Source organism: Quercus lobata, chromosome 5, assembly GCF_001633185.2.
Source record: "Quercus lobata isolate SW786 chromosome 5, ValleyOak3.0 Primary Assembly, whole genome shotgun sequence".
NCBI classification, from domain to species: Eukaryota; Viridiplantae; Streptophyta; class Magnoliopsida; order Fagales; family Fagaceae; genus Quercus; species Quercus lobata.
The window spans coordinates 50813511-50885599 of NC_044908.1; the positions used below are offsets into that span (position 1 = coordinate 50813511).

General features: G+C 36.8%; 1 protein-coding gene and 1 pseudogene across 4 annotated transcripts; both read left to right on the forward strand.

Moving 5' to 3' along the window:
- The first annotated feature begins 2324 nt into the window (after nucleotides 1-2324).
- Nucleotides 2325-17540, forward strand: LOC115990047 (probable LRR receptor-like serine/threonine-protein kinase RFK1). Of its 4 annotated transcripts, XM_031113908.1 has the most exons (26): nucleotides 2326-2497; nucleotides 2598-2688; nucleotides 3646-3817; nucleotides 4108-4179; nucleotides 4322-4390; nucleotides 4470-4541; nucleotides 4855-4926; nucleotides 5037-5108; nucleotides 5248-5319; nucleotides 5423-5494; nucleotides 5601-5672; nucleotides 5776-5847; nucleotides 6969-7037; nucleotides 7329-7394; nucleotides 11090-11152; nucleotides 11245-11292; nucleotides 11461-11510; nucleotides 13160-13402; nucleotides 13481-13548; nucleotides 13624-13822; nucleotides 14544-14690; nucleotides 15572-15690; nucleotides 15761-15971; nucleotides 16276-16513; nucleotides 16641-16791; nucleotides 16923-17540. In XM_031113908.1, the coding sequence occupies exons 1-26, from the start codon at nucleotides 2414-2416 to the stop codon at nucleotides 17307-17309; spliced, it is 3051 nt and encodes a 1016-aa protein (XP_030969768.1). In that variant the 5' UTR covers nucleotides 2326-2413; the 3' UTR covers nucleotides 17310-17540. The 4 variants fall into 4 exon arrangements, with proteins under 4 accessions (XP_030969766.1, XP_030969767.1, XP_030969768.1 ...); XM_031113906.1 differs by having other exon boundaries at nucleotides 2325-2497; nucleotides 13160-13548; XM_031113907.1 differs by having other exon boundaries at nucleotides 2325-2497; nucleotides 11464-11510; nucleotides 13160-13548.
- A 10664-nt stretch (nucleotides 17541-28204) lies between these two features.
- LOC115990641 lies at nucleotides 28205-53539 on the forward strand (annotated as a pseudogene).
- The last annotated feature ends 18550 nt before the right edge of the window (nucleotides 53540-72089 follow it).

Genomic DNA, 72089 nt, shown 5'->3' on the forward strand with positions numbered 1-72089 from the left:
CACAAAATGTGCATTTGGGAAACGCACACTACAGGTTCGTTTGGATTAAACTTATTGTTACTGAAACTGAAAACTGAAAATACTGTAGCAAAATAATTTTTAAATATATGAATAGTGTTGTGGGACCTGTGAATAGTATATAAACAGTGCATGAACAATATTTTTTATCCTATGTACAATAAAATCATGTGATTTTACTATTTATACGTAGAAAAAATAAAAACTAAAAACACAAAACGCGGACGCTACTTTCAGCTAAAACCAAACGTGTACTTCATAAATGTGGAAACATTTTTACACGGCCTATCTACCAATATGGAAACATGTACATGCGTCGGTAGACTTTTTTGCAAAATATATCCAAACCCAAAGAAAAAATAAATAAAAAAAGAAAAGAAAAATGGGGAAGTAGTGAGTTTACATACAACGTGGCACTGATGGCGGCGGTTAATGTACGGTACCTTACAATAAAAAGATTAATATTCTTTTATAAAAAAAAAAGATTAATATTTAATAATGCCCTCCCTGACCTCTCAATCATTTTTTTTCCAGTTTTGGAACAATAGCATAAGCTTACGGAAGATATTAATCCAAATAAAATTAAGTTAAATAATGTAAGGTTTTTATTTTGTATTTAATTTTTTTTAAAAAAATGATAGGATTGTGATATTAGGTTTGTGACAAATTAAATATTTTATTAGTATTCTTTTATTAAAAAAACGCTTTATTAGTATTCCATGATGAAAACTAACAGATTAAGAAAGTGGTGTGCACATGATTTAATGCAATATGATAATGTATTGTATTGTAGCATAACTTTAATAATTTGAGAGATGCTATGTCTATAATATTTTTACAATAAATTACAGGTGGTTAGTTGTTATTGGTTCAAATTTGAAACTAATACTAAAATTACTTTTTTGACCTAACAATAACAACCAGTAACAATCTGCAACTTAGAATTTGTTGTAAAAATGTTATAGACATATCATTTCTCTAATAATTTTAAAGAGTTTTTCTATGGATATAACAAAATTATCAATATTTACAAAGTGAAGTGTCAAATTACCATTGGTCAAAATAATAATAAAATTATATTGATTGGGACTCATTACAACTCAAAACAAAAGTATCATAAGAATATTGTAAGATTTTTTTTTTCCTTAGAATTTCTCAAATTTTTTTTTTTTTTTTTTAAGAACTAGAATTTCTCAATTTTGAAATGTTATTATTACTATGAGCCAATTACATGATTTGCTCGGCTTAAATGAAAAATGCTTACAGCAGTTTAGAACTTTCAGCATAAACCTATAGTCCAAGAGATTTTATTTTTATTTTTTTTATACTCTCTCTATAGTCCTAGAATTAACCGTTCAAATAAAAAGTCCATTGATTAAATTGAAACCCACATAAAAATCTCAAAATTGTTATATTTTTTTTTTAAGAATCCATCTCAAAATTGTTATATTGTTGCTAACAATGGTGTTAAAAATGAATTTATCAATTGAGCCAATTGGAACCTATCATAATATTTTATCTTCTAATTTTGGATGATGGTATATAATACTAATATTTTAGCCAAATATTTCTAAATCATTAAATTTGATGATTTATTATTATTATTTATTTTGTTTGTTTAAAATAAAAAATGAAAAAAACTTGTTACTTGCACTTCAATGTGCCCTACAACAAATGAAAATATGAGTTGAAAACACAAAATCGTGTCTTCAATGCACGCTTTCAATTGTTTGCAGACGTATGTGTGTGGACAAACAGGTATGTACAACATACATTGCCCGGACAAAAATATCAAATCAGGATTTATGGATTTAAATGAAGTGGGATGTGACATTTTTCGGAGAAGGAAATACTGCCTTTATGTAGGGCCTCGACCCCCAATTAGAATTCACCGCTACATGTTGGCGTTGTTTATGGACTTTGCAACTCAACTCGATTTGGGTTTACCGATTGCCACTGTGTGCTTCAACTCTTAGAAAGAGCCAGCGAGCAATTGACGTTGAACACTTGCACATGCATATATGTTTGGCGGAGAGTGAAGTGAAGTAACTCATACAGCAATGAAAAGCGTGTCAAACACTTGTCTTTATTAATGTTTTTCTTAATGAATTATGCTTTAGCTCTTTCTCTCTTGGTTTTGTGGTTTTGTTTTAAAGCTAAATTGAATCAAAGTAAAGCTAAATCAGACATACCCAAAAGCCAAAATGAAGAGAATAAAATACTCACACTATTCACAACTCGCCAGGCTGTGAAAATATTACAAAATTTATTGTCTAATGGGTGAGACAGGATTTATATGATAATTTTAATCCCACTTGGACATGAAAACAAAAAACTGAACGGTGAAAAGGGCACAATATTTTGACAATTTGTTGCAGTCACACACGCAAATTTAATGCAATACGATAATGTATTGTATAATTTTGTTTTTGTATGCTCAGAGCTTTGGACTGTCTCAAGCTTTTACAAAACCAAAAAAGTCAGTGTGTACAAGCAAATCACTTTTCAAAGCATACTTTTAAGTTGTACTAGTACCCTTCAGGAGCCAATAGTTTTGACTGTTTCCGACCATCATGCAGGGAAGAAACTTCTTCTTTGTCTTCATGATTATGGCGTTTAGTTGCTTCTGGTTGAAGAGATCCGCAGAGGCACAGGTGCCCCAACAAGAAGGTACCAGCTAACTCTTCCATTCTTTATATCTCTTGTTTTTTGGTGGGGTCTATAATACTTCCATTCTAACTGTTGAGGAAAATGAAAATTTTGAATCTTTGGAAGTTGGTCCAACTGGGTGTCACCATAACTGGTTGGACTAGTTGGGTTGAGCTTGTCATTTTCGTTTGAAGAAACCGAAATAATCTTCTTGGTGATCAAAAGGATAAATAGGTGTTTTTGCATTGAGATATATATGACTATAGAGTAATTCACTAGCGTTGATTTTCTGGTTGTCTGTGTTTAGAGTGTCTAAGTTCTATTCTCTGTGGTTTTGTCACGTCCTTATTGGTCTGAAAATCACATAATTATAAAAAATTGATTTTTCCCCCTTATGGAGTAATCTACTTTGAAAACCCAATTGTAGTGGTTTTTATAAGTCATATTGAGTTATTACTTTTCATATTTTCCTCCACAATGTTCTGTATGGAAGAAGTGATTTGGAGAATTGTAGGAATTAATTCATGAAATTTGGTTGATAAAAGTCTAAATTTGTTATCATTTGGGAGTTCTAATTAATCTCCATCCTCTAGTTTCTATTTGATTATGAGCTGATGTTTCCCTTCAAGCCTTCAAGGAAAAAGAAAAAGAGAAAGTTATAAACAAAATGGGAAATTAAACTTAAGTGTAGAATGGTAGAAATGTCCTTGATGTTCCTCTTATTTCTCTTCAAGTCTTGGGTATTTATAACCACTGGACAAGGTTAAGCTAACTGTGTTTCCAATCTAAAATTAGGCAGCAAAAATTGTATTACTCAAGTGAGAAGATAAATATCTTCCTTGGTGCTTTTTAATGTAAATTTTAAAGTTCATGTAGCCAAAATAGGGAATTAATTTGAATTGCCATTGTTTTACATTAGTGCAGTTGTACAACACTGATTTGACATGTTATGTTTATTCGATTGTGGATGTTGTTTAGTTGATGCACTCAAAGAAATAACTAGTACGATGGGTGTGAAGGATTGGAGGTTTGATGCTAATTCTTGCCAAATTATTGGGGTAACACCAGAGCCACCTGAGAATGCTGAGAGCAGCATCAACTGTGATTGTCACTTCGAGAACAACAACACTGTCTGTAATGTCGTAAAGATGTATAGTTCCCTCATATTATTACTAATTACTTATACTGCAATTCTTCTATCTTATGCATCATTCTATGTCTCCACACAATGGATACAAGTCTAAAAGTTACTCATCTATATATTGTTATTGTAAATAATATGAAAGTGAAAAAATTTGTTGTGGACCATACCTTGTAAATTTAGTCCAGTAAACATTATTTTTAAAAGCAATCTGTTTAAATCTCTTAGCATGTTATCATTGATTTACTTTTCATGATAATAGTTGCCAAGACTCAATATTTTATTTCTCATGTGTATAGAGTGCTAAAGGGTTATAGTCTTCCTGGCATGCTTCCACCTCAACTTGTCAAACTTCCTCAGCTCCGAGAAATGTAAGTTCGTTTTGAAATGCTTCAATTACATGTTTGATGGTAATATTTTGCAGCACCAATTTCTAGCACAATTCACAAGGTTTGAATAAAGACATTTTTTTCCAGTGCTTTTCAATTTACACCAATCTTCCTCTAATTGTAGTGATTTTGCGTACAACTATCTCAACGGAACAATACCACTGGAATGGGCTTCAACACAATTAACTTTTATGTGAGCTTTTGTAAAGTTATATTGATAAAATTTATATCTATTTGCTTTTATCTTAAATTAACCAGCAAGTGATGTGCAGCTCTGTTCTTGTGAATCGCTTATCAGGGGAAATTCCAAAGGAGTTGGGAAATATTACTACTCTCACATACCTGTACGTTTTGAACTTTGGTTTAATTCAATCATGTATATCTTGGACAATGGACATTTATGGTGATTGAAGTCTTTATGAATGGGTTACAGTTGTGAAATGAAGTAGAAAGGCTTTGGTTTTCTTGTTAAATGTATTGTCATGACCTCAAAACCTATGGAACTTTTCATCCTTTATCTGTTACCTAATAGTTTTGATATCCCTGCACTCCATAGTGACCTCTTGGAGGGTTTAATCATGTTTTTTTTTCATTAAGCTTTCTTAGTAATCTCAATATTTCGTTTTTTAATTTTGGTTTTTCCCCCTTTTGAAACAGGTGCCTTGAAGCAAACCAATTCTCTGGCATTGTTCCTCCTGAGCTTGGGGATTTGACCAACTTGCAGACTTTGTGAGACGCCTCATTTCTTCATTTTGGTGTTCTATAATTCTTAAATTTTCTCTTCACTTTTAACACTTTTCTGAAGGGTTTCGTTCATTGCTTCAATATTGTAATTGCAGGATGCTTTCCTCCAATAATTTGACAGGGAACTTGCCGATGGCCTTTGCTGGGCTGAGAAACCTAACAGATTTGTGAGAGTTTATTATATCCACCTCTTTTTATATATTTGCCTCTCTTTAAACCATAAATATCCACCTCTATTTATATTTGCCTTTAAAGCATAAATATCAACTTGTGCCTGATCAAAAATCATTTTATTGCTCAATACAGTAGGATAAATGATAACAAATTCAGAGGAATTATACCTGATTTCATACAGAATTGGAAACAACTGACAAGATTGTGAGATCTTTGTTCTTTTGAAAATATCTCAAGTTCTTTGAGTTTTAATGGTAGATAAGTCTAAATTTAGCGTATATTCTCATTCAAATTTAAATTCTTGAAGAGAAATGCACGCAAGTGGACTCGAGGGACCTATTCCACCGAATATATCTCTTCTGAATAATTTACTTCAGTTGTGAGTAAAAAGCCTTCTCATATCCATCTAGGAACTTGATATGATGTGAGTTTGTTTTTGTATAGTAATCAATGGTTTTGGCTTATGGTTTGCATCCTTTATACAGGAGGATTAGTGATATAGATGGGCCAAATCAGGACTTTCCTATGTTGAGAAACATGGCGGGCATAGTAAGATTGTATGTTTGGAACTTACGTTGTCAAATGATATAAATGTTTGACTTGATGATGGTCAATTTGATATAATTCGTCAATTTGATATAATTCAATTATGTATTTTAGGGTTTTGAGAAATTGTAAGATTTCTGGGGAGATCCCTGCATACATCTGGACAATGAAACAACTGGAGATGTTGTAAGTAAAGCATCTCAAGTATTAGAGCATGGTGTTTCCTTAGTTAGCAATGTTTGAGTTATCGTTATTATAAGTATATATTCCTTGATTTGGATGGTGTTCGAAGATACAAAGTAAACATGCTTTTGTTTCAGTGAACAAGAAAAATGGAGGCAATTTAAATGAATGGAAAAACATAACTTTTCTTTCACCTATAAGGTGAATTACTGTTAAGTATTTATTTCACTTATACAATGTAGACATTTAATCAATGTTTTGCATTTAATTGATGAATAAAGCTTGGGCAGATATCATTGTAGATATCCAATATTGGGATTTCAGAATTCTGAATGTTTATAAGCATTTATAGATTCTAATGGTTGTCATTGTAGATATGCAAACGTTAATTGACACTTCAAGCTTTCAATTGGCACTTAGAAAAAAACATAGTAAAAGATTATACAACAAAGAAAAGTGACATGTGAACATTACAAAATGGTGTAAAAAACCTCAAATGAAAAGAAAGATTGTAAAGATTTTGAATAATAAGGTAGAAATAAGTTCTAACTCTAATGTTAAGAATGATAAGAAACAATCAGGCCTTCCAAACTATGAATATCGCATACTCCTTAAGAAGCCATATCACAGAAACTGTAGATATTATTGGGAACATCATTTTATATGTAGGCAACTCATACACATACTTATCATAATTACCTAACACATGGACGTAAACTTATGTACACACCTGTTGATATTTGATATACATAAAATTGATCAACCAATTTAATCTAGAAACATCAGAAACCTATAGGATATAAAAAAGTTATGACAAATTGATGAATTACTCATTTCTTTCCCTTTTAATTTAAATATATTCTCAAATTTCTTGCTGCTATCATTTTCAGTTGTTTTCTTATTACTATTGTCTAGTTTTCTTCTATTTTCAGGATGGCAATAGATTAATAGATGCATAACATATTGATAGAAGCAATGCTTGCTTTCAAGAGAATGATGCCTATTGCCTTGTTAATTAATGTAACCTTTTTTAATTACAAAAATGTACTACATTTTAACATACCCGGTTGGTAAATTTCCCAAGGATTGATAATGATTATTCTGTCACTTTGTGATTATGATAGGGATGTCAGTTTTAACAAACTGGTTGGGGAACTTCCACCTAGTATAAAGTTAGAGCGCCTGAGATTCCTGTAAGTATATTGAAATATGGGCGTATTTGCTTACATATTAAAACTAGTAAGCATTTCATTTTCAAAGTCTGGAGGCCTCAGATTTACATAGCCACAAAAGTGAAAACAAATGCTTACACAGATGCATGCACGTGGTTCACAATTCTTATGATTAAACTTGCTTTCTGGTACAGAACCATTTCTTAGTATGCTAGCAAATGTAGGCTTAGATTTTCTGATTGGATTTGTTCACTTGCTTTCGCATTCTAGTATTGGTATATCATACTAAACTTCTGATGTTGTTTTTGTTAGCTTTTTAACTGGCAACTTGCTAAGTGGAAATGTGGGAGACTCGGTCTTGAAGGAAGGAAGTAATATGTATGTTTCCTATCTAGGATGCTTTTAATTTAGTTTCATCTTTTTGATATATTTGCTTTCTACCTTTCATTTGGTGTGATCCCCTTGTAATGTAATTTTTTTTTCTCCTTGTTAAATATTAACAATGAAATACAGGTAGTTAATAATTTGAGGCCAATGCACTAACCATTCTAGGGATGGAGTTTGTAAATCCCCTAATTTTTGATATTCATTTGAAATATTCTATGTAGACCTTGTGTGTTCTAAATGCTCTGATACCGCTTAAAAAAATCTGTTTTAGACCCCAAACACTTAAGCAGCAGCTTGATTGAATAATTTATGATCTATTTCAATGGATAATACAAACAAGTATTTCAACCATTGTTATAGATACCAAATCAAAAGCAATGAAGATATAAAGCAGTAAAAGGAACACAGATTTTGTAAAGAAGTGGAAATTCAATGAAGAACCTCATCAAAGGAAAAACCACTGTAGGGGTCCAATCCCATAGAAACTCACTATAAGAAATAGTAACAACTGTTTACTTACAAAACCTTTGCACTACTAGATTCTCTATTGTAACCTTGGGATGAAATCCCCTCCCATTGAATCTTCCATTTCCCTCCAATTTTCATTTAGATGTAAGACACAACATTTAAAATTCAAATAAATGCCATGTGTCTCACATCCGACTAAAAGTGGGAGGGAATTGGAGGGTTCAATGGGAGGGGTTCCTTTCCCAAGCTAAGTTACAAATACCTATCTCGCCTTCCCACTGCAATGCCCCCAAAACCTTTAGATTCCTGTAAAAGACATTTGCTCTCAGCATGGTATAATATTGATATGGTAGCCTCTCTCCACTCAATTTGTACAACAGGGGTTGGTTTTATATAGGGAATCATTAGGTTAAGTCATGTGGCCTTCACAGTCAGTGTACAGTTTGAGTCAATTTTTCTTGAGTGAGTGTCAAGTGAAATCTCTTGGAAAGCATATTTGTGTCAACTTCAAAAGGCCATATTTTACTCATTTCAAATCCAAATTAGGTCAAATTTTTGAAGCTTCGGGCGTCTACTTTCCAATGAAACAAGTTTCACTATGAAATTCATCATGATACAAGTTATATAGGCAAAAGAGCATCAACTCATCGTCTTTGAGGAGATCAAAGCTTTATCTTCTCTTAGCAGCTTCTAATCCAGACTCAACCCTAGCACAATCTTATTGATACAGTGAAATTTGATATGTTTTGGCACTAGAATTTGGCAACACTCAACAATCTAAAACCTAACAGCATTTGTTTTACGTTATTAAGCTCATAATGTTCTATCTTCTCTTTGTTCTATCATGAGACATTAGGAGTTTTAATAAAATGATGTTCCTTTTACAAAAAATCTCAGTTGCAATAAGATTTCCAAATATTCTTTTAGAGTTAATATTAATAATTAAATCATGTTGACTTGAGAATCGCTACATGCACTAGGCTACTTTTCACATCTTAGTCTCAAGGCAAGACACACAAATTTAATATTAAAGCAGTTCAGTAGGGCCTTAATTGTCCATCCTGCCTTAAGACAGGACTGTTACAACTTCATAGTCAACAGTTATGGGGCTTTTCAGCATGTACTCAGAACTTAGCTTTCAGGAAAATTTAGGAAAATCTCACTTCCAATTTCTTATACGATGTCAAATTATATAAGGAGACACAAAGAACAAATTATATAAGGACTTCAGAAACGAGTAATTCAGCTTCACCATACTCATTCAGAAACGGTATCAGATATTCTTTTTGATTGGTGGAATTGATTGGGGAAATACTCATCAAGTATTTGGAATTTAGTTCCGTTGTGCTTAATGTGGTGTATATGGAAGGAGCGTAATTGGCGGACATTTGAGGATATAGAAAGATTGGGTGACTAGCTGCTTGCTTTTTTTAGTGGGTCTTTGTTTGACTGGTCTTCAGCTTGGGGACCACATCTTGTGATTCCCTACCCTTGTTCATTAGTTCTCTTTCTGTTTGTAATTTATTTCTTTTTCTTGAATTTTTTTGGACTGCTTTGTGCTCTTTGCATAAGGTAGCTTATTATATATACATCTTTCTCACTTATCAAAAAAAAAAAAAAAAAACTCATTCTTGAGCCTCAAAACACTGGTCATTCTGTTCTCTCCAAAGACACCGCATTAGGCATAATGGAACAGCTTGCCAACTCCCCCCTTATTCCTCCGACAAACCTCCTGCCCCTTCCAACATGCCAGCATATCTTGAACTAAATTCGGCATCACCCAATAGACTCCAAATATACAGAAAATCATACACCACAATTCCTTAGCCATTTCACAATGTAAAAATAAGTGATTAGCATTCTCCCCATACTTCTTGCACATGAAGCGCCACTCCATTATAACAATACCCCTCTTCCTTGTGTTATTGGCTGCTAAAATCTTCCCCAAAGCCACACACCACGAAAAGAAAGCCACCCTTGGTGTGGGATCCTGGCTTTCCGTATACTTCTCCTAGGAAAATTTAAGCCAACCCTCCTCAAAAGTCTATAATAGCTCTTCACCTGGAAACCTTGGTTCTTCGAAGTAAGCCACACCAACTTATCTAACTCCTCATACCTGATATTTGCTTGGGAAAGATCCTCCAATAGCTGTGCCGCAGATTCCATTTCCCAATCCTGAACTGCACAAATGAACGCCAATGTCCAAGTGATCTGTCCAGACCTGATCTCTGCACGATCTGTCACTATCTCTTGCTATTAAACACAAGTTGGATACCTATCCTTGTGTGGAGTCATGCCAAAACCAAACTTTAGTGCCGCCTCCAATATCATATCTAATGAACTGTGTGAAGTTGTCCCAGCTGCCTCTAATATACTTCCACAATCCCACTCCATATGACCTGCTCACCTCACCCGAACGCCAAGGTCTTGAAGGGATGGGAATTGTCAAGTATATGACACCATCTTACACAGATTGAGACAAATCAAATTTACATTTTGTATTAGTGAATGCAGAGTCTAGAGTTCTGTGTGTGCAATAAGAACGTATAATACACATATAGGTTTACCAAAAAAAAAAAATACACATATAGTGCTCAATAGTTTACAAGTAATATCAACTATCTCTGGCAGCCAATAACAGAAAATTTTGGTACCAGATACTATCAACCAACCCAAATGCAATTCACGTGTACTCTACCAGTGATTTTGTTGACTTAGTAGCTATTTACTTGGCCTTTGTCTCAACACTTCATTTTTTTTTCTTTTCCTTTTAATTCCTGCTCTTCATAAATGCACAATGGTAGATTTGGTTAGTGCTAAGATTAATTTCAAGTTTGATTTTGGATGTGAAGGTTTCTTTGCAACATTATCTCTTTTGAATTATCGAACATTGTTGCTTCAAATACTTCCTTTTGTTATCCAATTTTTTGCTTCTTTTTTTTTTTTTGTTTTTTTTTTTTGTTTTTTTTTTTTTTTTGGGTGGGGGTGGGGAGGGATTGATGTCCTGAAAATTTTCTCCTTTTCTGTTTTGAAATCAATAAAATAGTATTAATGTTATATCCTGATAAGACATGCCTCTTGGGTTCAAATATTTATGAGATACTAAATGCTATTACTAAAATTCAAATAATCCTTTTTTTTTTTTTTTTCAGTTTGGTTTGGTTTATTTATTTATTATTTAAAGAATTGACGTTGTCTTTTCCAATGCATTGCTGCAGTGATCTTTCATACAATAACTTCACATGGCAAGGCCCTGAGCAACCAGCTTGTCACGAAAACATGTCAGGCTACTTGTATGATAATCGTTTACTTATATTTTTATATTTGATATGGTTTAAGACTGAGATCTTTCACCTCATATTTTTTTTGTTAGGAATTTAAACCTTAACTTGTTTCGAAGCTCTTTAATTGATGATGATGTGTAAGATGCCCTTTCCCACACTTTTTCATTGATTTATCTTCTTGTTTCTTTAGTTCTGTTATAATTTCTCAAGTTTACCAATGAGAAAGAAGGTTAATGTAAAGTGTAGATTTCATTTACTGAATGTTGTCCATTTTCCTACTAATTTATTCTTTTGTACTCATTCAGTAGTAGAAGGCAAGATCCTCATTGCTCGAAGAATTTCAACTGTCCACGATGTAAGGATAGGTTTCTGGAGTTCCATAATCATTGATTACTATGAAAATAATGTTAATTTTTCCAATTCAATTTTTGAATTTGTTCATAAGAGAATATATGTATCAATCATTTCAGCCCGTTAAATGAAAATTGTTTAAGGAATTCTACATATATTAAGTCCTTTCATTCAAACCAAAGAAAAACAAAAGAGATTAATGATTTGAGTAATTGAGCTTGAACTTTTGCTTCTTCAGTTTTGAAATCAACAGGAGAATATAATGAATCTTTAAAGCCTAAAAAATTTTAACTCCACAAGGTCTTCTAGATTACTTTTAACTCTAGATGCCTTTTGTGAGTTTTGAAACATGGGGAGATTAGACCATTTTCTACTTTTCAGAGTTAGCTTGGGTTATGGAACTGTTTTCAGAATGGATTGGATGTCTGTGCGTGGCGTCTTTACTTTAAGCTGTAGGATGAAAAGATTTCACAGGATGCATGGTGTGGGAAGATGCCTTTTCAGCTCTTGTTTTCTAATTTATTTCCATCATTCAGTATAACTGTATAAGTGAAAAAATGGCTAATTATAGGGGCTAGATAGGATTGATCTTACATTCAAATCTGAGGTTAGTAAAATTGGAATCAGAATCAGTTGAGGTTTCAGTCCTTATGCTTCTTGATGTTCAAGGCTGCAGTTTTGATGAAGATAGATGTTAGAAGCTGAGCCAAAAGTCATCTGATTGAGTTAAATTTGGCTATAAGTTATTGTTTGTTTTGGGAATGCAGTTCTTATTTGCGTTGTTATGGTGGACAATTTGTTAAAAAAGAGGCAATTTAATATCAGCTGATGTCATTTGTAAAGAAAGGGAGGACATTATCATTTGTTTTGTATTGTCGCTAACAATGGTTCTTTTTCTGTCCTCCTTTCTCTATCTGGGTTTATTGGGTAATGCCTGCATTAGTGATAAAGATTTTGGCAGCTTGGAGATGAGGATTTAGAAGTATGAGTCAAATGGCATGGTTTGTAATTCCTCGTTGTTTGTTGTGGTGAATTTGGAATGAGAGGAAAAATATGGTATTCAAGGCAGTAACTCCAAAAGTACAATCTATCTTCTTTTGCTGATTATGGCACTTTCCTTGGATATAATTGAAACATCGAACTAGTGGTCAATTTGTATAATTTTTTCCTTTCACTCTTTGCTTATCTGGTGTTTCTCTTGTATACCTTTCGTTCGATAGGGCTACACCCTTTCTATCTAGCATTTCTCTTAATCAGATTTGTAATGCCCAAAAAAATGAAATCGTAAAACTTGACAATATGACTAGAATAGCGTGATTCATTTTCTAAAACCTTATTCTTGGAGAGAGGAGAGAAGACCTTGAAATGAAAGTGAATCTATAGTTTTTATGATAGCTTGCTTTGAAGTACTTATGAATTGCTAGAATCACTGAAAAATATAGCAAATGACTGGCAAGTGTGTGCGCGTGTGTGTGCATGCATGTGCACCCTTGGATTGATATCTCAGTTCTCACTATACCAATGTGAAATCAATTTAGCATTCTGAAAAAAAGAAAAAAGAAAAGAAGCTGTATAAAATGATGACCTCCATATTGTTGCATTATAGTTTACATGTAAGCTTGCTTTCTCATTTTTCTCTACATATCATGGCAGATTTGAATTGTATGCATGTCAATTCTGGTGGAAAGGATGCAACCATCAAGGAGAATAAAACAAATTTTGTATATGAAGGAGATGGTGATGTTGAAGGTGGTGCTGCAGAATACTTTATTAATGGCAACAGTTATTGGGGATTTAGTAGCACTGGAGACTTCATGGATGATTTTGATTTCCAAAACACACGTTACACTGTGTCTCCGCCATTATCAAATATCTCTGAATTGTATACAACAGCACGTAGATCTCCTATATCACTTACTTATTTCCATTATTGCTTAGAAAATGGGAACTACACTGTGAGTCTCCATTTTGCAGAAATACAGTTCACAAATGACAAGACATATAACAGTCTTGGGAAGCGTATATTTGATATCTACATTCAGGTAATTGGTCACAATGATGAAAATATGTATCCTTGATGTTGCAGATTAAGGTTTAATCAGACCACTTTGTTGCAGGAAAAATTAGTGTGGAAGGATTTCAATATTGAAGATGATGCTAGTATTGCTCAGAAGCCAGTAATAAAACACGTATCTAACATTAGTGTGGTAAACAATGTCTTAGAGATCCGATTCTATTGGGCTGGTAAAGGAACGACGAGAATCCCTAATAGTGGAGTTTATGGTCCCCTTATATCAGCTGTTTCTGTGGTTTCCGGTGAGTTATTTAAGTGAATATCTCTCCTTTGTCATTTTAGAGATGCCGTGTTTCTGAGGGCCCTTCTTAGGACACCACTACTTGATGGTCCTCAAATCAATTCCCATGATTTCCAACAAAAATGTAATCATAGGAATCTTTTGGTGAAAAATTAAATTGCAATGCAGTTATTGCTCTGACACACTTGTGGAATCAGGATAATTATCTCCAGTTCAAAAGTATTATAGAATATGTTACTTGTGAGATTAGGACGGTGCAGCACTATATTTCCTTTTAAAAAAAAAATTTGTTCTATGTGAGGCCCTTGCTTTCAACTGCAGAAGTAGCTGATAATTAGTTATTAGCCCTTATTGGTCGATTTCAGGTAGATATGTTATGCTTTGCATTTAAATGATTGCCTAGGGGTTAGTGGTTTGATATGCCATGTACTGTAGTATATCTCTTCTCTACCTCAGGTAGAATGAACCTTTTAGTTTCAATTTTTTGATAAATCAAGAATTTTATAGATTGTCTTCGGTGGGAATTTTAGTTTTGATTTTATGACTAATGCTTCAGTTTAAAAAACCACCCCATGTGCATTTTCTGTCTAATTAACAAATAATATATTTTCTTTTTCTTGATGTTTTTGTCTACTTTATTCAATGAACATATGGGTGGCCAAGTTTCTGGGTCTTGTTCACTTTTAATTGGTTGCTTGTGAGGGTGATTTTTTTGTGTGCAGATTCCAAATTTTGTTCAAATGGTGGAACCAAGCGAAATGTTTATATCATTGCTGGTGTTTCAGTTGGAGCATTATTCTTGTTACTCTTTATAGTGGGAATCCTTTGGTGGAAAGGCTGTTTGTGGAGGAAGAAGGGGAGAAAAGAAGGTGCAGGCTTTAGTAGATGTCTGATTCTAAAATATATTTAATTGCCTCTACTTAGTCAACTTTAACAAGTAATTATGCAAAAAGAGTAGGCTGTCTTGACTCTTGAACTTTTGCAGTTTCAGTTGCTAGAGAATTTTGTGCAAGTGTGCATAATCAATTTTTGATACATAATATTATAAGTTGTTTGCTTAATAACAACATCTGGACTATACTTAGCTTCTAGAATAGTTTCAGTATGCAGTGAAATATCTACAACATTTTTCTCAAGGTATAGTTTTATGTTGTTTAATTACACAGAATTGGTTTAATATAATGGAAGTTGTTAGAATTATGGTCAAGTAATTAAATTTACCATTTCCTAACAGTTTATGCTTTTGGGGCAATCGATAATTTATCATGGTATTTGAGTAGAAAATCTTGAGTTCAATCCCTGTTCCCATTCTTCCTCCCATTTAGAATGTTAAAAATTCCATGTATTGGACCACACTTAGTAAGGGGCAGTTTGGGACTACACATGAGAGGGATTGTTAGAATTATGGTTAAGTGATTAAATTCACAATTTCCTAATAGATTAAACTTTTGGAAAAATTGGTAATTTATCAGGAGTATATGAGTTAAATAGATTTTTTTTTCTTCAATGAAATTGGTTGTTCAAAATTGTTAGGGTGGATTTCCTTTTTACTGAATTCGAATTCACAAGTTCTGGTTCAAGTGGTTGAATTATTGCTGTTTAATGATAAGCTCCTGTGTAGTTACAATGAAAATTTTTAATTTTAATGTATCCGAGCATATCATCTTTCCTTAAGTGTAACTCAAGAAAGTAATTACAAAGAAAACTAACAATTCCTATCATACTGCTTCATATGTGCCTCCTTGAACAGATATTAAAGGACTAGAGTTGCAGACAGGAACTTTTACCTTAAAACAAATAAAAGCTGCCACTAATGACTTTGATTCTGCCAACAAAATTGGAGAAGGTGGTTTTGGTCCTGTATACAAGGTATTACTCTGACATGGTTGATCCCATTTGAGTATGGATTTTCCTGCTTATCTGACAAGGTTGGGTGCAGGGTCAATTACCTGATGGTACTGTCATAGCAGTTAAACAGCTCTCATCTAAATCAAAGCAAGGAAATCGTGAATTTCTAAATGAAATAGGCATGATTTCTTGTGTGCAACACCCAAATCTGGTGAAGCTTCATGGATGCTGTATTGAAGGGGAGCAATTATTGTTGGTCTATGAGTACATGGAAAATAATAACCTTGCCCGTGCATTATTTGGTGAGTATTATGTAATCTTGGTTAGCACTGAGCTATTATGAAATTTTTTCATGATTAAAATTTAATTATATTGAGCAAGAATTAAGTCAGGTGAGCTTATCTGGCTTTCAGATTATCCTTGGATTTTATTTTTTTTAATGATTTTCTGGTTGGGCAGCTCTATGGGATTTGAATTTGAATTTTCTGGTTATTGGTTTCTTCTTATATTTATGCTTTTTCAATGAATTTCATTACTTACGAAAACGAAAAAGAAAAAAAAAAAAAAGATTTGAGATGACTTATCAATATTTTGTTCTTACTGTAGGTCCAGAAATCAATCAGCTTAAACTGGACTGGCCTACAAGGCTTAAGATATGTATTGGGATAGCAAGAGGCTTAGCTTTTCTCCATGAAGAATCAAGAATCAAGATTGTTCACAGAGACATCAAAGCTACTAATGTGTTGCTGGATGGTGACTTAAACCCTAAAATATCTGACTTTGGATTGGCTAAACTTGATGAAGAGGAGAAGACCCACATTAGCACCAGGGTAGCTGGAACCATGTCAGCTCCCATCTTATTAATAACTTCTAGTTATTTATGTTAAGATTTTAATAATTAAATTTGATGTTTAGAAAATTTTTATAAACTTTGGAGTTGAATCCCAAGACATTGAGATTTTGATTTGCAGAGGATATATGGCACCAGAATATGCATTATGGGGTTATTTGACCTACAAAGCAGATGTTTATAGTTTTGGAGTTGTGGCCTTAGAAGTTCTCAGTGGAAAGAGCAACAATAATTATATACCAAGTGACAATTGTGTTTGCCTTTTAGATCAGGTACTTTCTAACTTCATATCCCTATTTTATTCATAACACGTTATTAATGCATCAATTATTGCTTACTGATTGTGAAACTACTACCAAGTGGCAACAATTGCATGATAGTAATTGGATAATTTATATTACAGGCCTGCCATTTGCAACAAACTGGAAACTTGATGAAGCTAATTGATGAGAGCTTGGGGTCAGAGGTCAATGCAAAAGAAGCAGAAATTTTGGTTAAAGTAGCTCTTCTGTGCACAAATGCATCCGCATCACTTAGGCCTACCATGTCTGAAGTCGTAAGTATGCTTGAAGGGCGAATGACTGTTCCAGACATGATTCCTGAACCAAGTACCTATAGTGATGATCTAAGGTTTAAGGCTATGAGAGACCTTCATCGACAAAGGGAAAATCATAGTTTGAGCAAAAGCCAAACCCAAACCCAAAATTCAACAACAATCCATACATTCTCCTCTCCCACTGTATCTAGCCAAGATTTTTATGAAATCAATCCAGAATCTAGTACTGTTTAGAGTGATGAGCATTCCGATTAGTTCCTCATTGAGCATAGTGTTTATTCTTTAACTCTATACCTGACTTCTTGTGGCTATTACTAAAGCTTCATCTATACACATGGACATGATTTGGCATGATAAATCATCCGGGAAAAATTTAAAGTAGGGATGCACTAATATAATGTAATTATTTCTGTATAAATGTTTTTTAGGATAGAGAGGGAATATGTAGGGATTTATTTATTTTCATTCTTTCTTGTGTTCTATTTATTTATGGTAAAAATAGTAAAAATTGTAATTTGCTGTGTTACATTATTTTCTATACCATGAAAATTTTAAAGTGGGGGTCTTTTTTCAATCATGGTACTACAACTTGAGAAAATTTATGTCTCCATTACCTCTTTAAACAATTTTTTTTTTTTTTTTTAAAATCAAACTAGTTGAATTTGAATATTACTTGGGAAATTCTTATCAAAATCAAGTCATGCTAATCAAATTTGTCTTGCGATCAAATCTTTGAGTTCATGTGGGTATGGACCGTATGGTATTGTCTCAATTAAGAGAACTTATTAAAAATAAATGATTTAAACACAAGTAGCTAAAATAAAAACTAGTTCGAATGTAAATGAGCAAACTACTTGCATTAAATCAAGTGTTAGATACAAACAATTCTGTGCCTGAAGGCTGAAGTCTAAAGAAATCAAACTAAATCTAAATGCTAAAAGGAGATTAAAAATGAACTATAAGGGAATCAATATATATATATATATATATATATAATTTTTTCTAATGTTGATACAAACTTTTTAAACCCCAATTTTTTTATTATTCTATTTTTTTTTTTTAATTTGATATTTAGAGTTACCAATACCATAAATTATGTAACTTAAAACTGATGTGAACTTGCTCACTTTTTGGATAAATCAACCTAACAATAGACAAAGACTAAATTAGGTCTGATCTTCTATAAACAAGTTCAAATAATGTTTTTTCTAATTTTGGCTCATAAAACAGATTCATGTTGATATTGACAATTCAAATGAATGTTTGGAAGCCTTACTCTTGCTTAAATGATAAAAATGATTTTTAAAGGTGCTTGAACACAATGTTTGTAACTATAGCATTATAATTAAGTGATTTTATATTTGTAAATTGATAATTAATATGTTATACATGTAATAACATAATATGAATTTATAATCTCAAGAATGACTTTGCTACTAATTATTCCAGCACAACTTAAAATAGAGGAAAATGTAAAAAGAAAAAGTAGTATTAAAATTTAAAATACCAATACAAAATATGAGATATTGAGACAATCATATAAATTGATTTTTTTTTTTTAAATTTTTGCACTAAATGATAATATCTTTGAGAGGAAAACTACACAAAAAAATAAACCAACCCTTTTAATTTATTAAAACATAAAAATAGAGGTTCTTTCAGCGATTGGTATTTTGAAAGCACAAAGAAAAAGGGGTGAAGAAAAGAACACTGATTTATTATTTATCAAAAAATATTTGAAAATCAGTATTTATTTTAAGAAAGAAAAATCAGTAGTTTTTTTTTTTGAAAATCAGAATTTCATTTAAGACGTCATTTTGGTTATATCAAATAAACTCGCACGTGCAAAAGTGCCAAGACGCAACGGCTAGTAATTATAAAACGGCTAGTCGTTTCAATTTCTCTCTCTCTCACCTTCCTTTCTTCACTTTTTTTCTCACACTTTCCCAGATAACCCAACCCGTCTTGAAAACCAGAAAATTTTCCCTCAAGAAAGTGGTTTTCCTTTCCACAAAAACAGACAGATTAAATTCAAGAAACGGACGGGTTCAAAGATTTTCCCCCAAAAAATCTGATCCTTTCTCTCTTCAAACGGGTTTTTAATTTTGAAATGCTTAATTAAAATTTTTTTTTTCCTGTTTTTGCAGACTACTGACGGTGATGAGGAAGAAAAGGGGTTTGAAGATTTTCTCTGGTGAGGGGGTTTTCCATGCCGCCGCTGACCGATGATGCCTATGTCAGAGAGGAAGGCTAATGGGTTTTTTTTTTTTGGTGCTTTCATATGGTTTTGACTAATGGTGTTTATTGTGCTTTCATATGGTTTAGACTAATGGGTTTTTTGTGCTTTCATATGGTTTAGATTAATGGGTTTTTTTATGCTTTCATATGGTTTAGACTAATGGGTTTTTTTTTTTTTTGGGTTTCTGATTTGTTTGCAAGTACCTGTTGATTTGGTTCTTGTTTGTAATGAAAAAAAAAAAAAAAAAAGTTCTTTTTGGATTTTCTTTGGTCTTGCTTTTTGCAATTTCCTGGTTCTTGAATTTTATTGATTTTTATTAACTAGACTTTTAAATTTAGCATAATTTTGAACGCCTTTCTTGGTTTTTTATTCTAATTGGTGTGGAATATACTTTCAAATGTATGTGGGTCTTGGGTTTTGTTGGGGTTTACACGGAGAGTGGCTTTTGGGGCTTTGTCTTTGTGTTTCCATCTTGATATTAGGCATGTTTCTTCATTGTGGGGTTTTAGAGCCTTACTATTATTGACAACATAAACATGATCTTCAGCTTCAATATTTTACTAGATTTTCTGTGTATATATATTCTGATGGATTCCTCAGATTTTTCAGTTAAATTTTGTAGGTGATTTTGTTGTTGGTAGTTAATGTTTAGTTGTTCATTACAATAATCAACTTTATTTTTATTTTTAATTTTTTTCTCTGATCTCTCACTCTCCTTACATATTTATTCCCATTCTGTGCAAAAATAAAGAGAGATGCTTGTTGTCTACCGTTTTGGTGGTTTCTTCAACTGATACCGAGATGCTGTTTTCTGTTGTTGGGGTTTTTTTTTTTTTTTTTCAAACTTCAACGGTTAAATAATTCATAAACAAAAGTTGATTTGTATATTGTTGTGTTTGGAACTTGAAGCTCACAAAAGGGTCTAGTGGTATGAATCCTTGAAAAAATGGAAAACAAATGTAACAAAGTGATCAGCAAGTGCAGGGAAAAAAATATAAATATATAGAGAAAGAGTGAGTTGGAGTCAGATTTGTGCTTGTGGGTGTTACTGATTTGAAAAATATTTTAGTGTTAATAGCCTGTTGGTTATGTCTCCTTGGCTAACTGGGTGCGCCCGGGCTCCTTGGGCTTCGCCGTCGACCAAGGAAACAGCCACTTATTTGGCTCTCTTGGCATTGAAGATAACCTTTTGTTTACAAACCCCATCTTGTGTTTGCCTTTATATCTTTCTCTTTCTTACTCAGACTCACTTCTTTCTTTTGCCTTGGTTGTTGTCAAAGATTCTTCACTCTCAATCATACTCATACCTCCACAAGCATATATCCTCACCCCTCTTTGAGATCCATCTTTGGAGACCAGGAAACTTACTTGGGTTGGGTTGCATTCACAAATCCTGTCCCCACACCCTGGGAGTATTCCTTTCTATTTCTGGGACTTTTTCTTGATTGGGGTTGTTTTTATTTTTGTTCACTTATTAGGACGTGTGGTGGTGACTATGAGGTATCTGATTTAGGCATTTAGTACTACAGTTGAGTGTTGAAGAAGGTTAGTTTTGAAGGTATAAGAGGGGCTGAAGCTAGTTGATCTTCTTTTGCTTTCAAAGATGAAGTTTATGAAACTTGGATCAAAGCCAGATTCCTTTCAGACTGATGGGAACAATGTCAGGTGAGAGATTTTTTGGTGCCATATTACTTTTCTTTTGAAACATGAATTAGGAATTGCTGATACTGCTATCTTATGTTTGATGCATTTCAGTTTGTCTTGCATAAGCCTGTTATAGATGATTTTTGGCGCTTTCAATTGTCTCTCTCTTCATTAAAATTTCTCTTTATGATCTCTTTTGTATTAGATTTACCATTATTCTTTCGTAGATTTTCCACTTAGCGCATACTGTTGCAGTTTGATGGAAAAGTTTGAATTTTGAGTTATATTCTCTGATACTATGTAGACAGTAGATATACTCTGCCCAGGTAAATAGTTGTTTGAGGTTTATTTCCTTCTCCCATTGGGGACTGCTAACAACTTCATCGCCTATTGAAATTAGGGCTTATTTAAATGTTGTTGGGTTTGAAAGTTCCTGTTAGTTTATTGTCATTCTTTTTGACCTTTCCCATTTTTTGGCCCACATTTGTACTCATTTCCTGTACTTTTGATATTGACGTTGAATTTTGATGATATATTTCTTCTTGGCATTTTGAGGTTTGAAGAATGGTGCTCTATTTTCTTAGTTCTAACTTCTAACTACATTAGGACAATAGAAAATTCACTGTTTTTTTTAAATTTCTAAATTTCTATAGTTGTGCTAAATTTTCTTCGGAAGATCATGACTTAACAGTTTGGATTGTTTGCTGCAGGTATTGTAGTATTGTTTTTCCAGTACCTCCTCAGTTGACATTATTGACAATTGAATGTGATGGGATGTTCTTATTAATCGAGTGAATAAGTAGCTTTTGAGTAGTAATTCAGCAACAAAAAAAAAAAATTTGAGTAACAATTCACCAAATCTTTATATATATATATTTTTTATATATTTATTTATTTATTTGGAACTTTGGGTTTATCTATCTACCAAAAAGTTCAGGAGTATGGATCTCATCCTCAAATTAATTATTAGCAAATTTGTATCACATATACATATATTAGGAACAGCAATCCAACTTGAGTTGAGATAGTATGATTGAAGTTTTTCCCTTCTCATAAATGTTGTGGGGAAATTGTGACCCTTGTGATTGTAAACCCTCATATTTTTTTTTTTTTTTTGATAAGTAAGAAGAGAATATTATAAATAAGAGAATAGCAAGGGAAATACAAAGAGTTCACGGTAGTGAACAAAGAAAAAAGGAACAAAAAGACAGATGTAGCCCCTAATCTATTTTAATAGATGAAAGAAAATCCAAAAGAGTAGAACAATCTGTGAAACCCCAACATTGAGACCAATCAAAGAGGGTCCGCTGGCAAAACTCTAATAACTGAATCACAGTTTTCTCCTCATCCTCAAAAGACCGCCGATTCCATTCAGTCCAAATAGTCCACATTAAACAACCTGGAACCAAATCCCAAATATCAGAGCTATGCTTCCCAATCCAATGATACCAACTAAATAATAAGTCCACAACTGAACCTGGCATGACCCAATCAATCCCGAACAACCGAAGCATAGACATCCACAAAGAATGAGTGATCGGGCAAAAAAGTAATAGGTGATCCACAGATTCTGCATTGCAACAACACAAGTAACAACGATTCACCAAAGGGCTACCACGAAGCATAAGATTATCCAAAGTAAGAATCTGACCATGGACTGCTGTCCACATGAAAAAAGCCACCCTTTTAGGAACCTTAACTTTCCAAATTCCTTTCCAAGGGAAAGTGGAAGGAGTTGCATTTCGAATCTTATGATAAAAAGACCGAGTATCAAACTTCCCACTGCTATTAGGATCCCAACAAAGCCTGTCACACCCTTCACCCCTAGGAATTCGGCTTTGGATGAAATGAAGAAGGGAAAGGGAAGCCACCAACTCCCAATCATTGAATTCCCTATGAAATCTTAAACTCCACACTCTATCATTATCACCCACTGGAGGGCTTAACACATTAGAGATACTAGTCTCCTTATTAGTTGAACACAAAAATAACTGAGGATAAAGAGTTTTAAGAGGAACGTCCCCAATCCACTTATCATGCCAAAAAAAAAAATGCAAGAACCATCCCCTACCACAAAAGAGAAATGCTTAGCGAAAGTGTCCTACCCTTCACTAATACTCCGCCATAACCCACAACCATGAGCCCTAGAACAAGCTCTAGTGCGCCAACCCCCTTTCCCTCCCCATATTTCATGGCAATGACCCTCCGCCACAGATGCAAGGTTTCATGGCCATACCTCCAAAGCCATTTCCCTAATAGGGCCTGATTAAAAGGCGTCAATTTCCGAATACCTAAACCACCCAACTCACGCGGTAAACACACCTTATCCCAAGCCACCAATAGATATTTGAAACTCTCAACTGATGAGCCCCACAAGAAGTTCCTTTGAATGCATTCCAATCTATTCGCCATAGCTTTAGGGATAGTAAAAAGGGAAAGATAATAAGTCGGAAAGCTTGAGAGGATACTCTTCAGCAAGGTGAGTCTACCACCCTTTGACAAATAAAACCGCTTCCAGCCTGAAAGCTTCTTTTCCATCCTCTCAAGGATCGGATTCCAAATAGAGGTTGTTTTGTACAATGTTCCCAAAGGCATACCCAAATAAATTATAGGCAAACTGCCCACCTTGCACTAAAGGATATTAGCCAAAGACTGAATATTATGCACCTCCCCAATAGGGACAATTTCACTTTTCCCCACATTCACCTTCAAACCAGTAAAGGCTTGAAAACAAGTCAAAACCAACCTAATAGAAATAATTTGCTCTCTAGAGGCATCATAGAAAAGGATGGTATCATCAGCAAATAAGAGATGAGAAACACAGATACCAGTAGAATTAATAGGGCCCACCTGAAAACCTTGAATGAAACCACCTTCCTCCGTTTACTTCAGGATGCGACTTAAAACCTCCATAATCAAAAGAAAGAGAAGGGGAGACAAAGGATCCCCTTGTCTAAGACCTCTAGAGCTATTAAAGAAACCAGCAGGAGAACCATTAACCAGAACAGAGAAGCGAATTGTAGAGACACAAGTCTTTAGCCATGGCATACCCAAATAAATTATAGGCAGACTGCCCACCTTGCACTGAAGGATATTAGTCAAAGGCTGAATATTATGCACCAGTAAAGGCTTGAAAACAAGTCAAAACCAACCTAATAGAAAGAATCTGCTCTCTAGAGGCGTCACAGAAAATGATGGTATCATCAGCAAATAAGAGATGAGAAACACAGATACCAGTAGAATTAATAGGGCCCACCTGAAAACCTTGAATGAAACCACCTTCCTCCGTTTTCTTCAGGATGCGACTTAAAACCTCCATAATCAAAAGAAAGAGAAGGGGAGACAAATGATCCCCTTGTCTGAGACCTCTAGAGCTATTAAAGAAACCAGCAGGAGAACCATTAACCAAAACAGAGAAGCGAATTGTAGAGACACAAGTCTTTAGCCATCTCCTCCATCTATCCCCAAAGCCCATCCTCTCCGGCAAATAAAACAAAGCGTCCCAATTCACATGATCATATGCTTTCTCAATGTCTAACTTACACACCACCCCCGGAGTACAACATTTCAGTCTACTATCTAAACATTCATTAGCAATAAGCACTGAATCCAAAACCTATCTGCCACCAATAAAAGAATTCTGTGACTCCGAAATAAGTTTATCCAACACCCGCCTCAATCGGTTAGCTAAAACCTTAGACAACAGCTTATACACACTGCCCACTAAGCTGATAGGCCTAAAATCTTTGATATTCAAAGCATTGCTTTTTTTGGGAATCAGAGATAGGAAAGAAGCATTCAGAGACCGTTCAAACTCAGAGCTCCTATGGAAGTGATCAAAGAAAGCCATGACATCAATTTCCACTACACTCCAGCATTTTTGAAAAAAAGCCATAGTGAAACCGTCAGGACCTAGAGCTTTGTCACCCTCCATCTCTTGAAGAACCTTTACCACTTCCTCCTTAGAAAAATGCCTCTCTAAATCAAGCCGCTCATCCTCCTCAATACTAGCAAACTCTAAACCATCCATAGAAGGGCGCCAATTATCTGACTTAGTGTACAAACTCTGATAAAAATGGACCATCTTAGACCGCACCTCTTCCTCCTCCTCATAGAGAACTCCATCTGCCTCTATACCTTAAATATGATTAGTTCTTCTATGGGAGTTTGCAACCCGATGAAAGAAACGAGTGTTATTGTCCCCCTCCTTCACAAATAAAATCCGGGATTTTTGTCTCCAAGAAATCTCCTCCAAAGAGGCAAGATGAGCAATCTCATCTTTAATCTGAATACGACGAGTTTAATCCTTTTGAGAAAGACCTGACAAGTCCTCCCTAGCATCCAAACCCAACAATTCGGATAAAAGACATTTTTTCCTAAAGGCCAGATCCCCAAATTCCTCCTTATTCCACTTTTTCAAGTCCTCTTTAAGTGCTTTTAATTTACGAGCCAGAATAAGGCTAGGAGAACCCGAAAAGCAATACTCATTCCACCATTGCCGAACCCTCTCTACAAAGCCCTCTTCTTTCAACCACATATTCTCAAACTTAAAGGCACTCCGACCTTTATTGACACTACCCGCCACCACCAAAAGAGGGCAATGATCAAAAACAACACGAGGGAGTACCCTTTGAGACACATTTCCAAAGTGATCTACCCAATCCACCGAAGCTAGGGTTCTATCAATTCTAGACATACAATCTGTCCCCGAATCTCTAAACCAAGTAAATGAAGCCCCTTCAAGGGGTAAGTCCACTAGGTAATTAGCCTCAATGAAGTCTGAAAAAGCAAACATAGCCGGACTAAAAGCCTCAACCAAATCTCTCACTCAGATACCGAATGGTATTAAAATCCCCAAGAACACACCATGTCGTATTCCACCTGGAGTGCATACTTGAAAGTTCTTCCCACAGAGCACCCCGCTGATTATCCTCATTAGGCCCATACACTCCAGAACAAGTCCAAACAAAATCATCTACGACCCCCTTCAGTAAAACATTAACCGAAAATAGACCAACAACACAATCAACTTTTTCAAAAACTCTCGTCCCAAACCAGTAACACCCCCCTTGCAGTATTGACTACATCTAAAACAACCCAATCTAGGAACGGACTACCCCAAAGGCTACGAACAACAAAAGAGTTTAAAGAAGACAGCTTAGTTTCTTGAAAGCAAACTATATCACACTTCCACTCCTTGAGAAGATTTTTACATACCTCTCGCTTCTGAGGATTATTTAATCCCCTAACATTTCAAGATAGCAGCCGTAAACTCATTTAAAACTGGTAATCGCCCCCGTTCCTACTAAGAAGTCTCTATTCCTCCCCTTAGAAGCTACCCCATCATAATTAATAGAAGAAAACAAACCTTTGAGTTCCCTAAGCCCTTTCTGCTTAGAGTTCACAAGACCTTTAGAGGATCCAACACTCCCAACATCAACACAGTCTTGTTCAAGAAGACGGAACAGAGCCAGACATTGATCTTCATGCTTAACAATAGGAAAACCCACAATTCTACAAAAAAATTTCATAAGGCTACAAACCCATTTCGAATTTTTCACTTCTGACCCTCGAACCTCTCCCTCATCACCTTCCTGGATCACCTCCAACCCCTTATGATCATTGGGATCCCATTTAGATAGAGGTGAGCACTCCAAAAGACCATTCTCATCCTCTCCATGAAAACAACCACTAGGATTAACTACTCTACTCTTCCACTGAATCAAAGAATGCTCAGGCCCTTCCTATACCAACTCAACCCCATCCAAGTGGCTCAGCGACATTGGCTTAGCAATAGGATTGCTCCATATCACTCCCTTCTCACCAGAAACCACCGCGGAGTCAGCCATCTCAACGAAACAAAGACCTTCCTTGCAAACCAGACCCAACAGAGGAGAAAAAGAGTTTTGGGCAGAAGAAACATCAAACCCAGGTCCAGTGGGCCTCGCCGTCGCCCCTACCCTCAACACACCAGCCATCAGAGTATGGGTCTCGTCCCACATCCTCCGATTGGTCCCCACCGTACCGGAAAACCCAAAAAAAGACCCTTCCGTTGCACTCACGGGCGTCGCAGTGATCATCGACGACTCGGGACCCACCGTCGCAGTCGCTGGCACCTCTTCTGTAACCGGCGATCCAGAAGCCGTCCTCAGCTTACCTCTCGAGCTCTCCCCAGTAGCCCACGAAGCTTGACCATCAAAAGAAGCTGAACTGGGTTTGACCATAATACCCTTAAGTGATGTTACCGTGTCCATTGGATGGGCTTTGACAAGCCCACCAGAATGCTTAACAAGATCAGGCCTATCACTAAAAACCTTGGGCCACCTAGGATCCTTAGCACCCAGAATAGACACAATACGTTTCCCGCCCTCCAACTTACACACTCTCAAAGCTAGAATGTCAAGAGTCAGCTTAAAAGTGAAAACCTGTGTGGGTCTACCATTAATGACTGAAACTTTGCCATTTAAAACATAACCATTTTCTGAAGGGACTCCAGGAATCCCATTCTGCCCCAAAAAAGTTCCAAAATTTTCAAAATTCCTGAACTTTTGCTGATTGCCTAAAGCAGACAAAAGTTTCCCACTTCGGTCTTCACCAGCAGACTGACCTCCTCCACCACCATCACCATTTATGGAGGAGACTTCAGCCATAGAAACCGGTTTAGCTCCAGTGAAAAAATTCCTCAACTCTCTCTGAAACAGAGTCCAGCCTACACAATTGGTCCTTGCTGGTATCATAACACACCCTCGACGAGCCCCACCATAGTATTCAGCTAAGACCACAAAAATACCAGCCTTATTCGACCTCCCACAAAATTCCAACAACTTATTATTTTCCCGGAAACGTTTGCAGATGGAAACTTTCCCTGGCACCCAATCATGAATATCTGCAAAACAAGAAATGATCCACTCCAAACCTTCACGTCCTACCCAAATAGTGTGCTTGACATGCCGGCTGCTTTCATGTATAGCATACGAATCATGTCGCCTACCATTGAAAGAAAAAGAGAAAAACTTAGCATCAATACGGAAAGGAATCTTTCTACCCTCATGTTCTGAAACAGTTGGAGAGGTAATAAGGTTTGAAACTGGTTTGGTATCAGTTTTAGAAAGGGAGAAAATGGGTACCAGAGGAGGTGTGGGCATAGAAGGTTTGATAGGCAAGGTGGAAGGTTGTAAAGGGTGTGATGGTAGGCACAAACTAGAAGGGATAGAGGGATGACAAAAGGTGTAAGGTGGTAATCCAAATGGTGGTAGTTGAGGTGGAAAAAGAAAAGGATAGGGAGGGAGGGGAGGAAAATGTGGGACAGCTGGTGGTAGGAAGGGGAAGAGAGAGGGAGTTGGGGGAGGTTGGTGGTGAGGGTGTGGGTGTGGGTGAGGGTGTGGGTGAGTATTTGTAGCAATATTGCTTTTTGGCAAGTATTTGTAGTTTTACTCCGAATTCCAACAACTTTACGACTAAGGTCTTGCACTATCTCAGTATTGGGTCTGTTTTGGAATGTTTCCTCTCGTGAAGTGGATTCGTTGTATTAGTTTAATGCTTCAGAGAATTTACATGGAAATGCGAAAAAGTTTGAATGAATTGTTATGCCTTGCTTATTAGTGAACTTTCCCATGTAGGTAACATATAAAGATAGTGTTGGAAGGCCTGTTGATGAGTTCAGATATTGTTCATCCTTTAGGAATGCCTTTGCTCATGCTTAAAGTTTTTTGTATGTGTCTTTATAGTTATCAGTTCATTACGAGGAGCATAACTACGTGCAGGTATGTGGCAAGTGAGCTGGCAATGGACATCATTCTTATTGTAGGGGATGTAAAATTTTATCTTCATAAGGTACAATATTCTTTGGCTGAGTAATTTAGTATGTAATGAAGATAATTCTTTTCAATGTTTTTGTTTTTATTTTTTTAAATTTTAATTTCTTGCTCCAACACCTGTATCACTGTCCTTGAATTGTGGAATTTTTGATTCATAGAAGGGACACTAGCTACTTATACAGCATGAGTAATCTATTTGCACTGGCTGATCATTATACAAGAATCTGCTACGATTGTTTCTATTTTTAAATTTTCGATCCACTTCCCTTTCCTTCTCTGGAAAAAGTACAAGCTTAGTTAGTTATATATAAAAGCCTCTAAACTAATTCCAACATACGGAGTGACAATGATCTAAGCTAACTCAGAGTTCTCACATTCTTGTGGAGCAAGGCTTAAATTTTAAGTGTGATAAATTGGTTTTGTTTAATGAAAATTCTATATATCTAACCTATTACTGGATAAAGATTATTAAAATAGTATTAGAATCCACTTAGTTGATAATTGCCTGATAATTTAATTATAGTAATCAAATTGAGCTAAAAAGGAATTATAGGCATGGTTATCAAGGCATGGAATCAAAAGGTTTGTTAAGAGGCATTAGTGGGATTACCTTTAGCTCATAATTTTAGAACTTAGCCACTTTGGTCTCTAATTTACAATTCAATTGCACTCATAATAATCCAAGGCCTGTGTTGATGTTTCCAAGGTTGACTGGTCCTATACCTATAACCAAAAGAAGCTTCCAAAGGAAAATGGGAATGATCCAAACTGGAATGGCATTAGAAACTGTCTGGTGCCTGAGGACTGGTGGGTTGAGGATTTGTGTGAACTTGAAATTGATCATTATAAGCGTGTTCTAATGATTATTTAAGCAAAAAGGATAGTTTCTAATGATGTGATTAGAGCAGCCTTAAATTTGTGATAATTTGGGAGTTCTAGTTTCTATTTGATTATGAGCCGATGTGTCCCTTAAATTTGTGATAATTTGGGAGTTCTAGTTTCTATTTGATTATGAGCCGATGTGTCCCTTCAAGAACAAAGAAAAAGAGAAAGTTAGAGACAAAATGGGTAATTAAACATTAAGTGTAGAATGGTATGTTCCTATTATTTCACTTCAAGTCTTAGGTATTTAGAACTGATGGACAAGGTTAAGCTCACTGCGTTTCCAATCTAAAGTTAGGCAGCAAAAATGGCATTACTCAAGTGAGAAGATAAATATTTTCCTTGCTTGGTGCTTTTTAATGTAAATTTCTAAGTTCATGTAGCCAAAATAGGGAGCATTGAATTTGAATTGCCATTGTTTTACATTAAGTGCAGTTGTACAACACTGATTTGACATGTTATGTTTATTTGATTGTGGATGTTGTTTTGTTGAGGCACTCAAAGAAATAACTAGTATGATAGGTGTGAAGTATTGGAGGCTTAACGCTAGTTCTTGCCAAATTGAAATGGTTGGGGTAACACCAGAGACACCCAGGAATGCTGAGAGCAGCATCATTTGTGAATGTAAGAATAATAACACTTTCTGTCATGTCGTAATGATGTATAGTTCCCTCATCTTATTACTAATTACTATTACTGCAATTCTTCTATCTGATGCGTGAGTAATAACACTTTCTGTCATGTCGTAATGATGTATAGTTCCCTCATCTTATTACTAATTACTATTACTGCAATTCTTCTATCTGATGCGTGAGTCTGTCTCCACATGATGGATAAAAGTCTAAAAGCTGCTCATCTATATATTGTTATTGCTAATAATTTTATCATGAAAGTGAAAAAATTTGTTGTGGACCATACATTGTAAATGTAGTCCAGTAAACATTATTTTTAAAAGCAATCTGTTTACATCTCTTAGCATGTTATCGTTGATTTTCTTTTCATGATAGTAGTTGCCAATACTCAATATTTTATTTCTCATGTGTATAGAGTGCTAAATGTAAGATTGTTTTCAAATGCTTCAATTACATGTTTGATGGTAATATTTTGCTGCACTAATTTCTAGCAAAATTCACAAGGTTTGAATAGACATTTTTTTCCAGTTCTTTTCAATTTATGCCTGGCTTCCTCTAATTGTAGTGATTTTGCGTACAACTATCTCAACGGAACAATACCATTGGAATAGGCTTCAACACAATTAACCTCAATGTGATCTTTTGTAAAATTATTTTGATAAAGTTTATATTTATTTGCTCTTATCTTAAATTAACCAGCAAGTAATGCGCAGCTCTGTTTTTTTGAATCGCTTGTCAGGGAAAATTCCAAAGGATTTGGGAAATACTACTACTCTCACATACATGTATGTTTTGAACTTTGGTTTTACTCAATCATGTATATCTTGTACAATGGACATTTATGGTGATTGAAGTATTTGTGAGTGGGATGCATTTGTGAAATGAAGTAGAAAGGCTTTGGTTTCCCTGTTAAATGTATTGTCATGACCTCAAAACCTGTGGAACTTTTCATCCTTTATCTGTTACATATTAGATTTGATATCCCTGCACTCCATAGTGACCTTATGGAGGTATTAATTATGTTTTTTCTATCAAGCTTTTTTAGTAATTTCAATATTTCGTTTTTTTTTATCTTGTTTTTTTCTCCCTTTTCTAACAGGAGCCTTGAAGCAAACCAATTCTCTGGCTTTGTTCCTCCTGAGCTTGGGGATTTGACCAACTTGCAGACTTTGTGAGATGCCTCATTTCTTCATATTGGTGTTCTTTAATTCTTTAATTCTTAAATTTTCTCTTCACTTTTAACACTTTTCTGAAGGATTTCTGTGGTTCATTGCTTCAATGTTGTAATTGCAGGGTGCTCTCCTCCAATAATTTGACAGGGAACTTGCCTATGGGTCTTGCTAGGCTGAGAAACCTAACAGATTTGTGAGAATTTATTATATCTACCTCTTTTTATATATTTGCCTTTCTTTTAAGCTTAAATATCTACCTCTATTTACATGTTTGCCTTTCCCTTAAAGCATAAATATCAATTTTTCCTGATCAAAAATCATTTTATTGCACAATGCAGTAGGATAAATGATAACAACTTCAGAGGAATTATACCTGATTTCATACAGAATTGGAAACTATTGACCAAATTGTGAGATCCTTGTTCTTTTCGAAAAATATCTCAAGTGCTTTGAGTTCTTAATGGTATATAAATCTAAATTCAGCGTATATTCTCATTCAAATTTAAATTCTTGAAGAGAAATGCATGCGAGTGGACTTGAGGGACCCATCCCACCAAATATATCTCTTCTGAATAATTTACTTGAGTTGTGAGTAAAAAACCTTCCCATATCCATCCAGAAGTATGATAGGATGTGAGTTTGATTTTGTATATTAATCAATGGTTTTGGCTTATGGTTTGCATCCTTACAATAGGATTAGTGATGTCAAGGGGCCAAATCAGGATTTTCCTATGTTGAGAAACATGACTGGCATAGGAAGATTGTGTGTTTAGTACTTACATTGTCAAATTATATAAATTTTTTGACTTGATGATGGTTGATTTGATATTCGGTTATGCATTTTAGGGTTTTGAGAAACTGTAAGATTTCTGGGGAGATACCTGCATACATCTGGCAATGAAAAATCTGGAGATGTTGTAAGTAAAGCATGTCAAGTATTGGAGCATGGTTTTTCCTTAGTTTGCAATGTTTAAGTTATCATCATTATAAACATGCAAAGTAAACATGCTTTTGTTTCAATGAACAAGAAAAATGGAGGCCTTTAAAATGAAGATACAAAGTAAGGGTGGATTACTGTTAAGTATTATTTTCACTTATAAAATGTAGACATTGAGCGGATTTTTTGCATTTATTTGATGAATAAAGGTTGGGAAGATGTCAATGTAGATAATTTAATATAAAGATTCAGTGTTCTGAATGTTTATGAGCATTTATAGATTCTAATAGTTGTCATTGTAAATATGCAAATGTTAATTGACACATGCAGCTTTCAATTGGTACTTAGAGAATACATGGCAAAAAGACATAGCAAAAGTTTATACAACGAAGAAAAGTAACATGTGAACATTACAAAATAATGTAAAAAACCTCAAATAAGAAGAAAGATTGTAATGATTTTGAATAATGAGGTAGAAATAAGTTCTAACTCAAACATTATTGGGAACATCATGATTAGCTAATATATGGACACACTTATGTAAACCCCTCTAGATATTTGTATGTATAAAATTGATCAACCATTAGAATCTAGAAACATCAGATACCTATAAGACATGAACAAGTGGCATCAGTTGTTTTCTTATTACTATTGTCTTGTTTTCTTCTATTTTTCGGAAACAGGTTAGTAGATGCATAACATTTTGATAGAATCAGTGCTTGTTTCAAGAGAAAATTAACTACTAGTAGTGTTAACTGAATGATGCCTAATGCCTTGTTAACTACTTTTTCCTTTTTTAAATTACAAATGTTCTACTTTTTGATATACCGACTTGGAAAATTGCCCAAGGATTGATAATGGTTATTCGGTCGCTTTGTGATTATGATAGGGATGTCAGTTTTAAAAAATTGTTTGGGGAACTTCCACCTAGTATAAACTTAGAGCCCCTGAGATTCCTGTAAGTATATTGAAATATGGGCGTATTTACTTGCATATTAAAACTAGTAAGCATTTCATTTTCAAAGTCTGGAGGACTCAGATTTATATAAACACAAGCACCTGAAAAGTGAAATACATGCGTACACAAATGCATGCATGTTGTTCACGATTTCTTATGATTAAACTTGCCTTCTGGTACAGGACCATTTCTCGGTATCCTGCCAAATGCAGGGTTAGATTTTCATATTGGATTTGTTCAGTTGTTTTCGCATTCTAGTATTGGTATAGCATACTAATCTTCCGATGTTGCTTTTGTTAGCTTTTTAAATGGAACTTGCTTAGTGGAATGTGTAAGACTCGGTCTTGAAAGAAGGAAGTAATATGTATCTTTCTTAACTAGGATGCTTTTAAAAATATTGTGAGAAAAGAGAAGTCGCAATCAAGTGGCAATTGTGATGAAACAATTGGATTGATCTGATGAGGCAATTGAGGCTACCAAATCTTTTGTCATCTCTGCCCTTATGATTCTTAAGAATCTCTTGGCACTGTGTTAGTTGAACTCTGCAAGGTAAAACTAAAACCAGTTTTATCCGATAAATAGTTTCTTATATTTTACTTGTCATTCTTTGTCATTTGCTGTTTAGCTAGTTACATATGTTTCATCACCTTAGAAAGGTTAGTTGGGTGAAATACTAGATCTTGTTCCTGTAGAGATGGGAAACATATGATATTGTCACATATGAAAGGTGTTTCTTCCATCCTTTTGAGTATGCTCTCCAGCCTCCTATGTGGTATAAGCCAGAGCACGTCTAATTATATAAAAAGCTGAACTTTGCCAACACTGGTTCATTCCATATTGTTGTGTGAGTTCTAATTATATATATAAAAATAAGGCTGAATATCATATTGTCTGGTTCTATTCACATATGAAAGGCGCTTCTTCTGTCTTTTTGAGTATGCTCTCCAGCCCCCACTGTGGTATAAGCTAGAGCACATAGCTGCAAACAAGCCTAAGGTACCTTTTGGGGTTTTTGAACAGAAGCAATATGATGGACCTCAGTCTTCTGTTATTCCTAGAAACCATGGTTTGTATAAATTCTAAGTTTGAGCCTTTCATGATTTACTTTTGTTCCTCCACAAAAGAGAAAATTTTTTGAAATTGATTCTGTTGTTTTCATTTATGAATTTATTACTGCATTTATTAGATAACATGAACTAGTATCAATTTTTTAGACCCTGGTTTTGCTCATTGAGAAGCCCTTAAACTTTGTAACCGTCTAAATTGTCATTATGGTGAAATAGTATTCTCTTTTTGAACTCTGATTGGTTTGATGGTCCTAATACCTTTATAAGGTTTATATGTCATAAAATTTGGTTGGGTGGGAAGAAGAGCTATTTTGCTTTGCAACTACCTAAAAGGTGGTGGGTATTTGATCTTGATCTAGCACTCCTTGGTAATATTGATGTATACCAATCTTTTCAGAATTAGTAAAGAACAAGGTATTTCTTCTTTTCCTTTTTTGCTATTTTAATACTTATCTGAAAACATCACAAGTGGATGAGATTGGTTTTGCACCAGCAATCTTAGGAGATGGGATGCTTGCTGCATCAGAGTCGTTTCCATGGTCCCCTTGTTTTTTTTTGTTTTGGAAACTGAACTTTCATTCAAGAAGAAAAAATATACAACCAGATCAGAACACACAAGTAAAACCAGAGTAGAACAACAGGACAAAGGCACCAAAATAGACCAAAAACCAGGTTAAGCTAGCTGTAAGCATCTGTGTGAAGAAGGCCAGCTACAAACTCTGGAGCCGTACCAAACCAGCTCTTCAATTCTCCAGACCTCTTGGCATATTGTGCAAGTTCATGGGCTACCTTGTTGCCATTCCTGCTTATGTGCCTAGTCACTGCCATTCGAAATTTTGACATTTCTTGGATAATACCAGCAATAATGTGGCCAGCCACTCCCCTGCAATCTTTGGCTTGTACTGCTTGAATAATCTGCAAAGAGTCTCCTTCCAACATAATATTTTCCAGGCCTAACATATGGGCAGGACAATGCCTTGTTCCATGGCAATGGCTTTAGTTTCCTTAATTGCAAATTTACCAGGTAAGGGCAAGCTAATGGATGCAACCACTTGATTTTCCCAATCCCTAATCACAACACCCACATCAGAATGACGATCCATAGCAGGGATAGCTCCATCCACATTTATGAGGAACCCTTCCGGGGGAGGCTTCCATGCTCTAACCTCATTTTTTTTGTAGCCAATAGGTTGTTTGCATTCTTAATATCTTCAATCATACGAGTTGTTGTCCCGTATACCTGATCTGCTGTTGTTTTACTGGCTTCATACACTAATCGATTTCTGTAATACCATATCCCCCAGGCCACTCCAAACAACTTTTCCAAATCACTTTGAGCCCCTTCACTTATTATGGCTAAAGCCAGGTCTGATATATTACAGCTGCACTCCAAAATTCTTGTTGGACCAGACAGCTTTGGCAAGATCACACTTTAGGATGGCATGCTCCACTGTTTCCACTTCTTTTCTGCAGATGGGGTAGATGGCATCTGTTTGAACTCCTCTCTTATTTAAATTCATCATAGTGGGAATCGCATTCATACATATTTGCCAAGCAAAAATGCGAACTTTTTCTGGGATATTTAAGTGCCACATCTTCTTCCAAAGAGGGGTTCGTATGTCTCCCACTGAAGATTCTCCTTGTGAATTTATTTCACCACTTGCTTGGCTACATAGTAAGCACTTTTCATTGAGAAAATTCCTTTTTTATTGCCCACCCAAATGATGGGGTCTTGCGGTAAGTGGTGACTGATGGGGATGTTGAGAATCATTTCCACCTCAAAAGGGAGGAAGATATTGTCCAACCTATCTTTTCTCTATCTTCTTGTGTCTATGTCTATGAGTGCTGATACCATTGGGCAATCCTCAAAATCTTTTTGCGGGGATATGACCTTGTAGGTTGTAGGGGTTGGCATCCACTTATTGGCCCACTCTCCATCTAGTGCCTTGCTTAAGAACCTCCAAACTTTTGTAGATACTCCTCCATGCATAGGATGGGTTGCTCCCCGAATTGGCACTAAGGACATCACAATTTTGGAAATATTTTGCTTTGTACAACCAGGCCATCAAGGAGGACAGCTCTTCATGCATTCGCCACTCTTGTTTAGAAAGCATAGCAAGATTGAAAGCTTGAAGATCCCTAAATCCCATACCTCCTTCCTTTTTTCTTTGCACATCTTTGACCAGCCCACCTAAGCAATTTTTGATTCTTGCTGCCTTTGCCCCCACCAAAAGTTTTGCATCATTCCTTCAATGTCATCACATAGACCCTTTGGGAGTAGGAAACATCCCATTGTATATGTTGGTACTGCCTAAGCCATGGCCTTTATCAAAATTTATCTGCCTCCAATGGATAACAACTTTTCGTTCCACCTTATCAGCTTCTTCCCTCCCCTCTCCTTTACTTCATTGAAAGCTTGTTTCTTTGACTTGCCAATCATTGAAGGGAGACCCAGATATTTTCTGGGTTGAGCATCTTGCATTTGGCCGAGGCTTTCTTTCATTTCAGCTCTTTTCTCTTCTTCTATATTTCGGCTAGAAAACACAGAGGATTTGTCTATGTTAATTTTCTGGCCTGATGCTTTTTCGTACTTTTGAAGTATATCTAGTAGTTCCATGATTTCTTGCACAATTGCTTTGCAATATAAAATGCTGTCATCGGTGAAGAGGAGATGGATGATAGTAGGCAGTTTTTGCATATGGAAATTCTAGAGTCTTTTGTGCCTAGCTGCTTCCAAAATTAATCCTATGAAGTCTTCTGAAACTAGGAGAAATAAGTATGGGGATATTGGGTCTCCTTGGTGTAAACCCCTTGTAGGGGTTATATAGCCATGGGCAACACCGTTAATAAGCACAAAATAAGTTACAGTAGTAATACAATTCATAATAAGATTTATCCATTTTTCATTAAAACCCATTCTCTCCATGACTTTCTTTAGGAAACTCCATTCTACTCAATCATAGGCCTTGCTCATATCAAGATTTACGGCCATATAACACTCTTTTCCTTCTTTCTTTTTTAAGTAGTGCATGATTTTGAAAGCAACTAGTACATTATTTGTTATAAGACGGCTTGGAACAAAAGTACTTTGGTTTTCTGAAATAATGGTAGAGAGGATTGTAAGACACATTGCACGGACTTATAGGCCGGAATTCACTCATTTTGGATGGGCAATTTGTTTTTGGAATGAGGGAAATACTAGCTTGGTTTAGGGCTGCTACTGATGCATTTGAGTTTAGAACATTTAGCACAGTATTGATTACATCATCTCTAATGACATCCCAATATTTTTGGTAAAAGATAGCAAATATACCGCTAGGGTTTGGGGCTTTTTTTGGATGCATATTTCGGACAGCTTGAATAATTTCCTCCTTTTGAAATTCCTTCGTGAGTTGCTTATTCATCTCTTGAGTGACTTTTCCTGGAACTAGATCAACTACTTCCTCCATTCTGGTTGGAGAAGAGGTAGAGAATAGCTCTTTGAAATATTCTGTTGCTATGCTTGCAATGCCTCCCATACCATGTCTTTGAAATAATCAGCTACTTCTAGGGATGGCAATTTTTGCCCGACCCGCGGATACCCGACCCGATCTGACCATAATGGGTCGGGTTTTATCCAGTCCGATAAAGAATAGGGTCGGGTTTGGGTTTTTAAAAAAAAAACCCGAAGTGGGTCCGGGTTTTGGTAAAAACTTGGCCCGACCCAGGACCGAATAGGGTCGGGTTTGGGTTTTTAAAAAAAAAACCCGAAGTGGGTCTGGGTTTTGGTAAAAACTTGGCCCGACCCCGGACCCGGCCCGACCCGATTATATCCTAATTACTAAAACACCCTTATATATATATATATAGATAAACTTATTCAGTATCCTAACCCTATCTCACTCTCATCACACAGCCGCCACCCAGTGAACCCACTCTCTCTCAAATCTTCAGGCGAGTCCACAGCCACACGGCCACAGCCTTGCCATCGCTGCCCTCAACTCCTCAAGCCGTCACTCTCACCGACCGGCACAGCCACACTCACGGCCTCACTGCCTCACTGCCGCCCCCCTTAATCGCTCCCATTCTCCCTCCCCACTGCGCCTAATATGTTCTTCTCTCTCTTTTTTTTTTGCCATTCTTGTTTGGGTTCGTTAGGATTTGGGACCTTTGGGATCGTTAGGGTTTGGGTTCCTGTTTTTTTTTTATTTTTTTTGAAAATCTGGTTTGGGTTCCTGTTAGGGTTTAGGTTCGTTGCCATTCCTATTTCTCAATGATATGTTCTTCACTCTTTTTTTTGTGATTTCTGTGTTTGTGTTTGTGATTTTGAAAGGGGAAAGTATAAATCTAAAATTTTTGTGTTTGAGTTTGTGTTTGTGTTTGTGATTTTGAAAGGGAAAATAAAAAATCTGAAATTTTTGTGTTTGTGTTTGGGGTTTTGGTAGCTACTCTGGTCCGATTGAAGAACATGATCTTTGGGTTTTTGTTTTTAGGTTTCTGATCTAGGTTGATGAACATGATTTTGGGGTTTTTGTTTTTGGATTTCTGATCTAGATTGATGAACATGATCTTGGCATCTTGGGGTTTATTTTTTGGGTTTCTGATCTAGGTCCGTTTGTGGAGGTTTAGGGCTTTAGGCAAATTTTTTTTTTTTTTTTTTTTTGATTGGGCCACGGATTGGGCCCTGAAGTGGCATGGGCTGGGCAGGGCCCGCGGGGCCCGTGGGACCTAGCGGGGCGAGTTTGGGCCCCGCATAAAAAACCCGTTTATTAAACGGGCTAGGTTCGGATTTTGGGAGCAGACCCGTGGGTCGGGTTCGGATATGGAAAAACCCGACCCGAACCTGACCCGTTGCCATTCCTAGCTACTTCCCCTCCCATGTCTTTGGTTGCACCAAGTGAAATTTGGCCCTTCATACCCCTTGTCTTGGAAACCACAGATATTTATAGCCTCCCTAAAACCCTCCATTTGTTGTTGGGATCTTTCTAGACCTCTTGCTTTCTTTTTTGCCAATAAAATTTTATTGAAATCTCCCAAACATACCCACGACATTTGGTATTGGGAATTGAGCTATCAAAGCAAATTCCATGATCCTCTCCTCAAGCTTGTTCTTGGGTTTCCATAGAACCCTGTCATCCTCCACTTGAATACTGAGATAGGATCCATAACAATTGCATCTATATGTGATTGAGAAGGTTTTAATTTCAACATCCACGTCCTTAATCCACAGTAGAGCCATTCCTCCACTTCTACCTTCACTAGGGATGATTAAGCCATTAGGAAAACCAATTTTTTCTTTTACCTTCACTGTTCTTCTTGTTCCTACTTTCCTCTCCATTAAAAAGACTAATTTGGGATTACTTCGTTGCACCAATCATGCAACACTCGAACTGTCCGGGGTTCCCAATTCCCCGGCTGTTCCAGCTTAAGGTATTCGTGGCTCTTGGTGGTGCTGCCTTGCAGCTACCGCTGTTTGAATAAGACAAAGAGACTCACCTTCTCATATCCTTTTTTGTCTGCCTTCATCTTCTGTTATCTCATCTTCCAATAGCCTATGCTTCGTTCCCACTGCGCTTTCAATAATCTCCATCACTGCTTCAGTGTTTTTTAATTTTCCTCTTGCAAATTTCTTCCATTTACCCTTCTTTGTTTGGGCTTTTTCACCTTCTATGTTAGTGTACATTTCTTCGTTAGGCCCATTTTGTGTTTTCATTGGGCTTGTCAGCTTCTGCTGCTCTTTGTTTTTCTCAGCCCCTTCACCAGTTTGTGGGCCCCATTCATCACTACCAACCAACTCCAAATTGTCTTCAAACACATATGATTCCATTCCTCCTTTCTCAACTCTTCTATCGTGGGTACCCACCCTTTCTTGCCTGGCAGATTTTTCTTTGCTTTTTTGAATTTGAATTTGAGTTGCTTCTTCCAAAAAGCTTCCATCTCCATCAACTGACACGCCAGGTAAGGTTACATCAGGTTTTTTTTTTTTTTTCAAGGAAGTTTTCCACCACCTGGTTTTGCCTCACAGAATCTTGCCTCTGACTTTCCTTTTCCTCAGGTGCTGTACTTTGCCTTGTTTCCCCTGAATCTTGAGGATTAGTGGGGGTCACTGCTGCCTTTGCTGGACCAATTTTTAAGCTTCCCATTTTGTTTCCCCCTTGAGCTCTTAGCCATTCTCCATATTGCTGGGGTTCATTAGTAGGATTTCCCATGGATTGGTAATGTCGCCCATCGTGCCCCATTATCCCACATTAAAAACAGAAAACAGGGAGCCTTTCATATCAGAAATAAACTCAACAGATCTCTCCTTCTGGACTAGCTTTCACCCCACAACGCCTTGCCCCAGTGATTTGTCCAAAGGAATATCTACACGAATCCTCATAAATTTTTCTTGGTCCAAAGACCATGATCTTGAATCTGCCATCAAAAAGTTCCCCATACTATTTCCAATATCTCTTCCGGGTTTTTTCCGACATCATACCTAAAGGAAGACCCCATATCTGTAGCCAGAAGGGAGAATGGTTGAAGTTGATATTATTTGCTGCCATCCCCTTGTTATTGTCTCAATCTTGTTGGGTTGAGTCTGATGCCTATAATCAAATTTTTAGAGATGGGCATGTTACATTGTGTCTGTTACACATGTTGACAAGCACTATATGGAGTGCATATTGGACTTTTGTCATTGTGTCAAGACATGCCTACTGTCACATGTTTGACAAACACATTAACAGATAACTATAGTTGAGGGAAAGTAATGAAACACTTAATCTTGCAACGTGGGTCTAAATATACTTGCTTTGAGATGTCTATATTATTGGTCATCCCCACCCCCCCATTGGGCCCAAAACTTATTAAAAAAGAATGATTACCACCTTTTACCCATGTAGGTTTATATTTTTGAGATGGCAGCTTGTGTCGGACTACTCACCTTTACACTTTTGAAATTAGTGTTAATATGTTAACTGTCATTTAGAAATTTATAAAAGCGTGGACTTACAAAGCCAACTAACACTTACATTACCTTCTTGTGGTTATGAATCAGGATTTGATTTTCATATCTTTCAATGGAAATATTATTAATCAAAATAATCCCCTCCACCAAAGGAGTAACATACTTTGCTTATAAGACTACTAAACCCAAATTTTAGTTGAAGTAGGAAATTCTAATACTAAATAACTTGGGAATTATCCATTATTGAATTACAAAAATACCATTGACTTTAAATAAAATACTAATAAACCCAATTAACCACTGGGATGGGAGGATTTTAGCAAGAATATTCGCTTTGAGGTAGGGGTGGGGGATAGAGTGAAGCTTTGGACAGATCTATGGTGTGGGGATTCTCCATTTCAATTGACTTTTCCGAATGTGTATGGGATGGTCTCCGATAAAGGGGCATCGGTGGCCTCTTCTCTTGAACGGTTGGGGATAGAGGAGCGGAGAAGCTAGGATGTTCATTTTACTCGGAGACCAAATGATTGGGAAATGGGTGGTGTGGATGATTTTCTCCATACCTTGGGCTCAAATCTACCTCCCACTGAGAACGGAGGTCGTATGCGATGGAAGTTGACAAAGAATGGGGACTTTGATATTCGATCGTTCTACAATAAGTTAAGAAGCCCCTTGCCCATTATTTTTCCTTAGAAAGGTGTTTGGAAGGTTAAGGCTCCTCGGCGTGTTTCCTTCTTTGTGTGGACTGCTGTATGGGGTAGGATCCTTACAGATGATAATTTGAGGGGTAGAAGGTTGGATTTTGTCGACTGGTGTATCATGTGCCACAGTAATGGGGAGATAAATAGTGGATCATTTGTTACTACATTGTGGAAAGGTTTATCAATTGTGGACTTTGGTGTTTAGATCCTTTAGGTTCTCTTGGGTCTTGCCAAGATCGGTTGCGGATACTTTTTTTGGTTGGTGGAATTGGCTTGGAAAGCATTTGTCTAGCATTTGGAATTTAGCTCCATTATGCTTGATGTGGTGTCTTTGGAGGGAGTGAAATAGGAGGACGTTTGAGGACATGGATAGTTCGGATGACCAGCTATTGGCCTCCTTTAGTGGCACTTTGTTTGACTGGTCTAGGACGTGGGGACTCACCTCTAGTGATTCTATCCCTATGTTCCTTAGCTCCCTCCTATGTACTTAGTATCTTTCCTTTTCTTTATCTTTACACTCTTTCTTTTCCCTTTGTATTTTTCTCTCTGTCTTATGTTTTTCTGCATGAGGTAGTGTTTTTGAATATAATCTTTATTACCTATCAAAAAAAAAAAAAAAAAAACTACTGGGGCCTCAAATAAAATACAGTTGACAAATGAAAATACAAGACTAGTAAAAGCTCAAGGAATCCTAAAATTCTAAGAACCCCTCTATTGAGAAAGGCGGCAAAGAGGACAAATTATATAAGGACTTCAGAAATGAGCACTTTAGCTTCACCATACTCATTCTTGACCCCTCAAAACACTGGTCATTCTGTTCTCTCCAAAGACACCACATTAGGTACAATGGAACAGCTTGCCAACTCCCTCCTTATTCCTCAATCCAACACCCCCCCCCCCCCCCCCCTTCTCTCTCCTTCCAACATATCCTGAACCAAATTCAGCATCACCCAATTGACTCCAAATATGCAGAAAATCTTATACCATAATTCCTTAGCCATTTCACAATGTAAAAAAAGGTGATTAGCGTTCTCCCCATACTTCTTGCACATGAAGCACCATGCCATTATAACAATGCCCCTCATCCTTAAATTAGTGGCAGTCACAATCTTCCCCAAAGCCACACACCATGAAAAGAAAGCCACCCTTGGTGGGATCCTGGCTTTCCGTATACTTCTCCTCAAAACTCTATCCTAGCTCTTTACCTGGAAACCTTGGTTCTACTAAGGATTCCACACCAACTTATCTAAATTCCCATGCCTGATATTTGCTTGGGAAAGATCCTCCAATAGCTGTGCCACAGATTCCATTTCCCAATCCTGAACTGCGTGAATGACTCCCAATGTCCAAGAGATCTGTCCAGACCTGATCTCTGCATAATCTGCCACTGTATCTCTTGCTATTAAACACAAGTTGGGATACCTCTCCTTGAGCGGAGCCTCCCCCTGCCATAAATCATGCTTAAACCAAACTTTAGTGCCACCTCTGATATCATATCTAATGAACTGTGTGAAGTTGTCCCAACTGCCTCGAATATACTTCCACAATCCCACTCCATACAACCCCCTCACCCAACCTGAACACCAAGATCTTAAAGGGTTGGGAATTCTCAAGTGTATGATACCGTCTTACACAGATTAAAAAAATTCAAATGTATATTTTGTGTCAGTGAATGCAGAGTCTTAGTGTTCTTTGTGTGCAATAAGAAGGTATAATACACATATATAGTGCTCAATAGTTTACAAGTAATATCAACTATCTCTGGCAGCCATTAACAGAAAGTTCTAGCACCAGATACCATTGACCAGCCCAAATGCAATTCAGACTTGTGTACTCAAGCAGTGCTTTTGTTGACATATTATTTACATGTACTTTGTCTTAATGCTTCTTTTTTCTTTTCTTTTTTTCTTTTTCCTTTTAATTCCAGTTCTTCATAAATGCAGAATGGTAGATTTGGTTAGTGCAAAGATTAATTTCAAGTTTGACTTCGGATGTGAAGGTTTCTTTGCAACATTATCTCTTTTGAATTATCAAACATTGTTACTTCAAATACTTCCTTTTGTTATCCAATTTTTTGCTTCCTTTTCTTTTTTCTTTTTTCTTTTTTGGGTGGGGGTGGGGGGAGAGGGATTGATGTCCTGAAATGTTGTCTTTTTCTGTTTCAAAATCAATAAAATAGTATTAATGTTATATCCTGACAAGACATGCCTTTTGGGTTTAAATACTTATGAAATACTAAATGCTAGTATTACTCAGATTCAAACTATCTTTTTGTTTTCATTTTTATAAAAAAAATTAAAGAATTGACGTTATTTTTTTCCAATGCATTGCTGCAGTGATCTTTCATACAATACTTCGCATGGTAAAGCCATGAACAACCAGCTTGTCACGAAAACATGTCAGACTACTTGTATAATAATTTTTTAAATATACTTTTCGGTTTGATATGGTTTTAGTCTGATAGATCTTTCACCTTATATTTTCTTGTTAGGAATTTATAGCTTAACTTGTTTCAAGGCTCTTTAATTGAAGATTATGTGTAAGATGCCCTTCCCTCCTTTTTCATTGATTTATTTTCTCGTTTCTTTAGTTCTGTTATAAGTTTTATAGTTTACCAATGAGAAAGAAGGTTTATGTAAGGTGTAAATTTTCATATACTGTAACACCCGCCTCACTTTAATTTAATTTTAATTGCTTCTAGAGTGAAATTGATGAATTATTTAATTTATTTTGAAGGTGATATTATTTTATATTATGATATCTACAAAGGAAATAAATAAAAGAAGATGTAATGTGAAAGTTATTTTGTGGATTATTCATATTTAACTTTTAGTCTCCTTATTAGTTAAGGAAAAGGATAAGAGATTTCCTGTTTGGATTAGGAGTTTAAGTGTTATTGGAATTCTTTAGAGTTTTAGCCTATCTAAACAACCTTAATATGAGTTTTAGTGGGAATTAAAGTCTTGAAAGCTTATTTAAGTTCTAGTAGGTTTTAATTTCAGCCCTAGTGGAAACAGTTTTAGCGTATAAAGCTGAAAGGTAAAATAGTGTTTAATTTGTAAACGTAGAGAGAGAGAGACTGCAGAAATTACAAGAAACTTTCTGCATCCGTGTGTTCAGGTATGCCTCTCTCACAAAGACCTATGGGTTAATCTATAAAGCTAGTGTAGTATATTAGTCTTGCATGATACAGGTTACTAGGTCCTACGGGTAGAAAAAACTTTGTAAACTTATAGCATCCTTTCTATGTCTTACGGGTAGGAATCTTATTGGATGCCATATAAATGTAATTTGGGATAATATTGATCTATATGCGTAAAATTATTTGTAAGCCAACTTGTACTGGGAGAATTAAATAATATAGAGATCTACATATTCGGCTCATTAGAATTGTTTACTAGGTATTGATTTTGGAGTACTTGATAAAGCAATTGAGTACTAGATTAGCTATAGTTTCAGAATAAGTAGTGAGATACGAATTTTAAGAGTGAAATTTATATTTCGTTGCTGCCTTAGTTTATCCATTCTTATTAAGTCGTCTTGTGCTTATTTAGGTTCTAGTTGATATTGTTTCAGACAGTTGAGGTGAAGCTTGGTTTAACAACTAGAGGTAAGTGGACTTCAGAACATGACGTCTCTCAACTCAAGACGTATATATTCATATATATTTTTGGTAAAAATAAATATATATGTATATATATATATATATATATATATACATTATTGCAAAAGTAAAGTTTCCAAAAACTTATACCATTGTCCATGCTTTATACACATACTTGAATTTTATTATTTCTTGTATATTACTTTGAAACTGTATAAGTTAAGAATGACTCAAAACTATATTTTTGAGAAAGTATTTGTTATATGATATATGATTAATATTGGCAATAGTGTAATAAAGTAAGAATGTTTTCAAACGGTCATCTAGGCAGTCTGCAACCTTTGCCAACACAGGGTTAAGATTTGGTCTTCGGCCGAAGTAGTGTTATTGTGGTGTGGTGCAGTGTTATCGTTTGTTCTTTGGAGCCAGTGTTGCCTCTTTGAGGTTAGTGTTATTGTTCCCCATGGGAATCACCCACCGAATGTTTAGCAGTTTATGTCTTTGTCTGACTAATGTATAATGTTTTCCATATCAAACTACTGTTATATTATTATTGATCTTTATAAGTGGAAAAATTGTTTATCGTTATAATATATTGTTTCTACCTATTTAGTGTAATTTTTACTAACTAAAGTGGTTATTATTTTATTTAATGATTTCAGTGTTATAGTTAAATGTTTTATTCTTGATAGATTTACAAAGTATATTATATTACGGTTAAAACTATTTGTAAATGTTTTGTAAAGCTTATATTTTATCAATGATACTAATGTTTTGTTTTGAAAGACATCCTCATGTTATGTAGTCTCTTATTGGGCTTCTAGCTCACCCCCTTTCTCCACCCTTTCAGATTAGAGCAATGGAATATCTTTTGGTGGTAGATCATTGGAGACATAGATTGAAGACTTCTTTTGGAGCTATGTTAGTTGATGGACTGTTTTAGTATATTTTTTTAGGATAGTGAGTTTGGCATTTGTGGAACTCTTTGAGATTGTATTTGGAGACTTTATTGTTAAAGTTTTTGTTTTATGGATTTCATAGGAAAGATTTTGATTATTTAAAGTTTATTTATGGATATTTAATTACGCTCTGTTCCATTATATTATTGTTGATTATTTTTAAGACAGGTTATGCATCTAAATCCTTGGTATGGGTTTGGGGTGTTACATATACTGAATGGTGTCCATTTTCCTACTAATTTATTCTTTTGTACTCATTCAGCAGCAGAAGGCAAGAACCTCATTGCTCGAAGAATTTCAATTGTCCGCGATGTAAGGATAGGTTTCTGTAGCTCAATCTTCATTAATCTATGAAAATAATGTTAATTTGTCCAAATCCATTTTTGAATTTCTTCTTATGAGAATATATATATATATATATATATTTATATATATATATCAATTATTTCAGCCCGTTAAATGAAAATTACTTACAGAATTTCACATATTCTGTAATGATTTGAGTAATTGAGTTTGAACTTTTGCTTCTTCAATTTTGACATCAAAAGGAGAATATAATGAATCTTTAAAACCCTCATTACTTTTAACTCCACACCCCTTTTGTGAGTTTTGAACCATGGGAAGGTTAGACCATTTTTTACTTATCAGAGTTAACATGGTGTCAGTTTGGAACTGCTTTCAAAATGGATTGGATGTCTGCACATTGCGTCTTTGCTTTAAGCTGTAGGATGAAAAGATTTCACAGGATGCTTGGTGTGGGCAGACGCCTTTTCATCTCTTGTTTTCTGATTTATTTCCATCATTTAGAATAAGTGCAAAAATGGCAAACTATAGGGGCCAGATGGGATTGATATTACATACAAAACAGAGGTTTTTCTAACTTACTAAAGATTGGAATCAGAATCAGTTGAGGTTTCAGTCCATATGCTTCATGATGTTCAAGGCTGCAGTTTTGATTACGACAGATGTTAGAAGCTGGGCCAAAAGTCATCAGATTGAGTTAAATCTGGCTGTAAGTTATTGTTTGTTTTGGGAGTGCGGTTCTTATTTGTATTGTTATGGTGGACAATTTGTTTAAAAAGAGGCAATTTAATATCAGCTGGTGTCATTTGTAAAGAGATTAAGGACAGTATCATTTGTTTTGTATTGTTGTCTGTCCTCCTTTCTCTATCTGGATTAAGTGTGTAATGCCTACATTAGTAATAAAGATTTTGGCAGCTTGAAGATGAGAATTTAGAAGTAGGAGTCAAATGGCATGGTTAGTAGTTCATCTTTTTTTGTTGTGGGGAATTTGGAAGGAGAGGAACAATATGGTATTCATGGCAGTGACTCCAAAAGTACAATCTATCTTCCTTTCTTGATTATGGCGCTTCCCTTGGGTATAATTGAAACATCAAACTAGTGCTTAATATTTTCCTTTCACTCTTTGCTTTTCTGGTGTTTCTCTTGTATACCTTTCGTGCTATAGGGCTACACCCTTTCTACCTAGCATTTCTCTTAATCAGATTTGTAATGCCTAAAAAAATGAAATTGTAAAACTGTTCTAAAAAAATGAAATTGTAAAACTGTACAATATGACTAGAATAGTGTGATTCATTTTCTAAAACCTTGTTCTTGGAGAAAGGAGAAAGGAGAGAATTCCTTGAAATGAAAGTGAATCTATAGTTGTTATGATAGCTTGCTTTGAAGTTGTCATGAATAGCTAGGATCACTGTAAAATATAGCAAAAGTTTGTAAAGTGTGCCCGTGTGTGTGTGCATGCGTGTGTGCCCAGGTATTGATATCTCAGTTCTCATTATACCAATGTGAAATCAATATAGCATCCTGGAAAAAAGAAAAGAAAAGCAGGAGCTGTATAAAATGATGACCTCCGAATTGTTGCATTATAGTTGATATGTAAGCTTGCTTTCTCATATATCGTTTTTCTATATGTATCATGGCAGATTTGAATTGTTTGCATGTTAATTCTGGTGGAAAGGAAGCAACTGTCAAGGAGAATTAAAAGAAAAACGTTGTATATCTTAAAGGAGATGGAGAAGTTGAAGGTGGTGCTGCAAAATACTTAATTAACAGCAACATTTATTGGGGATTTAGTAGCATTGGAGACTTCATGGATGATTACAACTTCCAAAATACACGTTACATTGTACCTCCATCATTATCAAATATCTCTGAATTGTATACAACAGCACATAGATCTATATCACTTATTTCCATTATTGCTTAGAAAATGGGAACTACACTGTAAGTCTCCACTTTGCAGAGATACAGTTTACAAATGAGAAGACATATAACAGTCTCGGGAAGCGTATATTTGATATCTAAATTCAGGTAATTAGTCACAATGATGAATAAATATATCCTTGATGTTGCAGTTTAAGGTTTAAGCAGTCCACTTTGTTGAAGGAAAAATTAGTGTGGAAGGATTTCAGTATTGAAGATGATGCTGGTATTGCTCTGAAGCCAATAATAAAACGCGCATCAAACATTAGTGTGGCAAACAATGTCTTAGTGATCAGATTCTATTGGGCTGGTACAGGAACAATGAGAATTCCTGATAGAGGAGTTTATGGTCCCCTTATAACAGCTGTTTCTGTGGTTTCTGGTGAGTTATTTATGCGATTGTCTCTTTTTTGTCATTTTAAAGATGCTGTGTCTCTGAGGGCCCCTCTAAGGTCACTACTAGTTGATGAGTCCTCAAATCAAGTCCCATGATTTCCAACAGAAATGTAATCTTTTGGTGGAAAAACTAAATTGCAATGTTATTGCTCTGACTGTCCTGTGAAATCGGGATAATTATCTCCAGTTAAAAAGTATTATAGAATATGTTACTTTTGAAATTAGGAGAGTGCAACACTGTGATTCCTTTTTTATTTTTTATTTTATAATTGTTCTATGTGAGTCCCTTGCTTTCAACTGCAGAAGTAGCTGATAATTAATAAGTAGCCCATTGGTTGATTTCAGTTAGATATGTTATGCTTTACTTGGAAATGACTATCTAGGGGTTAGTGGTTTGATATGCCACGTACTGTTGTATATCTCTTCTCTGCCTCAGTTAGAGGTGAACCATTTAGTTTGAATTTTGTGATAAATCAAGAATTTTATAGATTGTCTCAGGTGGTGGGAGGTTTGGTTTGGATTTTAAGATGACTGCTTCAGTTAAAAAACCACCCCATGTGCTTTTTCTACCTAATTCTTTTCTCTGCCTAATTAACAAAAATATATATTTCTTTTTGTTGATGTTTGTGTCTACCTTATTCAATGAACTTGTGGGTGGCCAAGTTTTTGAGTCTTGTTTACTTTTAATCAATTGCTTGTAAGGATGATTTTTGTATGTGCAGATTCCAAATTTTGTTCAAATGTTGGAACCAAGCAAAATGTTTATATCATTGCTGGTGTTGCAGTTGGAGCTTTATTCTTTTTACTCTTTATAGTGGGAATCCTTTGTTGGAAAGGCTGTTTGTGGAGAAAGAAGGGGACAAAAGAGTAGGCTGTTTGGAAAGGCTGATTCTCAAATTAATTTAATTGCCTCTACCTAGTCAACTTTGACAGTAATTATGCAAAAAGAGTAGGCTGTCTTGACTCTTGAACTTCTGCAATTGTGTGTTCAGATATTCAGTTGCTAGGGAATTGTCTGATTCTCAAATTAATCTAATTGCCTCTACTTAGTCAACTTTGACAGAAATTTTGCAAAAAGAATAGGCTGTCTTGACTCTTGAACTTTTGCAATTGTGTTACAGATATTCAATTGCTAGGGAATTGTGTGCAAATAGGCATAGTCTAATTTTGATACATATTATTATAAGTTTGCTAAATAGCAACAGCAGGACTATACTTGGCTTCTAGAATAGTTTCAGTATGTAGTGAAATATCTAAAATATTTTTCTCAAGGCATAGTTTTGTGTTGTTTAATTACACTCATATCCACTTTTGGCATGATAGGTGGATTGGTGACAATACTCTAAAAGATCTCTATCCTAAGCTCTATGTGTGTTTAGCGGTCAAGGATGCTTGTATCTCTGAGGTTTTGTGGATTCCAGAAGGGGGTACTGTTAGAGTGTAGAATTTAAGGTTTTATAGAGTTTTTGAAGATTGGGAGTTGGCTACATCTTTTTCTTTACTTCAGCTTATCCAAACTCGTATTCCTCGGGGTGATAGGAGAGATACTCTTTATTGGCAACTTAAAGGTGATGGTAAGTTTGACACTCGGTCTTACTACCATGCAATTCGGGGTGTTTCGAATTCTTTGTTTCCTTGGAAGGGTGTTTGGAAACCAAAGATTCCTAAGCGCATGGCGTTCTTTTTGTGGACAACTGCACATGGTCGGATCCTCACTTTGGATAATCTAATAATTAAGGGTCGTCCTTTGGCTAATAGGTGTTGTATGTGTTGTTGTGATGGGGAGTCGGTTAACCACCTTCTTCTTCATTGTCCTGTTACCCATTTCCTATGGACTTTTATGCTACAGGCCTTTGGTATTCATTGGGTTATGCCAGGATCGATGGCGGGTTTGGTATCTTGTTGGCATCAGTGGCTTGGGAAGCATTATTCAGACATTTGGAACTTGGTTCTAGGGTGCTTAATGTGGATTGTGTGGTTGGAACGAAATTGTCGATCCTTTGAGGACAAGGAGAAGATGTTGGATGAGTGAAAGGTTTTATGCCATCGTAGTCTTTTGGAGTGGTCTCGTTGTTGGGGTTTTACAGATTGTTCTTCTCTCTCTAAGTTTTTGTCCTCCCTTAGCTTAGTTTCCTGACTACCCTTTGTTTGTTGTGCTGTTTGTTTTTTTAATTTCTTGTTGTTCATCATCGTGAACTTCTTGTTTTTTCATTTTTCTCTCATTTATGCTTTCTAATTACCTATCAAAAAAAAATTACACAGAAGTGGTTTACTATGATAGAGGTTGTTAGAATTATGTTCAAGTGAATAAATTCACAATTTTTTAAAAGTTTAAGCTTTTGAGACAATTTATAATTTTTCATAATATTAAAGCAAGAAGTCAAGTTCAATTCCCACTCTTCCTCCCATTTAAAATGTTAAAAATCTCATGTGTAGGACCCCACTTATTGAGGGGCATTTTGGGTCTATATGAGAGGGATTGTTAGAATTATGGTTAAGTGATTAAATTCACCATTTCCAAATAAATGAAGCCTTTGGAACAATCTATAATTTGTTAGAAATAGAGTTAATTAAAAAAAAAAAAAAAAAAAAAAAATCTTCAAAATTTTGTTGTGTTAAATTGTTAGGTTGGATTTTTCTTTTACTGAATTGAATTCTCAAGTTCTGATTCAAGTAATGATAAGTTTCTGCGCAGTTACACTTAAAATTTACAATTTTAATATACACAAGCATATAATTTTCATATGAGCATATCATCTTTGCTTAGTGTAACTCAAGAAAGTAAATACAAAGAAAACTGACAATTCCTTATCATACTGCTTCGTATGTGCCTCCTTGAACAGATATTAAAGAACTAAATTGCAGACAGGAACTTTTAATTACCTTAAATCAAATAAAAGCTGCCACTAATGATTCCGATTCTGCCAACAAAATTGGAGAAGATGGTTTTGGTCCTGTCTACAAGGTATTACTCTTAAATGGCCGATCCCATTTGAGTATGGATTTTCCTGCTTATCTGATAAGGTTAGGTGCAGGGTCAATTACCTGATGGTACTGTCATAGCAGTTAAGCAGCTCTCACCTAAATCAAAGCAAGGAAATCGTGAATTTTTAAATGAAATAGGCATGGTTTCTCTTTTGCAACACCCAAATCTGGTGAAGCTTTATGGATGTTGTATTGAAAGGGAGCAATTATTGTTGGTCTATGAGTACATGGAAAATAATAACCTAGCCCATGCATTATTTGGTGAGTATTATGTAATCTTGCATAGCACTGAGCTATTATGAAAAAATTATAAGAGATGAAATTCTGTTTATGATTTGAATTTAATTGTATGAAGCAAAAATTTAAGTCAGGTGAGCTTATCTGGCTTCCAGACCATCCTTGGATTCCTTTCTTGATTTTTTGGTTGGTCAGCTCCATTGGATTCGAATTTGAGTTTTCTGGTTATTGGTTTCTTCTTATATTTATGCCTTGCCTTAGCTTTTCTCCATGAAGAATCAAGACTCAATATTGTTCAAAGACATCAAAGCTACTAATGTGTTGCTGGATGGAGACTTCAACCCTAAAATATCCGACTTTGGATTGGCTAAAGTTGAATAAGAGGAGAAGACCCACGTTAGCACCATTGTCAGTTCCCATCTTATTAATGAACTTCTAGTTATATATGTTATAATTTTAATAATTACCATGGATGTTTGGCACCAGAATATGTTTTATGGGGTTATCTGACCTACAAAGTAGATGTTTATAGTTTTGGAGTTGTGGCCTTAGAAGTTCTCAGTGGAAAGAGCTTATATGCCAAGTGACATTTGTGTTTGCCTTTTAGATCTGGTACTTTCTAACTTCATATCCCTGTTTGATTCATTACACATATATCGTTAATGCTTCAATTATTACTTACTAATTGTGTAGCTACTAGCAATATTTGCATGATAGTAATAGGATAATTTATATATTTCAGTCTTGCCGTTTGCAACAAACGGGGAACTTGATGAAGCTAATTGATGAGAGCTTGGGGTCTGAGGTCAACATATAAGAAAATCTGAAATTTTGGTTAAAGTGGCTCTTCTGTGCACAAATGCATCCCCATCATGAAGGCCTATCATGTATCATGTCTGAAGTCGTAAGTATGCTTGAAGGGCGAATGACTGTTCCTATAGTGATGATCTAAGGTTTAAGGCTATGAGAGACCTTCGTCGACAAAGGGAAATCAGAATTTATTTGAGTAGAAACCATTCCCAAAATTCAACAAAAGTCCATAACATTCTCCTCTCCCACTATATCTATCCAAGATTATTTTGAAATCAATCTAGAATCTATTCTTGTTTAGAGTGATGAGCATTGCGATTAGTTCCTCATTGAGCATATATTGTGTTTGTTCTTTAAGTCTGTCCCTGACTCCCTGTGGCTATTACTGAAGCTTCAACTATACACATGGATATGATTTGGTTATAAATCATCCAGGAAAAGATTAAAGTGGGGATGCATGCACTAATATAATGTAATGATGATTTCTGCATAAATTTTTAGAGGGAATACGTGGGGATTATTTTTTACATTTTTTCTTGTGTTATATATATATATATATATATATAAATATAATTTTTTTTTTTGGGGGGGGGGGGGGGGGAGGAATTGTAATAAATGTAATATTCTGAGTTACATTATTTACTCCACCAATGAAAATTTTAAAGTGAGGGTATTCATTTTCCAATCATGGTACTACATCCTGACAAAATTAATGTCTCTATTACCCTTTTAAGCAACTTCTTATCTCAAATCAGTAGAGTCTGAATATATATTACTTGGAAAATTCTCAAAAAATTTTGAGTTCGAGTGGGTATGGTATTGTCTCAATTAAGAGAACTTTCGCAAAATAAATTATTCAAACACAAGTAGCTAAAATAAAAACTAATTGGAGTGTAAATGAACAACCAACTTGCATTAATTCAAGAGTTAGATACGAGCAATTCTGAACTTGAAGTCTGAGAAATCAAACTAATTCTAAATTAATGCTAAAAGTTTATTAAAAATGAACTATAAGGGAATATATATAAAGTGTAAGTTTCGTTAAAATTTTCTAATGTGCACACACTTTTAAAAGCCCGCATTTTTTTTTTGTTATTCTAATTTTTTTAATTTGATATTTAGAGTTACCAATAATGCTAAATTATGCAACTTAAAACTAACTAAAACTTGCTCGCTTTTTGAATAGATGAACCTAACACTAAATAAATTCATATTAATTTAGATTTGATCGATCTTCTATAAACAAGTTCTAATCATGTCCATCATGTCTTTTCTTAAGTTGGTTCATAAACTTTTGAAATTTTTTTTTTATATCATTGTTTTAGTGAGCGTTTGGGCAGGGCTGAAAGTTGCGTTTCAGCCCTGCGTTTTCATGCCTTTTTTTTTTTTGGCTCTGCAGTGAACAGTAAAATCACTATGTAGGGAAAAAAACACTATTTACGCACTGTTCATGCACTGTTTACATACTGTTCATGGGTCCCACGACACTATTTACACATTTAAAAATTATTTTGCTACAGTGTTTTCAGTTTTCAGTTTTCAGTTTCAGCAACAATAAGCTCAATCCAAACGGACCCTTAATATAAATTTTTTTAATTTGCTTGCTAGAGTAAAAAATAACTATTTGTGATCTAACTATTATGAAAACTAATTAAATATGATCCTGGTAATATAGATACATATTGATATTGACAATTCAAATGAATATGTGGATTTCTCCAAAAAAAAAAAAAAAAAAAATGTGGAAACCGACCCTTGCATCAAATGAACATATTAATCCACCTAATATACAATCTCAAATATTTGGACATCTGTACATTTGAGTGTAGAAGACATGTGAGATACAAATGTTTCTATGAAGGACAAATAGCAGTGGAGATAAGCAACATAATTCATCCAATGTTTTGGTACACCTACAACAAACATGATATAAATAAACACATAGACAATTTTTTTTTAAAAAAAAAAAAGAAAAAAGAAAAAAACTTATTTTACTTATTTTACTCAAATGTTGTATATATTTTATTTCACCAATAGTTTGGAATCAGTGTCCAATTGCTTATGCTGGACATAAGCTGTTGTATTAAGGCCTTATACATCTCTTACTCGTTGTGGCTTTTTCCCTAAAACCCATTTTTGGTTTATTTAGATCAACCTATTTAGGTCTTATCTCTTACTCGTTATAGCTTTTGTATTAATCTTCTTGTTGTTGTTTTTGCATCATGTGATTAATTCAGCATTGGTTGAATTACTCTATAGTCTATACATGTTATAAACTGTTTGTTAATCTCACATCATTAGTATACTCACTTTCGAATTGAGATCCGATACAATAGCAATAGTGGTTTTCAAACCTGGATTGTTTAATGAACTGTTAAAGGGAGAGATTTAAAATTTTAAAGGTTGAATCAAGGTTGAACTGTAATGACGTCATAATTAATTTAATAATTATTTAAATATAAATAATTTTAATTTAAAATTAATATAAATATAAAAATTACTAACTAAAATAAGTCCCTAAATTATTTAACATGTTACTGTCTAAATAAAATATCATCATCGCATTGACAAAAACAAAACAATAAATGCACTTATATATTTTCAACAAAAATTGAAGTATAATAATAATAATAAATAAATAAATAAAAAAGTTCTTTGTTCCATGTTGAGAGTCATGGCAGATATAGTACAAAAGTTTAAATTAGGTGAAAATGCACTTTTGGTCCCTATATTTTGGGTCATTTTTCAATTTGGTCCCTAAATTGATTTTGCTCCTAAGTCAGTCCCTGACTTTTTAAAATCGTTTTTAAAATGGTCCTTATCGTCAACCCAGTTACGGAAAAAGCTGAGGTGGCAAACGGAGTGTCTTACTTGCTGACATGGCGCTGACGTGGATATTAAAATATTATTAAAAAAACTTATTTGGCATTTTTGAAATGCCATGTTAGATTTAAATTAATAAAAAATTAAAACAAAAATCCAAGTCATAAATTTTAAAATAAATAAACAAATAAATAAACATTAACTTAATTAAATTAAGAAGGAAAAAAAAAGCTTTTTCAATTTAAAAAATTGAGTTCCTATCCAAAAAAAAATTAAATCTAATTTTTTTTTTTTAAATCTTAAATATAATTTTTGGGATAATTGGGAAAAGTAACAGCCACAAATCCACCGGAATCTGCCACAAATCCAAATCACCCACCACAAATCCAAAATAACAAACCCATTCTTACCCACACAAACCCATTGGAGAAAACAATAAACTCATCCCTACCCACACAAACACATCGAAGCAAACCACCTCCACCCAAATCCTCTGCCACAATCGCCGGTCTACATCAAAACCCATAGCTTACAGCCTCCATGCTACCACAACCCACCATCACGCCACAACCATCGGGCCACCAACGTGCCACAACCTAGCAGAAACCTCAACCACAAAACCCATAACACACCTAACCCACAATCCGCAACCCATACGCTACACAGACCCATGGCCATGCCACCACCACATCCCAATCGATTGATGATTTCGTTGAAGCAAGATGACCCAAACAAAACGCCAACACCGCTGGAGCTTCGGTCAATCACAAATCCAAATGAAACCCAGATTTAAACTGAAAAAGTTAAAAAAAAAAAAAAAAAAAATTTAAACCAAGTTTTTGGCTTTCCTAGAGAATCCGAATCTTGGAGAAACTGATTTTTTGGGTTTTTTGGAGTTTTTGAGTTTCTGGGTTTCTTGAAGCAGTCAAGTTTTTAGGTTTGGAGCCACTGAGTTTTTGGGTGTCCTGGAGAATCCAAAAATAGCTCTCTTAATGGAGGCAGTGGAGTCGGTTAGGGTGGTGAGTCGATTTGGGTGGCGAGTGTGCTGTGTTGTGCTGGAGATATGGATTTGGGGTTTGGTTGAGATCTGGGTTTGGGGTTTGGTTCTTTGCTTTGGAGATTGATTATGGGGAAGAACACAAAGAACAAGAACTTTAGAAAAAATATTGAAAGGAATTTAAAAAAAAAAAAAAAAAGACATTCAATTAATTTATTTTAAAATTTTTGACCTGGATTTTGTTTTAATTTTTTATTAATTTAAATCTGAAGTGACATTTCAAAAATGCCAAATGTGGGGATCGTTCGATTGATAGGCCCATGGGATCCAGAATTGGTTAAGGATTGTTGGGCCAGTGGCCCATCCGAGGCCGTATACCCGTCCGAGGACATCATGCTCCTCGGCAGTACTCGTCCGAGGACGATCGCGTCCGAGGACGATCAAGACGTGGTCTCGCCGCGATCAGATCTCAGAATTAGGTCATCTCAAAGGGTAGAGTAGCCGACTAAAGATGAAAGAGATAAGGCAAACAAATATCTAAAACTACAGCTGCCTTCGCATTAATGACCTCTCAACCAACTCTCTGGCCGCATTAATGTGGAGGTGATACCTGAACAGTAGGGAAGCAGCCTTACAGCTGCCCATAGGAAGTTCCAGGAGGTGCCAGATGGGACAGAAAGAAATCCCCCGGATACAACCTACACGTGTTCGACGAGGATGGAGCGCAAAAGGGGGGTATATAAACTAAAAGAAGAACATGAAGAAGAGGAAGAAAAAGAAAAGAACAGACATAAACTGGAGAGAAGGAAGTAAGAGGAGGGAGAGAAAGTTGCACTAGGGACTTAAGAAAAACGTTCATTATACCAACTGAGAAAAAGAAAACAAACCTTGTACGGGCTTGAGAGAAAATCTTGGAGGTAGATACCACAGTTAACCTAGTTCTTTACACCCACGCTCTACAAATCATATTGTCTGGGCCTTTTACGTACGAACCCAATACTGTTTAGGTTCATCACTAAATCGTGTCTTTACAATTGGCGCCGTCTGTGGGGAGAGCTTGTGTTATCTTGTACAACCTCTGATACAACGTTTCCGATGGAAGGAGTGGAGCTACTTCATCCTGTAGCGGGACTGCAGCAGGATGATGTCAACTTGCACCAGGCGGAATCAAGGGGTTCTCAGCATGGTGGTCCTCGAAGGAGTCCCGAACGGAGGTTAGTTCGGGAGGGGAGTATACATACCACTCATACCACGAGGAGCCATACACGCGGGAAGAGTCACGTTTCCCACGCGAAGCATGGTGGGGATCTGCAACGTGAGATTGCAGACTTGAAGAGAGAGCTGCGCCATGCACGACGGGAACGTTCCCCACCTCGCTTCGAGCTATCATCCGGGGAGTCGGATGGAACTAGCTACAGGCGGAGATCGAGAACTTCGCAGAGCGAGACTTTCTCCTACGAAGAGGAGCGTCGCCATAGGCGTAGGCGTAAAAGTCCAACTAGCAGGGGCTTGGGAAACGATGCCATGAACAAAGCCTTGAGTCAAATTTCCAGGTCACCCTTTACAAGAAGCATAGATGATGCTACCCATCCTCGGCGGTTCAACCAACCTACGTTCTCTCTGTATGATGGCCATTCGGATCCGGTGGAACATGTAAGCTATTACAGCCAGAAGATGGCTATTCATTCCAGGGATGATGCCCTGATGTGCAAGATTTTTCCGTCGAGTTTGGGTCCAACGGCGATGAGGTGGTTCAACGGCTTAAGGGTCAACTCTGTTGGATCTTTCAAAGCACTGACCCAGGCTTTTGGTGCTCGTTTTATTACATGCAGCAGGACTCCTTTGCCGCTGGGGTCCTTGTTGACCTTGTCGATGCGAGAGGGCGAGACTCTCAAAAGCTATTCCGATAGGTACTGGGAGATGTTTAACGAAATAGGAGGGAAGAATGACGCTGTGGCCATAACCACTTTCAAAGCCGGTCTCCCAGCTGATCACGACTTGAGGAAATCCTTGACGGGTAAACCTGTTACCAGTGTGCGCCAACTGATGGACAGAATAGAGAAGTACAAAAGGATAGAGGAGGATCAACTTCAGGGAAAAGGAAAGGCCAAGATGATCCCTCAGGAGAGGAGGGATTTCAGGTCGGATCGTTATAATAACAACCGACCAAGGAGGGACTTTGTTGGCCAGTCGGCCTCGGCAGACGCCCAGGTCGTTAATGCGGTATTTCGGGAGCCTGTTCAGTAGGTTTTGGAGAAGATAAAGGACGAGCCATTTTTCAAATGGCCTAACAGGATGGCAGGAGAGCCTACAAAACGCAACCCGAGTTTGTATTGCCATTACCATCAGGACCATGGACACACGACAGACAACTGCAGGAATTTATGGGACCATTTGGAGCAGTTGGTCCGGGAAGGAAAATTAAGGCAGCTCTTGCATCACTCCAGCGGAAGGGCGAGCCAAGCAGGTTCCAAGGTGCGTGGGGATGCTTCATCAAGGCTCCCTCGGGGTACAATCAACGTCATCTTTGCGGCCCCGGGGAGGACTGGATCTTGTCCCACGAGAGTGTTGTCGGTGTCCCGATCCCCGGCCGAGGATCGTTCTCTAGCATGGAAGAGAGCCAAGAAGCGTGTCCCCTTGGTTTTGGGTTTTTCAGATGAAGATTTGGAGGGAACCATACAACCCCATGAGGATGCCTTGGTGGTAACGCTGAGGATTAGTGGGTACGATGTACGAAGAGTGATGGTTGATCAGGGAAGCGCAGCGGATGTGATGTATCCGGATTTGTACAAGGGGCTAGGTTTGAAGCAGCAGGACTTGACAACCTATAATTCCCCTCTGGTCAGTTTTGAGGGAAGGTTAGTCATTCCCATGGGGCTAATCAGGCTGCCCGTGCAGTCAGGCACGGAGGTGGTGGAGGTGGATTTTATTGTCGTAGATGTTTTTTCTCCGTATACGGCTATCTTGGGCAGACCCTGGCTTCACACACTTAAAGCGGTCTCATCCACCCTGCATCAGAAGGTGAAGTACTCGTCCGGAGACCAAGTGCTGGAGATAGTAGGGAACCAAGCGGCTGCTCGGCAATGCCAAGTAGCGGCTATACGGCATCGGCCTGAGGCAGAAACCTCGGCTACAGCCGATAATGAGTCATAGCAATTAAAGATCCCAGCATCAGGTTTAGATGTACCAACCAATGGGGTAGAGTGTGAAGATCTGGAGAAGGTGACTGTTTCTGATGATCCAGAGAAATTCTTTCGGGTTGGGGCCAAGTTGCCTCTGCAAGAGAAAGCGAGTTTGTTGGAGTTCCTCCGAGCTAATGTGGACGTCTTTGCATGGGACTCGTATGAAGCTCCAGGAGTAGACCCAAGTTTCATTTGTCACCGACTCAATGTAAACCCTGTCGTTCCCCCCAGAAGGCAAATTCCTCGGCGACCATCGAAAGAGCATGCCGAGGCAGTCCGAAGTGAAGTTGTCAAGCTAAAACAGGCTGGGGCTATCAAAGAAGTCTTTTACCCCCAATGGCTGGCCAATACGGTGGTAGTGAAGAAGAAGACGGGGAAGTGGCGAGTGTGCGTGGATTTCACGGATCTTAATAAGGCATGCCCCAAGGACCCATTTCCTATGCCAAAGATTGACTAGCTAGTGGATGCGACCGTGGGCCACCCTAGGATGAGCTTCTTGGATGCCTTTCAAGGGTATCACCAAATACCGTTAGCCGTCGATGATCAAGAAAAGACCGCTTTCGTAACCCCGGTTGGGAACTACCATTACAAGGTGATGCCTTTCGGCCTGAAAAATGCTGGATCTACCTACCAACGCATGATGACGAAAATGTTTGAGCCACAGCTGGGCAGAAGTATTGAAGTTTATATTGATGACATGGTAGTGAAAAGCAAGGTAGTGACTGAACATGTGGAGGACCTCACTAGCATCTTCGGGATACTGAGAGAACACAAGTTGCGCCTGAATGCTTCGAAGTGCTCCTTTGGTGTAGGTTCCGGGAAATTCTTGGGGTACATGGTGACCCATAGGGGAATTGAGGTGAATCTAGATCAGATTAGGGCTATTAACAATTTGCAAGCGCCCCGAAATCCAAAGGAAGTGCAAAGGTTGACGGGGATGACTGCTGCGTTAAACCGGTTCATCTCCAGGTCGGCTGAAAGGTGTCGTCCTTTTTTCCGTCTGTTACATAAGTGGCAGGGATTCGAATGGACCGAGTAGTGTGTTGAGGCGTTCCAGCAGTTGAAAAATTATTTATCCAAACCGCCGATCATGTCTAGCCCTGAAGTGGATGAGATGTTGTATGCCTATCTGGCGGTAGCTCCACACGCAGTCAGTTTCGTCTTGATGCGAGAAGACAATGGCGTCCAGAGGCCGGTATATTATGTAAGTAAATCCCTCCATGAAGCCGAGGTGAGATATCTGTCGTTAGAGAAGGCCATACTAGCAGTCGTCCATGCAACATGTAAACTTCCACACTATTTTCAAGCTCACACTGTAGTTGTTTTGACCCAATTGCCTCTCAAATCCATACTTAGAAGTGCTGACTATACCGGCAGAATTGCCAAGTGAGGAACGATTCTGGGTGCTTTTGACATCAAATACATGCCCCGCACCTCTGTGAAGGGTCAAGTACTCGCCGATCTGGTAGCTGAATTCGCTGAGTGCCCTGAGGAAGTTAGTAGGAATCAAGATCACATGGATGAAAAATCGGTTGGCGTAATATCCGCGCCAGGAGGGCCGGTATGGAAGGTATACGTGGATGGGGCCGCAAACCAATGGGGAGCTGGACTGGGATTGGTTCTGATATCTCCCGAAGAGGTCATCATCGAGAAGTCGCTAAGGCTAGGGTTCTCAGCTACTAACAATGAATCAGAGTACGAAGCTCTGATAATGGGAATGAGCATGGTCCATAAAATGGGTGGAAAGGCAGTGAAACTGTTCTCGGACTCGAAGCTGGTCGTTGGCCAGGTGACTGGAGAGTTGGAGGCCAGAGACCCAAGGATGCAAGGGTATCTGAACCGGGTTAGGCATATGCGAACAGAGTTCGAGTCTTTTGACGTATTACATATTCCACGAGGTCAGAATACCCACGCAGACTCCTTAGCGACCCTTGCCACCTCCTCAGCACGAAATTTCCCTCGGGTAATTATCGTGGAAGACTTGCATACTCCCACTTCACCAGAAAAGGAGATTTGCCAAGTTCGTCAAGCTAGTTTGACGCCATGCTGGATTGACCCTATATTAAAATTTCTCGACAGTGATGTGTTGCCCGAAGATAAGGTGGAAGCTGAGAAAATACGAAGGAGAGCACCTCGGTACTGGTTATCCGAGAATAAAAAGCTATATAGACGGTCCTTCTCTGGGCCATACTTGCTCTGCGTGTCTCCTGAGACAGCAAAATTAATCCTGGAAGAGTTGCATGAGGGTATTTGTGGAAGCCACACAGGAGGAAGATCCCTGTCATGCCGAGCACTAACGCAAGGTTATTGGTGGCCGAATATGCAGAAAGAAGCGCAGGAGTACGTTAGGAAGTGCGATTAGTGTCAAAGATATGCTCCGAATATCCACCAACCCGGAGGAGTTCTTAACCCTCTCTCAAGCCCTTGGTCCTTTGCACAATGGGGGCTGGACATTGTCGGCCCTTTTCCTAAAGCTATAGGAAACAAGAAGTACCTGCTGGTCGGCACAGACTACTTTACTAAATGGGTTGAAGCTGAGCCCTTGGCGAACATCCGGGACGTAGATGTGAAGAAATTTGTCTGGAAGAACATTGTTACGCGATTTGGAATCCCACGAGCTCTTGTTTCGGACAACGGGCTCCAGTTCAATAGCAATGCCTTTAGGAAATACTGTTCAGAACTGGGAATAAGAAACAGATATTCCACTCCAGCTTATCCGCAAGGCAATGGGCAGGCTGAAGCTGTTAACAAAGTCATTGTCCATGGGCTTAAGAAGAGACTAGACGACGTGAAAGGAAGATGGGTGGAGGAACTCCCACATGTGCTTTGGACGTATCGGACAACGCCTCGGCGTTCGATGGGAGAAACTCCTTTCTCCATGACCTATGGGGCCGAGGCCGTTATTCCGCTGGAAACTGGATTCCCGACGTTAAAGACCAGTGCATTCTCTTCGAGTAATAATGATGCGATGTTGAAAAAAAGTTTAGACCTGATTGAAGAACGAAGGGAAAGCGCGATGGTTCGGCTAGCTTACTACCAGCACAAACTCAAGCTGTGCTACGATAGCAATGTGAGGATGAGGCCGTTAGCCATAGGCGATCTGGTGCTGAGAAAGGTCTTGGGGGCCACTAAGAATCCAAGTTGGGGAAAACTGGGACCCAATTGGGAGGGACCGTATCGAATTACTTCTGTAGCTGGAATAGGGGCTTACTATCTAGAGGACCTAGACGAAAAACCTGTACTCCATCCTTGGAATGTAAATAATCTCAGAAGGTATTATTATTAGTAAAGAAGTTTTAATTCAAATATTCTCTTTTAACTTACGTCAAATATGCATCCTATGAGTCTCGCATCCTGTCATATCATATTGAATTGTTAAACAGAAACTGAGTTATGCCGGGTCCTCGGATCGCAAACGAAATTAACATCCTATCATACTGAATTGTTAAACAGAAACTGAGTTAGTCCTCGGATCGCTTAGTGGAAATTAACATCCTATCATACTGAATTGTTAAACAGAAACTGAGTTATGCCGGGTCCTCGGATCGCAAACTTAGTGGAAATTAACATCCTATCATACTGAATTGTTAAACAGAAACTGAGTTATGCCGGGTCCTCGGATCGCAAACTTAGTGGAAATTAACATCCTATCATACTGAATTGTTAAACAGAAACTGAGTTATGCCAGGTCCTCGGATCGCAAACTTAGTGGAAATTAACATCCTATCATTCATACTGAATTGTTAAACAGAAACTGAGTTATGCCGGTCCTTGGATCGCAAACTTAGTGGAAATTAACATCCTATCATTCATACTGAATTGTTAAACAGAAACTGAGTTATGCCAGGTCCTTGGATCGCAAACTTAGTGGAAATTAACATCCTATCATTCATACTGAATTGTTAAACAGAAACTGAGTTATGCCAGGTCCTTGGATCGCAAACTTAGTGGAAATTAACATCCTATCATTCATACTGAATTGCTAAACAGAAACTATGTTATGTCAAATCCTTAGACCATTAATTCGGTAGAAAATTACCTGCTAAGTTGTGTATTGAATTATTAAATGGCAGAAAGAGTGGTGATGAGTTTTCTAAATCATAAACTTAGTAAAAGTAATGCCCTATGAACATTCGTTAAGGAGTCAGAAAGAGAGAGTTTCGAATGCAAGATTGGCATACAATGAAAGAGGCGTCTGAAATGAACCCATCCAAAATTACGACGACAAAGTAAATAAGTGTAAAGATAACTTAGAACCATCAGAATGATAAGAAAGTAAGCGAGAAAGTCCTCTATTAAGTGTCTAAATTAAAATTACAAAACAGTTTCTATCTTTTTACTTTTAATTGATGATGCCCCCAGTTGATTGAACTGTGGAGTCCAATTCTTGTTGAAAACCCTGTGAGACCGTATCTGTCTTCGAAGCAGTGGTGGATTTGTTTGGAGAAGCTCTTGGAGGGGAATTGCGAGGTAAAACCTCCTCGCTGGGGTTAAAAGCTGGGGCTGGAGTATCAGCCTGGTGTGGTTGAGGAGCTGAGGAGCGTATCGCTTCGGGGTAATATACGTTCTCTGGCTTACGTAGTTCATATGAGGCTTCAACCCCAGCACGGTTAAGAGCCTCGCTCCAGGTTCTCGCACAGAAGATGCGGCAAACCTCTGGAACTTCGGCTCTTAACGCTTTCTCAGTTTCAGCTATCCCAATTTCGTAGCCCCTCTGCTCGGCTTCATCCATTGCCTTCTCAAACTCGATTTTTGCTTTCTCGGCTTGTTCTTTAAGCTTTTCGGCTTTCTCCCTTAACCTCTGAGTTTCTTCTAGATGCTTCTTAAGAACAAGAACTTGCTCCTGAGTCTTCTTCAGCTCCGCATTCGCCTCGCGCAGAAGCTTGGCTTGTTCCTCGGCCTGCTTCTGGTAGCCTTCTGATGTCGATTTAGCACTCTTGCGAGCTTCTTCTTCGACTTGTAGTTTTTTCCTTGCGTCGCTTAAATCTTGTTCAGATTTGGATCAGGTTTGTACAGCCATTACCCTCCTTTTCCGTTCACCATCTAGCTGGTTGGAGCAAGTATTGAGCATCTCATCTAGCTTGAAAGTGTTTTGGATGATCTGTAAAAAATGGGGGGGGGGGGAAGTGAGTTAACGTTATAGTTAATGAAAAGTGCGCATTAGTAAGTAACAGTCACAGAAGGAAACAGCATAAACGACAGCTTCTCACCATGCCCAAGTACCGTTTATTGTCAAGGATGAGTTGGTTCTTCCTCACATTCTTTATCTCAGCCATATCCTTTGGGAGCAATAAGGCCTCCTCTATGGCCGAGGCTACGTGGCACCCAATGCCGCCGTTGAAGTCCCTTATAGAGGCATCGTCTCGTAGGGGCTCCCCACCAAGCATAGGTGCTGGCAGCCACGCTTGTGAATCGGGATGTGGTGAATCGGATTTCTCTTGGCCCCGCGTAGCGGGGTGCCCAGTTTTCTGCTGCTTTGCAGCTCGTTGGACATCCTCCTCTCGAGTGGGACGAGATTTACTCGCATCTGCCACCCCCTTGCCCTTCTGTTCTCTGCGCTTCTCTTGCTCGGCAGTGCCGGGCGGTGCTGGTTGCGAAGATGATCGAGGAGGGTGGCGAGGGACTGGAGGAGAAGACCTGGCTGGAAGAGGTGAAACCTGGGATGGTACTGTTTGGGCAGGTGCAGACTTTCCCTGTTGACCTCCTATCAGCTCCATCAAGCTTTTCTGGGGTTTCCTTTGTACCCCCATCTCGTCAGAACTTTCCTCGGGGCTTGAGGGCTGATCAAAAATCTCAAAATCGTCCGTGGATTCAGATACTGTTACAATGGTTTCCTTGCTTTTTTCCCTTTTCCTTCTCCTATTGGTCCCCTTTTTCTTGAGGGAAGGTGAGGGTGAAGAAGGCCCCGCTGAGACGCTGACCACAAAAAGAGGCTCTGTGAGAGGTGTGTGTTCGGGAAGTGGAATACCCTCTGGAACGATGAACCCTTCGTAGGCAACACTGATACGGCGAAGCCGAGGATCGCGTGCCCTAATCACGCACTTCGGCGCCTGAAAGCCAAAAGAAAGGGGGTATATCCAAGAATTAAATGTGTTGCTCGTAGCTGACCATCAGCCTCGTTCACGTATATTTCAGCTCTCAATAATCTGTCTAGGCTCGCTTTATTGACCAATCTGAGATTGGGCTTCGTGTAGCGTCTATCTGTAAAACCGTTGATTTTAAAGTTAAAAGTTGTAAGACGCGAAAATAATAAAGGTAATTAAAATGTGATCATGAGCTAAGTAGCATAGGTTTATAACTTCGCACCCACCTGGCGTTCCCTCCACTGTCGGGCAAGGTAGACCATCATGCCATTCCCCAGAAAAAATGAGGAAATCTTCTTTTAGGTGCTTATTTGAAGTAGGGAGGCACTGAATTAACCTTACTTCAGGATATCTCAACTTGAGATAATAGTCCTGGTCAGCTAGGCGGTGAAGGCTGTACACCCAATTCACGTCGTGATGGGATAGATTTAGACCCATTCTTTGATTCAGAGCGTCTATACTTCCCAGAACCCTAAACATATTGGGAGCGCATTGGGTGGGGGATAGCATAAAGTAATTAAGGTAACCCCTAGTGATACTACCCAAGGGAATGGTCATCCCGCCTTCAATAAAGGCGATCATGGGGATAACCACTTCCCCAGTTTGCCTGGCGTCAACCCACTCCCCCTGGGCTGCGTACCTCATCCCTACCGTTGGTGGGATATTGTACTTCAAGCGGAAGTTTCTGATACCCTCCTCGGAGTCGACGAGACACCGAAAGGGATTCCTCTGTTTCCCCATTTTTTCTAAAGAGACTTAGTAAAAAAAAAAAAAAAACTTTTTGGTTTTGAATAAAAATGGTAAAAGCTTCAAGAGGACTTACAGGTTCAAAGGAAGGATCTCGGACAACGTACGATTATTTGTAGTCGTCAGGAGAACGGTGAAGACTGGAAGAGGGCAGGTTCAGTGTATAGGCTTTGGAACCACGTAATCATTAAGGATAAGGTACAGGTTCGATTTGGGAACGCCTTTATAGTCATGAGAAGATTGTGAGCGGCAAAATTCCCGCTCACAAAACAAGAGAAGCCCCCTACCGTTTGATTTGGATCTCGTCGTCGAACGTGGGAGACAAGGGAGTTGTCAGAATTTAATGTTGCCAAAATTGGGGTGCTGAAGCGTCAGGAGCATGCCCCGAAATGCGCACAGGTGCAGGCTTATGACGTCAAAATCCACATTTTCTCCTGAGGAGTCGAAAAGTAGGATTTTGAGGGGCTATTGTGGGGATCGTTCGATTGATAGGCCCATAGGATCCAGAATTGGTTAAGGATTGTTGGGCCAGTGGCCCATCCGAGGCCGTATACCCGTCCGAGGACATCATGCTCCTCGGCAGTACTCGTCCGAGGATGATCGCGTCCGAGGACGATCAAGACGTGGTCTCGCTGCGATCAGATCTCAGAATTAGGTCATCTCAAAGGGTAGAGTAGCCGACTAAAGATGAAAGAGATAAGGCAAACAAATATCTAAAACTACAGTTGCCTCCGCATTAATGACCTCTCAACCAACTCTCTGGCCGCATTAATGTGGAGGTGATACCTGAACAGTAGGGAAGCAGCCTTACAGCTGCCCATAGGAAGTTCCAGGAGGTGCCAGATGGGACAGAAAGAAATCCCCCGGACACAACCTACACGTGTTTGACGAGGATGGAGCGCAAAGGGGGGTATATAAACTAAAAGAAGAACATGAAGAAGAGGAAGAAAAAGAAAAGAACAGACATAAACTGGAGAGAAGGAAGTAAGAGGAGGGAGAGAAAGTTGCACTAGGGACTTAAGAAAAACGTTCATTATACCAACTGAGAAAAAAAAAACAAACCTTGTACGGGCTTGAGAGAAAATCTTGGAGGTAGATACCACAGTTAACCTAGTTCTTTACACCCACGCTCTACAAATCATATTGTCTGGGCCTTTTACGTACGAACCCAATACTGTTTAGGTTCGTCACTAAATCGTGTCCTTACACCAAATAATGTCAACGCCATGTCAGCAAGTAGGACATGCCGTTTGCCACCTCAGCTTTTTCCGTAACTGGGTTGACGGTAGGGACCATTTTAAAAACGATTTTAAAAAGTCAGGGATTGATTTAGGAGCAAAATCAATTTAAGAACCAAATTGAGAAATGACCTAAAATGTAGGGACCAAAAGTGCATTTTTGCCTTTAAATTAAAGTTGAACTGTGCAATCAAAACACATGAGTGGGTGGCTTAGCAGGTCTGATGTAGGCACTGGGCACATTGTACACGGCATACTTAACTTTTAATTTTTTACTCTCCCTCTCAAAAAGGGATAAAATCCACAAAATTACTAACTAGCAATATGTATTACACGCACAAACTTTTTTATTACACAACAAATGTATAAAAAATCCATAAAATTACTAACAAGTATAATGAATAATGTACCACATCCATACTATCTCGTTTACCAAAAAAAGAAAAAAAGAAAAAGGAAACATCCATACTATCTCATTATGATTTATTTGATGGAATTATGATACACTACGTACATCAAATGGATAAACATCTACGGAAATAATAATAAGTAATATGCATCACTTTGATACTAGCTCCACAAGGAGATAAACAAATTATTATAATTCATGCGATGAAACCATGACTCTATGTGTTAATATGTATTGAGTTTGCATATATCACTTAAAAAAAAATGATTGTTAGGTGGTTTATAAATCATTGAAATTCACATTTATCTTTTATATATATATATATATATATATTTTTGATAAGCCATTTATCTTATATTTTTGCCAACTAATTAAGCCGCAATCTTCCGTAAAAAAAAAAAAAAAAAAAAAAAAAAAAAAAAAAAAAAAAAAAAAAAAGCCACAATCGATGGAGTTATTGTGGGTTTTTTTTTTTTTTTTTTTTTTTCATTGCAATAAATATAATCATTATTCATTTGTGGGAAAATCCTAATTGAAATTTTCATTTTGTAATGGCTACCCATCTGTTGTGGGTGGATGGTGCCCTTTAACTCAAGAGTAACGATGCAAGCTAAAAGTTCACTCTATAGTGGATAAACCTTGACTAATCACATCCATTTTAGCCAATTACAATATACTTTTAACTAGTTTAATGCCCAAACTCAGTTACAAGCGGCAAATATAATCACTGAATAAAAGAGAAACATTACACAGAAAAAGGAAGAAATAAAAGGAGGCTTTCTCCTTCACCAGTCAACACACATAAATGAGAGGACCCAGCAGAGAAAGCAAAGCTAAAGAAAGAATCTTGAGGTATCCATTTATCTCACCAGTCAACCTCAATTAATTTCACTCTTTTCCACACGTCGGTGGTCTCCTTTCCGCAACACGGTCAACACGGTTATTACTTTCCTCGCTACACATAAGTTGAATTGATCTTTTTATTACTGAAATTAAAAATTAAAAACTAAAAATAGAAAATATTGTAGCAAAATAATTTTTAAATATGTGAATAGTATCGTGAGACCTATTTTTAATTTTTTTTTAATAAAATGACTGTGGGTCCCATGAACAGTACTGCTACTACTGCTACAGTGAAAATTGTCCCCTGCCTTTCAGCAAAACGCGTGAAGTGAAAAAAAGAAAAAAGAAAAAAAGGAACGCAGATGCAACTTTCAGCGCAATCCAAACGGCACCAAGAAAACAAATGAAAAATAGAATTTTGATTTTCTCTGCCATATCATTGGTGGTCTCCTTTCCACAACACGGTTACTACTTTTCTCGCTACACATAAGAAAACAAATGAAAAATAGAATTTTGGTTTTCTCTGCAATTAATGAGCACAAGTTTTCTCTGCCATATCATTGGTGGTCTCCTTTCCACAACACGGTTACTACTTTTCTTGCTACACATAAGAAAACAAATGAAAAATAGAATTCTGGTTTTCTCTGCAATTAATGAGCACAGGTTTTATTGGTCCCTTTCTACATCACAGTTATTACTTTTCGGATTCGAATCTTCAAAATTTCTTAGGGTACTCTATCAATAGATTTTCTTAAATCTTAACTACTCTTTAATAATTTAATGATCTAGATTCTGCCATATCAGCATTCCACTAATAATATTCTTAAGATAATAAAATAATGTTGAAAACAAAACAATTAAAATTATTATTAGTGGAATGCTGACATAGTAGGATCTAGATCATTAAATCATTAAAGAATGATTAAGATTTAAGGAAATCTATTTGATAGAGTACCCTAGGAAATCTAGAAAATCTGAATCCCTACTTTTCTCGCTACACATAAGAAAACGAATGAAAAATAGAATTCTGGTTTTCTCTGCAATTAATGAGCACAGGTTTTCTTTGCCATATCATTGCTGACTTCGCCAAGACTTTATATAGATTTAGAGGCAGTTTGTTACTGTTGTTTAAACAATAATTTTTAGTATTTAAATAATAATAATACTTCTAACATATATTTTTATAACAGTCAAACATATATTTTCACAATATTAAAAACCTGAACAACAATGCGCTACCAAAGAGGCCCTAGTTTCAACTTTCAAGTATGATAAGAGGGGTGAATCAACATGAATGTTTAAAAAATAATTCAAACATTCATATAACTGTAATCCACATATAGGTTTGTCGGCAACGTACACATGTGCATGATTTATTTATCTTGCCAATTTTCTCTTTGTTTTATTCATTGAATTTTTTTCATTCAATTTAATTATTATTACTTATAAAGTTATAAGTGCAAATAAGAGATTCATCCTTAGAAATTAGAGGGTTTCAGTACAGGGGGTGGCGCTACAGTCCGACTTCAAAAAAAAAAAAAAAATATATATATATATATTATTTTTGTTAGTTTAATATTTTAATTTATTCTTAAAAATATTTTTACACACCTTAACTTAAATCAATTTAATTAACCCAAATGTAGGGTAAATTTTATATTTTATCTGAACTTAAGGTACGGAGAGAATTAATGCTCAGCGTCTTGTACAAGTTAATTTCATAATTTCAGCCCAAAAAAAAAAAAAAATTCATAATTTCAGCTGGCATGCAAAAGTAGTACATGAATGATTTGAAAGCTACGTCTTTGTCATCAATGGTCGGAAAGAAATATCTTAGTTGATATAGTGCACTGAAACTTATAAATAATATCAAGAATATAATGAATTTGTGAATAATAACAAAAAATAAGTTAAATAATAAAATAAGTTAGAAAAAAAAAAAAAAAAAAAGTTATCCGAACACAACCTAATTATAAATTGCCACTCAACTTAATTTACAAAACCAAGTCCCTATTCATTAATCTCTTTCTGTCAAGAAAAGCTGCCCCTTCATCCTCTTCATACAAGTCCTGCAAACGTACAATACAAACCTCAAGGAACACCAATTAAGTCTTTGAAGTAGAAGATGCCAAGGCAAGCTCAAAATTCAAGAATCAGTTTGACACTCATTAAGCTCGTTCTTCTTCTATGCATCGAAGTCAAAGCACAAGCAGGGCATCTTGCTGATGATGAAGGTAAGAAGACTCTTCTTCTTTCATTTTCTCGTTTCTATAGCATTACTATCTATAAAATTATCTCCCTAATTAACCATTCTTTTAATTATTATAATAAATTTAACATTTTTGAGTCTTAATAAAATATATTGAGAAACAATTGAAAACTAAAGTAAAGACACATGAATAATTATTTGATACAATGCATAAGTCATTTGCGTATTTTCTTAGTTAATAAGATTTTTTTTATATATATATATATATATATATATATTTATATTGTTTTCT

Coding starts and splice junctions, on each gene's coding strand:
- LOC115990047 (XM_031113906.1), top strand. CDS start 2,414: ATGCAATACGATAATGTATTGTATAATTTTGTTTTTGTATGCTCAGAG. Junction 2,689..3,645: donor ACAGGTGCCCCAACAAGAAG/GTACCAGCTAAC, acceptor GATGTTGTTTAG/TTGATGCACTCAAAGAAATA. Junction 16,514..16,640: donor ACCAGGGTAGCTGGAACCAT/GTCAGCTCCCAT, acceptor TTTGATTTGCAG/AGGATATATGGCACCAGAAT.